Source organism: Schistosoma haematobium, chromosome 1 (genome assembly GCF_000699445.3).
Source record: "Schistosoma haematobium chromosome 1, whole genome shotgun sequence".
NCBI classification, from domain to species: domain Eukaryota; kingdom Metazoa; phylum Platyhelminthes; class Trematoda; order Strigeidida; family Schistosomatidae; genus Schistosoma; species Schistosoma haematobium.
In genome coordinates this window covers 50,880,142-50,941,089 of record NC_067196.1, presented here as the reverse complement: position 1 = coordinate 50,941,089, position 60,948 = coordinate 50,880,142, and the positions used below count along the sequence as shown (strand labels likewise).

General features: G+C 35.9%; 7 protein-coding genes across 9 annotated transcripts in view; 2 read left to right on the top strand and 5 right to left on the bottom strand.

Annotated features, from left to right (window-relative positions):
• Positions 1–1,109: 1,109 nt before the first annotated feature.
• Positions 1,110–8,335, bottom strand: MS3_00001530 (uncharacterized protein). 2 transcript variants are annotated; one of them, XM_051209000.1, is made up of 7 exons: positions 8,232–8,301; positions 6,407–6,538; positions 6,193–6,296; positions 5,978–6,155; positions 5,794–5,939; positions 4,237–4,323; positions 1,110–4,205 (listed from the first exon to the last, which is right to left on the bottom strand). In XM_051209000.1, exons 3-5 carry the CDS (start codon positions 6,291–6,293, stop codon positions 5,835–5,837), a joined length of 384 nt encoding a protein of 127 aa, XP_051074414.1. In that variant the 5' UTR covers positions 6,294–6,296; positions 6,407–6,538; positions 8,232–8,301; the 3' UTR covers positions 1,110–4,205; positions 4,237–4,323; positions 5,794–5,834. The 2 variants fall into 2 exon arrangements, with proteins under 2 accessions (XP_051074414.1, XP_051074413.1); XM_051208999.1 differs by having other exon boundaries at positions 5,794–6,152; positions 6,193–8,335.
• An 18,508-nt stretch (positions 8,336–26,843) lies between these two features.
• On the bottom strand, positions 26,844–27,830 carry MS3_00001529 (uncharacterized protein; the record flags this gene model as incomplete). The annotated part of the gene is made up of 1 exon (XM_012936528.1): positions 26,844–27,830. The coding sequence occupies one exon, from the start codon at positions 27,828–27,830 to the stop codon at positions 26,844–26,846; it is 987 nt and encodes a 328-aa protein (XP_012791982.1).
• Positions 27,831–32,623: 4,793 nt separating this feature from the next.
• MS3_00001528 (uncharacterized protein) lies at positions 32,624–33,181 on the top strand (the record flags this gene model as incomplete). The annotated part of the gene is made up of 1 exon (XM_012936518.1): positions 32,624–33,181. The coding sequence occupies one exon, from the start codon at positions 32,624–32,626 to the stop codon at positions 33,179–33,181; it is 558 nt and encodes a 185-aa protein (XP_012791972.1).
• A 7,139-nt stretch (positions 33,182–40,320) lies between these two features.
• On the bottom strand, positions 40,321–41,286 carry MS3_00001527 (uncharacterized protein; the record flags this gene model as incomplete). The annotated part of the gene is made up of 1 exon (XM_012936523.1): positions 40,321–41,286. The coding sequence occupies one exon, from the start codon at positions 41,284–41,286 to the stop codon at positions 40,321–40,323; it is 966 nt and encodes a 321-aa protein (XP_012791977.1).
• Positions 41,287–49,742: 8,456 nt separating this feature from the next.
• On the top strand, positions 49,743–54,623 carry MS3_00001526 (uncharacterized protein). Of its 2 annotated transcripts, XM_051208998.1 has the most exons (3): positions 49,743–50,953; positions 52,170–53,506; positions 54,330–54,623. In XM_051208998.1, the coding sequence occupies exon 2, from the start codon at positions 52,425–52,427 to the stop codon at positions 53,424–53,426; it is 1,002 nt and encodes a 333-aa protein (XP_051074412.1). In that variant the 5' UTR covers positions 49,743–50,953; positions 52,170–52,424; the 3' UTR covers positions 53,427–53,506; positions 54,330–54,623. The 2 variants fall into 2 exon arrangements, with proteins under 2 accessions (XP_051074412.1, XP_051074411.1); XM_051208997.1 differs by having other exon boundaries at positions 49,743–54,623.
• A 477-nt stretch (positions 54,624–55,100) lies between these two features.
• The window catches only part of MS3_00001524 (uncharacterized protein), a gene marked incomplete at its 3' end in the record, with an annotated part of 7,168 nt that continues 1,320 nt past the window's right edge, over positions 55,101–60,948 (bottom strand). The window contains exons 3-4 of the mRNA XM_012936526.3: positions 58,696–58,889; positions 55,101–56,109 (exon numbers count right to left, since the gene is read on the bottom strand). Of these exons, the coding sequence (XP_012791980.3) occupies positions 55,101–56,084 (984 nt within the window). The 5' untranslated portion in view covers positions 56,085–56,109; positions 58,696–58,889. The remainder of the gene's footprint in view (positions 56,110–58,695; positions 58,890–60,948) is intronic.
• Positions 59,571–60,545, bottom strand: MS3_00001525 (uncharacterized protein; the record flags this gene model as incomplete). Its single annotated transcript, XM_012936520.1, has 1 exon — positions 59,571–60,545. The coding sequence occupies one exon, from the start codon at positions 60,543–60,545 to the stop codon at positions 59,571–59,573; it is 975 nt and encodes a 324-aa protein (XP_012791974.1).

The following is a 60,948-nucleotide window of genomic DNA, read 5'->3' as shown; positions in this document are numbered from 1 at the left end:
CAGAAGAGAGTCGTTTAGGTGGCCGGTGGGGACTCGTTGGTCGCAGGTCAGATAACAGGGACCGTCTACTGCAACTTTGCACAGACCACAACCTGTTTCTGGCTAGCACTAACTTTCGGCACAGTCATCGCCGATGTGCCACCTGGCGTCCTCCATCTGCATCTCAAGCCTGGACTCAGATTGATCACATCGCGATCAGCTACCGCTGGCGTGGTTGTGTACAAGACTGCCGCTCCTTTTGGAGTACCTATCTGGACTCTGACCATGCCTTGGTCTGCGCCAATCTTACCTTACTTTTCAGTGGCCAACGAAGTGACCACCACCAAAAGATTGATGTTAGCTAGCTGGTTGCAACCTCTGTTGCAAGTAAGTATCGAACCGAGCTAGCCTCTAGGCTAGCTACCACTCCACCGAAAAGTATAGATGAGCATTGGTTGCAATTGCATGACGCCATGAAAATGGCGGGAACAGTCAGTTGTGGGTTTGCGAAACGTCCCGCTTTTAAGCACTGGGTTTCTTCTGGCTCCTTACAACTCATTGAAGCCCGTCGGTCTACTCCGGATGACCGTGAGTTTGACCATAAACAAAGGATGTTACGTACTGAAATTGGGCAAAGCTTGCGTAAAGACCGAGAAGCCTGGTGGTCGAAGCGTGCTAATGAGTTGGAAGCAGCAGCTGCATCTGGTAACTACCGGAAGCTCTTCCAACTCATCCGAGCCACTGGCAGCAAGAAGTCTGGTGTGAGTGAAACAATCTGCGAGGATGATGGGATGCCAATCACTAACATCCATCGACGTCTTGGACGGTGGGCAGAATTTTTCGAAGGTCAGTTCAACTGGCCTGCTGCTCCGGCAACATCGGTCAGACTGTCCTGCCCTCATGGCCGGTGACGACTGATCCACCAAACGAGGAGGAAGTCCGCAAGGAACTCCAACTCTTGAAGCGTTACAAATCACCTGGCCCAGATGACTTACCTCCGGCTCTTTTTAAAGATGGTGGTGACTTTTTGACTAAGGAATTGACGACGTTGTTTACAAAGGTTTGGGAACTAGAGAGTGTACCAACGTCATGGAATGAGTCGATAGTTGTCCTTATCTTTAAAAAGGGTTCACGTCGTTCCTGTAACAACTATCGGGGGATAAGTCTACTTCCGATTGCGTCCAAGCAATTGGCTTACGTCATTCTTCGTAGGTTGTTCAAAACCCGAGAAAGATTGACTCGCGAGGAGCAGGCTGGGTTTCGTTCTGGTCGAGGATGTATTGATCATATCTTCACTCTCCGCCAAATGTTAGAACACCACCATACTTATCAAAGGCAAACAATCGTAGTGTTTCTTGACATCAGGGCTGCCTTCGATTCGTTGGATAGGACTGTTCTCTGGGATTGTCTATTGAAGAAGGGTGTGTCTGAGAAGTTTATTAACATCCTAAAAGCCCTATATAAAAACACCTCAGGCAGAATGAGGGCATACAACCACCTCTCTCCGTTGTTCCATTCGAGCAGTGGGGTTAGGTAGGGTTGCCCAATCTCACCATTCCTCTTCAAGTTTGCCATCGATGACATTCTGGAAACAGCTCTGATGAATGTAAGTAATGGTGGTGTGGATCTGCTACCTGGGGAAAGACTTCTCGACCTTGAGTATGCGGACGATATTGTCTTACTGTGTGATAATGCCCAAGCCATGCAATCCGCACTTAATCAGTTGGCAATCAGTGTCCGTAGGTATGGTATGTGCTTTGCACCTTCGAAGCGCATAGTACTTCTACAAGACTGGCAGGATTCTAATCCTGTACTCTCCCTAGATGGTGAGCAGATAGAAGTAGTCGAGAAGTTCGTGTACCTAGGTAGCTGCATCAGTGCTGGTGAGGGTGTGAGTGATGAAATCAATGCACGAATAGTGAAAGCCAGAGCAGCTTATGCCAATCTGGGCCACCTTTGGCGCCTTCGTGATGTTAGTCTGGCTGTAAAAGGTCGGATCTACAACGCGTCGGTGAGAGCAGTTCTGCTCTATGCTTGTGAAACCTGGTCTCTCCGAGTTGAGGACGTTAGACGACTCTCTGTGTTCGATCATCGCTGTCTCCGAAGGATTGCTGACATTCAGTGCAGAGGTTCGGCATCGTGTGTTCGGGCACAGAGATGATAATCCAATTGGTGTCACCATCTTGAAACACCGACTTCGGTAGCTTGGACATGTTCTACGAATGTCGTCCCAGAGAATTCCACGTCGTGCATTATTTGCCGACTCTGGGACTGGTTGGAAGCGGAGAGGTGGTTGGTGTATGACATGGTGTCGTGGTATGAAAGAAATCTGCAAAGGGCTGGCTTCTGTCGGTCCTTCACGACTCCCTGGTTGGGGTCTGAGAGATGGTGCTACACAGTGGCTAGGGACGTTATCAGATATGGCTCAGAATAGAAGCCAGTGGCGATCCTGCTGTAACCTTCTTTTACTTTCTTCATAAAAAGTGGTTGTGTCTCCCTTACCTGAAAGATTTCTTCTGATTGTACCTTTTTGTTCCCTCGTTACTACCACACTACCTTACACCAATCTCTTCGTTATTGTTCCATTTTTCTTTTGCGCTCTTTAGTTTTTTTGTACTTCTCTTCGAATTTTCATTGTTTTGTGTGGCGCATATATATTGGCGCTCTCTTGTACCAATATTCATGTGTTCAAATAAATAAATACTCCAGTTCTTTATACAGTAGTCACTTCATTTCCCGAACTCCAGATTTACCGAATGAGCCATAGAAAAATGCCCAACTTCGGTTCATACTTCTGTAGCTATGAGGGGGGTAGACAACAGTGACTAAATGTACCACCCTCTCAGCTTCTGGTGCAAGACACTACTCAACTAACACCAGTATTGTAGATAGAGCTGGAGTATTAACATTATCCCTTCAAGTCATGAGTTTTATAAACAACTCAAAGCGGAAAATGTCAAGTTCGAAAGAATATAGAAGTCTACCAACGAAGTAATCAGGAGCGGACTTGATAATGCAACAGACGGAAAATTCCCTTTAGCTGGTAGGTCCATCATAAATCCTCAGAATGAAGTTATTAGTAAGAGGAATAAAACATACAGCAAGAATGGGTAACCAGGAAATCATAACGAGTCATTTTAATTATTTAATCTAAATGAATTGCAAAGTATAGACTTATGTACTCGACTTTAAGCCACACCATGAGTGCTAGTGCTAAAACCTGATTTTCCAAATCAAAATATGTGGGAAAACAACTTTGATCTTATGACGGTACTTCAACTACAAGGCCATTGCTCCGTTATCATAGGAGTATGAATAAATACCTCTGGTTTTTTAAGGGTATCTTGTTCTCTGAGCTGGATAGTTTAGGTGTGAAGCTAGAAATCCACAGCCTGAGCTACGAATATCTCCCACCATCTCAAATACTTCTTAACTACTAGTATGGGGAAGGAACCTTAAAAACTTTTCAGATGTATCAACTTGATATAAATGACCATCTTCAAATATAAATTACACTTCTACCATTACATTCCAGATCTTACACGTGAAATCAGTCAAATGAATAGACGAAAGATATGTGTATTAATGTGAAGAACCCATTAATTAAGCTTCGCTAACTGTAACAATGTTTCCATGATATCCTAACATTATAGTCATGTTGTTTGGAACACAGGAAAACCAAAAGAAGTGAATCTTAGTCCCCAGGGAGAAGGCTTAAAAATATGATATCAATATTGCAAAAGATACCGGTTACTGATTTTAACCAGTTATCTCTTGGAACTACTAATTGTAGTTTCTAACTTCGATTCCTTAATTATTCACAAAAGCGTGAAGTGAGTATAGAATGCCCATGGACTATTTCGGAAAAAAAGTACGCAATAATTTTGATTATATTGACAGCACTCATGCGACATAAAAACAACCATAAAATCAAAATAGCCACAAATAAGGTCTTAAAAACTTTATGATTTTCGCGTAGCATCCACAAATACGAGAGGATCTTTGCCCACAACACGAGCAGAATGTGGTATATTGCGAGGAACTTCAAGACGATCACCAGGACCTAATATAATTTCCTTTCCATACATAGTGAATGAAAGCTGGCCGCTAACAATACAGTCCAGTTTATCTTCGTTGTGGGTATGTTCCGGAAAATTGGTGCCAGGACTGAACTTGTAATTTATGTAACTGCAACCCTGCAATCAGTGAACAAATAAATTTGGCAACTACATTATTATACAAAATAATTGACGATACCTCCGATTTGAGCTTCTTTAGCATATTTTCTAGGGTGAGTTGGCCATCAACGGATTCATCCCAACGGTGGACAACAAACTCGGACATCTAGAAACAGAAGTAAATACACTACCATAGTTGAACATAACTTGAAGAAAAACCACTCTATAAGTGCAGCAAGGACAATACATTTTATAAAATATATTACGTTTAGCTGCTAATCATTTCAGTAAATACAATGATTGAATATATAAAAGAGCATACAAAAAAGTTGAATTTGTATGGACGATTATCAGGTCGTTGGAACACAACCTGCGAAATTGCCCAAAACTCGATGTGGCACTCACACAACTAAGGAATACTGAGTGCGGACAACATTCACACGTAGTTCAGCGAACAACAGCATTCACACAATACAACATTGCATTTGTATGGACGATTATCAGGTCGTTGTAATACAACCTGCGAAATTGCCCAAAACTCGATGTGGCACTCACACAACTAAGGAATACTGAGTGCGGACAACATTCACACGTAGTTCAGCGAACAACAGCATTCACACAATACAACATTGCATTTGTATGGACGATTATCAGGTCGTTGTAATACAACCTGCGAAATTGCCCAAAACTCGATGTGGCACTCACACAACTAAGGAATACTGAGTGCGGACAACATTCACACGTAGTTCAGCGAACAACAGCATTCACACAATACAACATTGCATTTGTATGGACGATTATCAGGTTGTTGTAATACAACCTGCGAAATTGCCCAAAACTCGATGTGGCACTCACACAACTAAGGAATACTGAGTGCGGACAACATTCACACGTAGTTCAGCGAACAACAGCATTCACACAATACAACATTGCATTTGTATGGACGATTATCAGGTCGTTGGAACACAACCTGCGAAATCCCTCAAAACGTACTGTTGGACCCATGCAACTAAGTTATAAAAAGTTTTATTGGCAGTTATTTTGCCGGAAGGTTGTTTATGTTCTCAATGCATTTCATCAATCCATTTACTGTCTACAAAATGATGATTATTATGCAAAAAACTTTTACAATTGTTTTCTTATTAATATGGACAATAAGAATTCAAATGTTCTAAAAATAAACCATTTGGTTGAATTCTCACCTGGAAAATCGAAAACTGTCAACTATGTATAATACCTTTTGCGGATAAACTTTTGAAACTCTACTTATTACGCACTAATCCGACATGTTTTGTTAAAACAGACCAGTATACGAGTTCTTGAACTAGACAGTTTTATTTGTTCGTACTGGTGCACGAAGTGCATCATTTTTATATTCTATTTACTTGTGTTATAGTGTAACTCACAACTCTCACACGTTTTCGTCTGAGCGTCATGCAATATTTACATTAAACAACTAGTGGGACAAATTCTACGGGAGGTTTAACCTAACACTGGACAGATACACCTGTTTTTATTAACGTAGCTAATTAAATTTCAGTTTATTTTTGCAAAACGAAAAAACCGGTTGACTGAAAAACTTAAGAGAGAAGCTATTAAGTGTATTCAATACAGTGATTTTATAAAATGTTCTTACGATTTTATTAGAATTGCGATTTTTGACACTTATCATTGTACCTATGAGCACTGACGAGGAAGAAGCCCATGGCAATCATAAGCATGTGCGAAAAGTTTGGCGGAGTCACAGAATCTTTGAGGGCATGCGACGAGAAAACAGTCCAGCTGAAACCCAATGGCTAAACCACTGTCTGCGTATTTACCTTTGGTTTAAAAGCTCCACAATGTGTAATTTGTTCATGTATCGAAAGAAGCCTTGAAGATATAAAACTTAAACCACAAAGTGAACATGAATGATGATGACAAGTTGCATAATGTTGCTCCATCAGCTGTAGATCCTCAGTGACACAAAGGCAAGATGAGTTTGGACAAGAAACACTACTTTGTGGATCGTTGTTAAACAAAGCAACTTTCGTACCTGGTACTGTAAGAAGTACACCCTAAGTCATTCACTAGTAAACATTTATCTGATGGCAGAAAGTTGTCCATTAAATCAAAGAACCCAAGGTTTGAAGTCATTATCTAGAAGAAAGATAAACTCTTATCAATATCGAAAACCAAGGACGAAAAATCATACAACTCCTCTAAAGAAAAACATAGACCCGTCTTACAATCAAAGTCATTCATATTACCCGACATCAGTATCTCAGAGTTGCAGTGTATATAAGTGTATGTACACTTGTCAGTAACCAGTAGTTTGATTGAACAGAAGTATATCTAAACATCCGTACATTACATGAGTAACGAGGGTTTGATCATGAAGCCTATAATGAACAAGCAAAATAGGATCAGTCCATAGTGATTTACACTACTAACCATAATCGCTTATGTAAGAATCTCGTCATACTTATACAATGTCATATCTACGATACAAGGGTACAACAGGTTCACTTCGGCAATGAAACACTACAATCGTAAGGCACGCTTATAACATTGAAGGAGTTGATGCTCTCTGTGAGACTCATATCCACGTCACCCAGCCTCACAGTTCGAGACGTTAACAACAAACACAACGCACAGATACACCTTGTTGGTGTGTTAAATAGTAAGGAACCAACGTCAAAGGGTTTCTCACAGGATTTCAATTGAATGCAAATTATTCCTGTTTTGTTCCCAAAGAGCGGCAAAAAGAGAAAGGAAAATATCGAAGGTGAAAATACAACGTGCTGAATAAACCAACCAGTATTAAAAGTGCGCCACTAGAAGTGCAGTGAAGAACAAATTTTATGTTGCTATGAACTAAGTAAAAACTGGCAGTGCCTGGCTCATAATATGCATAGTGGTTTTTATGTGGCTAGATAGTATTTTGCCATTCTTACTCGTGACTCAATATCAGCAATGAGTTTATTAGGTTTGTGAACATAGAGGTGGTAAAGCATCATTGCTTCGTAGTTGATATCAGTTGGTGACGAAAACCTCACGGGATTCTAACCTTAATTCACATTAGTCACCTGACTACTAACAAGTAAACGTGACAACTTGCCTATACTATGGGGAATAATTCAACACACTAGGGTTAATTTGTCATAAAAATGCCGTTAGTTTACCGTTATTTTACTCCTTTTTATAGTTAACTAGTTTATGTATTTATTATTTATATGAACACATAATTATTGGTACAAGATGGCACCAAATATATATGCGTTACACAAAACAATGAATGGGGAGAGAAAAAAAGAAGGTAAAAAGAGTAAAATAAAAAAAGAACACTAACGACCAGACTAATGTAAGGTAGTGTAATAACACTCCCGAAGTGCTCTCACACGGCTACGCGTATACAGCCTCTGACAGGGAAGTCCTACTCACTGTCTTTTCGTGGCAGGGGTGTTGTCTACGAAAATGAGAGGACGAAAAGAGAATGTCCGGTGCTTTAACTGGATCCCAAACCAATGGTGAACATGGGCTCCAGTATCTTGAGGGAAAAAAGTGGCGTATGAATAAATCGTTGGTCTCCGGCTATCATGGAATTGCATCTTCTCACGATGCTCCACTGCCTTGTGGGTCAGACCTTTAGGTCAAAGGCTCGGGGTGTGGCCCCCTACGAAAACCACCTGCTTCTGTCTGGGCACCCGCGCAGTATCATAGCTCACACACAAATAAAATAATAATGACGATATTTACTGAAAAATTCTAACTAGTTTATTACTAAACACTACTTCTTAATTAGCTGATAAGTATGGTATACGTTTACCAAATTTAGAGAAAATTATTGAAACTTTTACAAGATAAATAGAACTAGTTTCACATACCAGACATTCATACACACTAACTATACCCCCACAATTCGAGTGTATCGTCACTCCTACGCTTATAACCTGTAACGTCCAGCCTTAGGTAGGTTTGTGTCTACCTTGAAGGTACCTTGTATACTAGGGGTGCTAACAATAGTAAGATTATACGGATAAGAGTAGGAGAGAAGTGACCCGAAGACTCAGCAAGCACACAGGACGCACTTACATCCAAGAACAAACGCAATTGACAGCAACAAAGGCGACACGAGCGCGAGAACAGGACAACCGTGATAATCAAAACAAAATGTTGATAGCGCGCTATGTTGAAAGGAGAGCGGTGTTTTTCCTCTCTGAGTTAATTTTATTGTTTTGGTCATTTATTACGCATCAAGACTACCGTTTTTGCTTTGATTTAATTTATTTCAGTTAAAGTAATCGCCAAGAGAATCTTTTATCATATGTACTTTTCAGTACATTGGTCCTTTTTGTATTTGCTTGAGCTCTTTGTTCTGACAATTAACAGTCTTGTTGTCATCGGTATCTTTTGTCTCTGGGTGCAAGTGATGGTATCACGAAGTTTGCACGAGTCTAATGCCTGTGGATTTCAAACGGTTCGGCAAAAATAGTTGCATGTGGTTGTATCAGCAATGTTGCTCAAGCACAAACTGTTTGTTATTCGAAGCCATCACAATGGTGAATGCTGCCAAAAGAAGTATTAGAAAGCGTAGTCGAGACCCACCAAACTGTACTCTCCCAGTGTATATACAAATTGACGTGAGGCTACTTCAGAAAATCTCAAAGTACATTGACTTACATGGGCCAACGGAGGAAGGATGGCCAATAAAGAGGTCTGTTAAAAACGATAGCTCACAAAAGGAAGTTTCTTCTGTCCCCAGCCCTTCAGGTGGCAGTGTGCACGAGACGCTTAGATTGCCTAATCGCAAGGCTAGGTCTGTTTCTAGCAGGAAAAACAAAATGCTGACTACCCGAGTCAGTGACAATCAATCGAGATCCTACAATGTGTGTAACACGACTGCGATTACTACTCCAATGAAAGATGCTACAAGTATTCGGGGTTTAATAATGCCTTAGCCGGTAACACCTTTACAATTGAAGAGTGCCAACCCATTATATCAAAAGTCAGAAATGAAGGAGTTTGAAGATATACTTGATAGGTTACCAATATATCGGGAAGTGATCAATCTAAACTGGTTAGCAGTTGTAGGAGATATGTAGCACGACATGCCCACTCGAGATTTGGTGTGGATGCGTGACCGAGTACCTTCAGCTAGGTGGATTTAGTGAAATTAATTAAGTCAGCATCAAATGTCGAAGACTTGCAGAGCTAGTGATTTTGGGGATTTATTAACCGCCACAAGTTTATAGACTAGGTAGCCAAATAGAATTGAAATAGAATCGAACAAGGCTTTTAATAGTAGTATTTAAATATCCCAATGAAAGAGACTTAATACTACAGGATAGACGTGTAGGGCCAGTAGAATGTTATTGGACCTTAGCAAAATCATACTCAATCAGGTCACAGAATATCGAACAGATCACCGATCCTTGTTAAGTTCAAGGACAACCAATGCGCATCAGTTAATCGCACGCCATGGACTGGTCCATACGACGGTGGTCGCAACTTCCCCATTGTACCTACGTCCTCTGTGTCATACGGTCTTCGAAGCAGCCATAGTACCTTGATACGGCGAAAGTGTAATCCACATATGTTACTGACCATGAAGTGTTACTTCAAAGTTAGCTGGTTCATCACACCATTCTCACCTAACTTGATATAATGTTTTGAATTATTTGAATTATAGTACGAAATAAGAGTCCCAGAGATAACGCAATTGAATTAAGAAGTAAGACACAAGCACAAGCGAATGTATTGTATTTGGAATTCGAAATCGTGCAATCAACAAGTACAAAAGTATCATTAGTTCGTTCAAACACCGAATCCGCCACAGGTTAAATTGGAGTCTAGGTGTTTGTAATCAATCGTACACCTTCTTCTCAAATTCATCCTGAGTCTGTCTGACGTATTGGATAAGGATTCTGTATTATCTAGAATGTGCTCATTAGCATTAGAATGAACAACCGAAATTAGAACAGACTCACCTGGTTCCTGAAATTGTATTTAATCAACATGTCGACTGTGTGTACTTAAGCCATCGATGTCTAGAATTTGCACCATCGATTTTCCGACATTCTTCAGAACAATACCCGTAGATGGTCGAAGATCATTTCCCCGATAGTATGTAACTTCTGCAGACTCCAAACATCTCACACTCGACCGAAGAATTCTTCCTTTCAATAGCCTCGCTGGAGTTTCCTTCGTCACCGAATGTTTGGCACTGCTATATTGCAATAGAAAGGTATCTACTCCCCTCTCCAGCTCATTAAATGTTGAGGCGGCTATAGAATCAATAGCAGTCTTTAATGTCCTGACAAAATTTTCTCCCTGACCATTAGAACACGGATGTCTGGGAGCAGTAAACAGATGTTGCATCCTACACCGTTCAACCAAGTAGTGACTGCATCTGCAGCAAAGTGAGAGCCATTATCAGTCACTAACACAATAGGAACCCCTTCTCGATTAAACACCTTTCTTAATGCTTGGATTGTGAAATCAGAATTTGATGAAGTCGTGAAAAAAACTTCAGGCCACTTTGAAAAAGAATCAATAACTACTAGTGCATAGTATTTACCAAGAAACAGATCACAATAGTCAGCATGAATTCTCTGCCAGGCCTCAGACGATACTGGCCATGGAGTCCACTTCGAATGCTGATTTTTCAACTGATGACATTTTTCACAATTGTTTGCCGTACGACATATATCTGCATTTATCTCTGGCCACCAACATGTGAGCCTTGCCAAGGACTTCATTTTCTTTTTTTGGTCGTGCAAATTGTTTATTTAATATTATGACATCCAATTCATTCAAATGGGGTGAGGAACAGGAGTCGTGCTTACGAAGTCTACTAAAGTTTCTTCAAAGTGATGCTGTTATTCGAACTTACTCCCCTAGTGTACATTCTGTGCTTATTACTGATGCATCACCTCTGGGTATGGGCGCAGTTTTAGAGCAGGAAGGTAGACCAGTTATTTGTGTTTCATGCAAACTTACTGTTACTGAACAAGGTTATTCACAGACTCAGTGAGAAGCATTAGCTGTAGTTTGGGCTGTTAAAAGACTTCATAAATATTTATTTGTGAAGAAATTTACTATTGTTACTGATCATGAAGCTTTAAAGTTTATTTATCATCCTGAAAAATCCTTAGCACGTTCCTCAGCTGCTATGGTTCAACGATGGAGTATTGCTTTGAGTGCATACGACTATACGGTTCAGCACAGAAGTGCCAAACAATTTCAACATGTGGACTTCATTCCTCAACAGTCATTTCGAAGATAGACCTATTAATACTTCGGACTGTTTGTTAGTGCGACCTTTACCAGTGAGACGTTCAGATCTCATTAGAGAAACTCGCAGATATTTTGGATATATACTATACGGAGATCTTCAAGAACAGATTTACGCAATGAAGGAGGAACGACAACACGATCATTTAAACATAGAATACCACCAGGAGTAGTAGATAGCTCATCCCGCTTTTAATAATAGATAGGAAATCTACTTTTCAAATTAGCAGTCCAGCCTTTCCGTATAGCACTGAGTATATATCCAAAATATCTGAGAGTTTCTCTAATGAGATCTGAACGTATCACTGAGAGTAGTACTGAAGAGCACTCATTAGTGAACGTAATTCCGTAAGATTTCTTGAAGGCGGTGCATTTGTCAGTGGAGCTAGTCGTTTCATATCTGGTCTAAAACCATTACCATCAACTAGGTATCCAAGGCATTCAAAACTAGATTCACAAAATGAACACTTATTTGGATTCACTGTAATATTCTTCTCAATTAAACGACGCAATAAAGCAATAAGTCTCTCGTCATGAACTACCTTATTAAAACCACGACCAATGATATAATCTTGATAAGCTTCAACACCTTCAAGATCACCAACTACTTTATTCATAACTTCCTGAAATATGACTGGAGAACAACTTAGACCAAATGGAAGAAAATTGTATTTGAACAGACCAAAAGGAGTGTTAATTGTTGTCAAAATAGATGAAGAGTGATCTAAAGGAATTTGATGATGAGCATCTTTTAGGTCAACTTTCGAGAACACTTTGGAACCATGAAGTCGGTTTAGAATATAATAATAATTATTATTATATATTTCTGCATGCGCAGGTACACGCCATTTTTACAGGCATGATCTATAAATTACAACACTTGTTGGTTCAGAAAATGCTTCGCAACTTATAGTTGTTATAAAGTATACTCATAGGGCGCTTGCTGTAAACTGTGACCTTGAGGAGACACGTACGTCAAGTTTGTTCCAGACGTCAGAAGTTTCATAGCTGTACCCTCAGAGCAAGTTTCTGAAGAAGAAAAAAATGAAACAGAAGAGCAGAAAGGCATTTGGAAATGAACGCCAAACGTTGCTTAACATTGTGTATTAGAAAGGACAGAGGTATAATAAATTAGAGTAAATTCATATTATATCTTGTTAGAGTGAAATGAAGTCAGAGGCTCCATATTAGAGAATGTAGTAATAAAGAACAATGAGTTGTGTCGTTTAACGAGTTGTAGAAAGCTCACATTAAGGAAAGGAAGTCAAGGCTGGTGCAAGGGAAGCGGTTTATTAGAAGGGTGTGTATATAGAGGGTGAAGTGTTAAGAATACTAATGACTATATCTTTTGTTGTCTAACTTTTTTTTACTTTTTTTTGTTTATCCGATGCCAGCCACACAATCCTAGTGTAAAAGTCCGAGTTAGCATGTTATAGGTTGTCTTAGTAGAATACCTAATCCAGCATAATATTGGAAACGTGAGTCTGAGTGGTGAGCGTAGGAAAACAATCTATATCACAGATTGATTGACTTATTCTCAATCATAAAGAGCCTGATACATACAAAATGTTCAGCCTCTACCGTCGTGCACGTTTGCTTCAACAAACGGGAGTTCAGAGTTAATCTATAGTCACCACAAATTCTAGAGGTCTTGCCGTCCGACTTCAGTGGCGTAACGATAGGAGTACCCCATGCTGAAGACTGAATCGGTTCAATTATGCCTTTCGCTCACAAATCGTTTAATGTCTTATGTACTGCTTCTCGAAGACCATAAGGAATTATTCGTCTTTTAAGAAAGACTGGACCACTTTGTACTTGAAGTTTTATAGGCTGAATTTTCATACCTCCACTGCACTTAGCACACATGGCTATCAACTCTTTAAGTAAAGTACCAGAACTTTCTTTAGAAACTAGGAAGGACAACTCCACTTTAAGCCGTTTCAAATTCTTTAAACCTAATATTGACAGTCCTGTTTCGCTAACTTAACCTTCACAAGGTATGTATGAAGAATTATCATCTCTTATTAGAAATTCACAACATCCTCGTATGGGCAGTCTGTGTCCAGTAATCCCCAATATTGATACTTCAGTGGGTCGTACTACAACGTTGGGATCTAAAGATTTCAAGTTCTTGAATGAAATAATGGACTCTATGCTGCCTGTGTCCAGAATAAAGTCATGAAATGAACCAAGCGATGTATATAGTCGCTTTTGAATATGAGCATTACCTTTCGAAATAGTAGAAAAAGATAAATGATCACTAGAAAAATCCGGATTATTTAGATTTAAATTACAAGATTTAGTACTACATGAAGCGAAATGGACAGTAGCTTTGCATACTGACTAAATGTGTCCCATCTTACCATATTTAAAACATTTAGCATTACGAAATGCACATGAATTACGAGAATGAAATTTTCCACATGATTAACATTTACCAAACTTGATCTCACCTCAGTCATTTGCTTAGTAATTCCTTGTTGAAACACCTTTCATATTTACACGGGAATAGGAATCACTGTTAAATGAACGCAAGTTTGATTGACCCTGAGATTGTAGTTCATCATGACGACTAAGCCAAGTATTAGAAATCTTCATCGACTGGATATCAAGTTCATTTACTGCTTCGTATTTGATACACGCAGTTCTAGCATCTTGAAAGGAACAGTTTGGCCTTCTTAACAGCTCTCTTTCCAAACTCGGTATGTTAATTCCTGCAATTAGTCGATCTCTCAGTTGCAAACGAAGTTCATCACCGAAATTACACTTGGCAGCTTGTTTCTGCAATTCTAGGATGAATTCCTGGACTTTGTGGTCATTTTGACGAACCATCTTATGAAATTTCGCCCTTTCACGGCACTCAAAACTGGTGCACTTTACATGATTTAATAATAGCTCCTTAAGAATTGCATAAGGAAGTGAGATAGGTTTTTCTGGATATGCCAAATTTGTTTAACAAGCGGTACGCTTCTTTCCCAATGCATGCCAGGAAATGTGCCAAAATTTTATCACCTTTAAGATCTTTGTTAATCATGCTCCAGATTTCAAACCTTTCCAAATAATCCTCGAAAGCTTCCGAAGTTGAATGAATATCCAACTTTTCCATTGCAGGCTCCATCGCGACGCCAGTATAATGTTTCGAATTATTTGAATTATAGTACGAAATAAGTCCCAGAGATAACGCAATTGAATTAAGAAGTAAGACACAAGCACAAGCGAATGTATTGTATTTGGAATTCGAAATCGTGCAATCAACAAGTACAAAAGTATCATTAGTTCGTTCAAACACCACACTTGAGTAGGCCGTCAATCATTCGACATAGATCATCTGCGTTGGTGATATATACTGATGAGCAAGATTTCGAGTAGCGCAACCTATTATTATACTTTTCATTATTGCATCCTATAATTAATCATTTTCATTTTTATCGTCTCCTAAGTTAATCAGTTACTGTGAGCGTTCGTTACTTCATATCAATAGTGGTTAGTATTCAAACCTTAATAATTAGCTCAACCGATAGAACTAACCAATGGACTACGATTATAATCGGCTATCATGGCTCTTTAACAAGCATTAGCAGCATGTTAATGCTCCTGTGTAATATGTCTGTTAAAATATCAACCTCTCGTAAGTATAGCCACATGGCAACACGGACACATTTGTTTGTAACCTATCCACTTGTGTAAACGAGACAAGACTAACTGGCGATTATAAATTCATCTCTCTACTTAATAACTATCAACTACCTTCCGTCGGAAACTATCTACTACGATGCTTTACTTATCTGAACACTGCCCGCCTAATTTCCAATTCTTGAGTCCCATGGTCAAACAGAGGATACGAATGCTAGAAATTTACTGTGGGCTTGAGTTATAAATTTCCTATAATATTAGATCTCGTTTAGATTGTCCGTCAGGCAGTGCTACGTATTTGGTTTAAATTAGTTTTGGACCCATACAAATTCAGTCTACAACGCTGTGTTAATTCGAGCATTTACCTCGTATATAATCCAAATTCGAACTACTATCTACTTCACGTTCTCATTAATTGGAAATGAGAGTAACCCAGGCAAGTTTCATAATTGCATCAGATAATTTCGTACTATGTTTATGATGCCTAATAACATTTCATAGTTGCTTCCACACAGATTAGCCATATATTCTGACGCTGCCGTCACGTTTTAGTCCAAATCATGTATATTTATGACTCGTAAGTCATCATACTGTGGAAAAACGTGTTGCACGTACACGAGCAATCTTAGTCCATGCTCTAACTAGACGCTTTGTCGTACGTAACATGTCACTTAACGTCAGGTAATAAGCTCTTTGCATTAGTCTTTTGCGAAATGGTCACGTTATCTGCACCTTGTAAACTTAAATTACATTGGCGGTTTCCATTTTTACTTATGTTTACTATGCGCTTTGTATTTGCTGTTATCTCACACGGTCAACCATAGCTCGACTTCCTTATTGCACGAAAGTCATTTTAATTCCGTTTTTCGTTTATTTACACGCAATACGGGTTTACGAAATGTCAGAAAGACCTCTGAAATTCCCCACGAACCCCACCATAATCTTCGTATGTGTTTATGTCCACATATCCACCTGTTACTTTGCAAACTTATGTGCCTTCAATAAACTGGTCATAGGCTGCACCATATTCCCACATAAACGCATACACAAAACCACATGGACTTCACGGGATCACACTACTCAAAACCAAGTCGACCATATCTGCATCAATAAAAAGTTCAGGGGGACGATGGAAGACGTGAGAACCAAGAGAGGAGCTGATATAGCATCAGATCATCACTTGCTGGTCGCCAAGATGAAATTGAAACTCAAGATGCACTGCACAACGAGGCGGACAATATCACAAATTTCAATAAGGCCTTTGTTCAGGATATTGAAAAACTCAACAAATCCAAGATAGTCCTCAGCAATAGGTTCCAGGCATTTCATGATCTACTCAATGAAGAGGAGACTACTATGGAGAGCAACTGGAAAGAGATAAAAGAGACAATGAATTCAACATGCCATGAGGTTCTGGGCCACAAGAAGCACCATCACAGTGGTTGGGTCACTGTTGATACACTGGATAAGATTTGAGAAAGAAGGAACAAGAAGACAGCAATCAATACCAGCCAAACAAGAGCAGAGAAAGTCAAGGCAAAAGCTGAATATACAGAAGTTAACAAGCAAGTGAAGAGGAGTATCAGAACCGATAAACGTAAATATGTGGAAAATCTAACATTGACGGCGGAAAAGGCTGCAAGAGAAGGAAACATGAGACAGCTGTATGACCTAACAAAGAAACTCGCTGGAAATCGCCGCAAACCAGAACGACCAGTCAAAAGCAAGGAGGGCGAGGTAATCACCAACATTGAAGAGCAACAAAACAGGTGAGTAGAACACTTCAAAGAACTCATGAATCGACCAGCTCCACTGAACCCACCCAACATCGAAATAGCACCCACGGACCTCCCAATCGATGTTGGCCCACCAACAATTGAAGTAATCAGCATGGCCATTAGACAACTCAAGAGTGGCAACGCAGCAGGACCAGACAAGATTCCAGCAGACGCACTGAAAGCAGACGTGGCGGTAACTGCAAAGATACTCCACATTCTCTTCAGCAAGATTTGGGATGAAGGACAAGTACCGACAGACTGGAAAGAACGACACCTGGTCGACATACAGAAGAAAGGTGATCTCAGCAAGTGTGATAACTACAGAGGCATCACCTTCCTCTCAACACCAGGAAAAGTCTTCAACAGGGTGCTGTTAAACCGAATTAAAGACTCAATGGACGCCCAACTTCGAGATAAACAGGTTGGATTCCGTAAGGATAGATCATGTACAGACCAAATCGCAACTCTACGGATCATCGTGGAACAATCAATTGAATGGAATTCATCACTCCACATCAACTTCATTGACTACGAGAAAGCATTTGGTAGCGTGGACAGAACAACACTATGGAAACTTCATCGACACTACGGCGTGCCTCAGAAGATAGTCAATATCATACAGAATTACTATGATGGATTAAACTGCGAAATCGTACATGGAGGACAATTGACAAAGTCGTTTGAAGTGAAGACCGGTGTTAGGCAAGGTTGCTTACTCTCACCCTTTCTCTTTCTCCTGGTGATCGACTGGATCATGGAGACGTCAACGTTTGAGTGGAAGCATGGGATACAGTGGACAGCTAGAATGCAACTGGACGATATAGACTTCTCAGATGATCTGGCCTTTCTATCGCACACGCAACGGCAAATACAGGAGACGACCAATATAGCAGCAATATGTCTCGACATACACAAAGGGAAAAGCAAGGATCTCCGATACAACTCAGCATGCAACAATCGAATTACACTTGACGGGAAAATTTGGGAGATGTAAAAACCTTTACATATTTGGGCAGCACCATTGATGAACATGTTGGATCCGATGCAGATATGAAAGCGCGGATCAGTAAAGCAAGAGCAGTATATTTACAACTGAAGGACATTTGGAATTCAAAACAACTGTCAACCAACACCAGGGTCAGGATTTTCAATACAAATGCCAAGACAGTTCTACTGTATGGGGCGGAAACCTGGAGAAATACGAAAGCAATCATCCAGAAGATAAAGGTGTTTATTAACAGTTGTCTACGCAAAATACTTCGAATCTGTTGGCCGGACACTATTAGCAACAACCTACTGTGGGATAGAGCAAACCAGATCCCAGTGGAGGAAGAAATCAGGAAGAAATGCTGGAAGTGGATAGGACACACATCGAGGAAAGCACCGAACTGCGTCACAAGACAAGTCCTCATATGGAATCACCAAGGCCAAGGGAGGAGAAGAGGAAGACCGAAGAACACATAACGTCGAGAAATGGAAATAGACATGAAAAAAATGAACAAGAATTGGATGGAACTAGAAAAGAAGGCCCAGGACAGAGTGGGTTGGAGAATGCTGGTCGGCGGCCTATGCTTCATTGGGAGTAACAGGCGTAAGTAAATAAGTAATCCAACTTTTACATCAACAATACCCAAATGAACATTCAGTGCAACTGTCAGTATACGTAAGAACGATTTTATTTCGAAGTGACGTCGTAGCACATCTGAACTATTGTAATTATTCAACTTCGCCCTCGTATTTTATTTTACGAGGTATTACTTCCTCGTATCTGTTACCTAACAGATGGTTTCGGTACAGCAGTCGCCTGTACAGCACTCGCCGTTTATCGACCTGTAGAGAAAACTTCGTATCACTGTCACTCTCGACCTGTAGTCTACGACCCTTACTGATTGTAACAGCAATCATTGCTTTTTAAAATGTGACTACAAGTTGACCAATAGCTTCGTACGACGAAATCACAGCTTTTCAAGGTTATACTTCTGTACTTACAGTTAGTCTTTTAAATATAGACGTAATTTGGATTCGACACTTACGAACAACACTGTCCGACTTTCTACTTTAAATAAATGGCAGTAGAAACATCAGCATGATTGATGACGCACTTATGGTACTACCACTGCAGTATAATTACTCCTGCAGCAAAATCATTGTTTCTTATCTGAAGAACTCAAACACTTGTCAGAGATATCTATTTCCACACAACTTGGTAAAACTTTAGAGCGGTATGTTTTTGCCATTATTTCTATGTTTCATCGGCTTATATTCAACCAACGTCCTAGTAATTTATTGTTGCTCGCTTTTTCCCCATCAATTTTTGCCGCCTCATCATCTACCTTACAGCTCGGCAATATCCGAAGAATTCATACCGATCGTTTGGCAACCTCCAAAGCGCAACTACTCCCAACATGTTTGGTGACTGTTCAAACGGCGTTGGAGGGGAAGAAGTTTCATTCGTTAAGACTTGACACTCGTAGGCCGTATAAAAAGACAAGAAAGAGAACTGAAACCGAGGTTAAATGCAAGCGGGAATGACCTTAAAATTGTAAATTTTCAGATAGTGGAGCTTCGACAGAGAGTGGTGACAAGGCTACTTCGAGTGCAGCACAAAGCCATTTAAATGGTCTTTGTATTTGTGAAACCAATATCAAAAACTTGCTCGACAGGCGATCAGATCCGAGTGTACAGATAAGTTCTACCAAGCCAGATGTGATCGCAGTCACAGAAATTTGGCTGATGTAGTTTGTAGACAGTAGGGAACGTGATTTTGAAAGTTTCAAATGAATAAGAGTAATCCGGAAGCATAAAGAAGATCCATTTAATAGAAATACTATCCCGTTTACCGTTATTTATAAAATATCTCATGTAATTGGGACGTGGGAATTAGTTGGCTGCCGCTTGGAATGCTAAGGACAAGAGCCGATGATTGGTCCCACAGTCCAAACTGTGGAGTGAATGAGGCCTTGCTAGACGGTCTCAACACTTAGTCACCAAGTGGTCATTGTATAATTTCACCTACTTATTTACGTGCTTTCGCCTGTTAACCCTCACGGAGGAGCATTGGCCGCTCACCAGCATTCTCCATCTATCCCTGTCATGGACAATTCTCTCCGGGTGTTTTCATTTCTACTGATACTTTTCATGTCTGCCTCCAATTCCCGACGCAATGCGTACTTTGATCTACCACTTTTCCGTTGCTCTTCAGGATTCCAGGTTAGCGCTTTCCTCGTGATGCAGCTTGGCGATTTCCACGATGTATGTCCAACCCACTTCCTCTTCAACCGGAAGCTAAATTGTTCTCTCCCACAGTAATTTATTGCTGATGGTATCCGGACAACGGACACTGGGTATCTTATGTAGACAATCGTTTATAAATACTTGTACTGTTTCGATGATGGTTGTAGTGGCTGTCTACGTTTCCGCTACGCACAGTAGGACTGTCTTGACGTCCGTATTGAAGATTCTCACTTTTATGTTGACTTGCAGACAATGGTTTTGAGTTCCATATGTTCTTCAACTGTAGGAATGCTACTCTTACTTTGACAGTCCTTTTCTTTACGTCTGCATCCGATCCTCCTTGTTCACCGATGATGCTGACCAGGTCTGTGAAAGTTTCCACCTGTTCCAGTGTGACGGGTTGGTGTCCTCCGTGTTGCATTTGAGGATGTTGCTTTTCTTTTGTGTATGTTGAGGCTTGTTGATGCAGAGTCTGCTGCTACACCGTTTGTCTTGATGTACATTGGTTGATGTTTATAGGATAGAAGGGCAGTGCCATCTGCAAAGTCCAAATCTCCTAACTGATTCCGAGCTGACTATCGACTTTCTCACAGAATAATCAATGGTTGGAATTCATTACCTCAACACGTGATTGAAGCTCCATCTCTCGACGCTTTCAAAAGAGAGTTGGGTCAGGTGAAAGATCACTACTGACAGGACTAACACAGACCACATAGACCCCTGTCCTTTCCAAAATGAAACTTAAACTAGACATTTAAGTTTCCAAAGGCAACAATTCAGTGGTATTTTCCACTGATGGAGCTTATTAAACATCTGAAGGTCAAACTGCTGCAAAACGATGAGTGCGTCACCTCGACAATTCGTAACATTTTTCATAAACGTTCCGACCAAAACAATTTTTAATTTGATTTGAGTTCAGTCACACTTTCTGTTAGCCTCCATTCTTTAAGGCGCTCTTCACTGGGCTTGAATTTGAGTCCCCGAACTGGTTTTTTGGCTCGAATTTGGATACGTTCCAATGTATCGTTATCCTATTGAAGTGAGGAAGAAAACACCATGCTTCTATACTATAAGTAGGATCGAGTAATACTGTTGATGATCAGGCGGATAGTTCCACCATCGAACTGACCATAAATGCACTTCAGCGTCACCAGTGCAAGGTTTACTCGGAATGCATTTTTGTCGTGGTTAGCGTAAGACATCAGATGGTAGTAGATCATTTTTAGCTTAAGATACCTTTGGAAAGTAGTTACCTAAGTCGTATTCATAGTCTGGAACATGTCTCGGATGGACTACATTACACTTTGAACTGTTACTGGTAAGCTCCTTGTCGGCCTCTCAATTTTGAAATCGAATCAGATCTTCCTGAAGTGCAAGTTTATTCTCTTAGTTGCAGACTTCTCTTCAGAGTTTCACATCAGTGAAAAGCAGAAAATTTAACGATACCTGATGTGGAAGATCGTTTATATAAAGGAAGAAGAGAAGAGGTCCTAATATTGAACCCTGAGGGATTTCACTAGGACATTCCATAGCCTAAGAGAAAGAAAAGGTAACCCTGACCTTAAAATGTCAGTTACTTAGATATGCCGTCAGCCAATCAATTAAAGATGATCTGATACCTAGTAGTTCGAGCTTGTTGATAAGACATCTGTGACTGACTCTATCAAGAGCTTTCGGGAAGTCATGAAATTTGGTGTCAACCTTCCTCTAGCTATCAAGGATGCCTTTTCATCTGTTTATTGCCGTCACCAGGTTGGTTATACATGAATGTCAACAAAATGTTTGTTCATTATAACATGAACACATATTTTCAAAACAAGATGTTCAATCACTTGTAGTTGTGTCGAGTCGCAGTTGACTATGATCACCACTACAGACCGATTACGTGCCAATTATCAGGTTAAACCCTATGTAGGACAAATATTAGAAGGCAGTTGTGGATTGTAATTAGGATGTATTTGTTGGCAATCTCGTGGTATCGAAATAATACCCAGATCGTGCCAAAATTTACAAGCGAGACTACTCCACGTACGTGAGTGTGCTCAAGGTCACAAACAATGGAAAAGTATATGTCCCGGTACAATTAAACAAACAGGTTCAGTAAAATAATCACTGGTACAGTTGGTTATAATAATAAATGTTTCCATTACACCAATCGCGTTCTCTTCATAAAATTAGGTCACTACACACTTATCTTTAGTTTTTCTTAATTTTACCCAAAAAGTCTTCATTACTGGAGGTCAGGAATTACAATAACCATGCAATAATTATCAACCAATGATGGAGAGTGAGATGTGCAGAAACTTATAGTAAATCGAGTTAATTTTATGATTTCGATTCTTTTCAAGTATATTTAACTGACGTTATTCTTCTAACAGTGTCTGATGTTTTTGTGGACAGATATACAATGTATTTGTCCAACATCAAATTCTATCAAAAGTTTTAAAAGCTTATTCAAATAATTTGTCACTTGAAATGAATAAATTCCTATTAGTAGTCGTAAAAATATCTCCATCATTACTCGCTCTGAATTCACACAGAAAATGAAATAAATAGTAGTATTCACAGCTCTCTTTTAAACAAAATCTTCCTAGGTATTACTTTATTTTAAAAAATCCATATTCTAAAATACGAATTCACTACATTTTACGAAATTTAACCTTTACTTTTAAAATGTTGTTTATTAGCGTAATTCACTCACCTTATTATAGAGTACCTAACTACGAGAGTATCTGTCCAGATACACTGACTGGTACAGTGATCGATATTTCTGAAAGTTTAGCTTATTTACACAGTAAAAATTGCAGAACGAAATTAATAACCACATAAAAACTAAATGACATACTAAAGATGGAAACCACATTAAATCTTGGTTATCAATAGGATTACAGTAATTTCTATAAAACAGATTTGACTTGTCGTTACATAATCAGAGTATAGTTTGATCATTGTTTATCCACATGTCATACAATCAATTAATGGAAACGCAATTCAAATCATACAAGAGAATCCTTATGGATTGTCAGCCAAATACAATGAAGTATATTTATAACTAACGTAAATTTATTCATACACTATTCATGTACTAATGACATTTTGAGTTTTTGAATGATTACTATTTGTTGTCGATCAGAATACATTATGGGAATGAGGTGATTGTAAACGAAATGTTAGTATTTAGGAGGAAAGATAATAACTCATAAGTTTGCTGTAAGCTATTTAAAAAATGTTATTTGTGAAAAATTATATTTGAAATAGTCTCAGCGATTGAAATTTAAATAATTCCAACGTTTCGTCCAGCAGACTTGTCTGGAATTCTTCAGGGTAATAATCAAAATCAACATGATCAAAGAAATATATAATGTTTAACAATCAAATAAGATCAAATCTATATTGTGCTAACCCAATCATATTCGGATGTTGACTTTAGTGAGTAGGATAACATAAGTCAGTTACATGCGAATCATGTGAAAAATTCACTAGGTGAAGATAAATGAATGAATCGTGTGGGTGTATGTGTATGTGTAGGTTTGAGTTATTAATGGATGATATTAAGTATGAATTTGTTTTTGTATGAATTAAAAATAAACGTTCAATTTGAAGGTTGAAATTGTTTCTGAATCTTCTATGTGCATGTAAAATGAGAACAATCAAATGGATATTTGTAGAGGTAGAATATCCCAGATTAATTTCTGTTAGAATAGTAATGCATGTGAAATAAACAGGTTGGATAGAAATAGGATCAAATTACTTGTTAACGAACATTTACCAAATGATAGCAAGTTGAATACCATCGTTTTTGTTCAGGCTGTTCTTATTAGCCCAAATAAACAGGGCTTCTACCGTCAATTTTTCCTTATGTGTGCTAAACCCTTCAAAATTGATCATGTATCCTATTTCTAATGCATGTAACGCTGTCGCCGACCTATTCTAAAGTTTTTTTGAATCAACCGAGGATTTGGGAACATTTTTCAGATATTGTTTGTGTTCCTTCATTCTCACATTCAATTGTCTTGAAGTTTCTTCCACATACGTTGCATTACAATCATGACAGTTGATCTGATAGACAATATTCTGTTGTTCTTTCTTTGAAAACCTATTCTTAACTTTCACTAATGCTGATCTTGATTATTACCCTGAAGAAGTTTAAACAAGTTTGCTGGACAAAATGTTGGAGTTATTTAAATTTCAATCGTTGAGATTATTTCAAATATAATTTTCATAAATAATGTCCTATCTATATTCGGCGCCCAAATTTTATCAAACTATTCGTTCTAGTATTGACAAATATTCGTATAAAATATTTTAAAAATAATTGTCATGGGTAAAATAAAGTGAATGATTATTCCAGTTTTTCGATAATCCTAGTGTTTCTTTAGTATTTACAATTGTAATAAACTATAACAGTATAGAATTTCACTGATTTGAAATTCAATCATCGTCATTCTATCTATTGAGTTTCTTTTACATCTAATTACTCAACTACTAATTTACATTACAATTCACTTAACATATTTGATATCACTATAATCATAAACTCAAACAACCTTGAAAAATTGTCTGTCACTGGGTTTCCTTGAGAGGCTTAAAATTATTTAAGATGAATTGATAGTTTGTACTCATCCAGAAATCTAAAAGCCAACAACATTTACAACCAATCACTGAATGGCAATCAACATCATGTTTGTTAAGTACCTTTTAATGCTGATCAAATTATACCGGCCAAATTGTAGTGTGACTATTAGTCTGAGCGTGTTGACATAGTTCGTACGATGATGAAACGTTAGGCGGTTGGTAGCAGTCGACAGGACATAACATTTCCGCTCATTTAATTGTTTTAATTGGTGAGAGAGGCACATGGTTCCTTGAATAAACTTGAGTTTTCTCCAACATGTTTTTCTTTTCCAAACGATGAATTTAAACTTTTGCTAAAAGTTCTATTCCATATTACCTCATCTGAGACATGTAAAATAGCACAATTTAACAGATAAATTCATTCTCCAAATCAGAAAATCTAATGTTTTTTTCTACAACACAAGAACTAATCTTCTAAATGCAATTTTACTGGGAAGTTTTATAGTTAACTTTGTAATCATTTAAATGTTGGTATAAATGACCCCAAATTTGAAAATATTATTCAGAGACCCTCTTACCTATGAAGATGATAGTGATATTTTGAGACACGAATTAATGTCCTATTCTTCAGAGTACATAAAACTATTGATTACAAACGAAATAAATTCAGAATGACTATACGTAAACAAATATATGTAATCATAAAAGAACAAACAAATAAAGTAATTAGCATAATAAAATTTCTTTTAGAAAATTGAAAAAATCCAAATCACTATAAAAATGATGAAGCAGAAGAACCAAACATTATGGATTTAATAAAAGAATCCTGTAAGTATCAAGTAATCAAGTTCCGTTTACTTTCATATTCTCTGACTGTATTATCATTCTGAATGAAGAATACATTATGGAAGTGTATTTGACTCTGTTTCTACTAACCTTTCTTACCATCTTTCTATTTTCTTGAATGCCATCGAGCAGACATATTCCATAATTTATCAGGCTATATTAATAATCCCATCGGTCGATATTTACTTTTTTCTAATGTTCATTTCTTTTAGTGACACTATTAATAGGCGTTCAGATAATGATTTTGAAATTTTTAGTGTGATCATTTATTATGAATTATATCCAAGAGACTCATCTTAGTTACTCATAGATTTATTTGTTGATGATAAGAATATTCCTGATAATTTTTCACAGATCTAAGCTTCCGTAAGTCATTTGTTAGTAACCTGTTTCTATATATCAGTACGGAACTATGGAATCTAAGAAAATATGGGTGATATATGATACCGGAATAGATATAAAATACACATACCAAGAATTATTATCTCATTGTAACTGGGATACGTTATTAGTAACTAGTTCAATTATTGAACAATTTGAATGTTCCCTTTGTAATTTTTTAAACAACGAAACATGCACTGTGCTGATATTGAACTTTCAACGTCTGCGGTTGTAATTATCATATATTGTTTGGATTGAACTTTCTTGTTGTGATTCCATACCACAATTTAAGAATATTAATATTCTTTCATCTTTATTGGTAATTATAATACAATTTAGGATGGGTTGAGTAGATATTTGCTAAAATATTTAAAATCTAATAGAATACAATTGTTAATTTTGTCTTGATCGAAATCAAACCATTATTCAGAATTTAAGTTAACAAATGTCTATGATAGAATATAGATCAACAAGATATTTACAATCATAGAACGAAGAAACAACAGAAGGAAGCGAAATAGAAAATAACACTAGGGCAAACACTATACTATAGCTGTTTCGATGACAATAACCATACGAGTTGTTCCGTATTTCCCTTTAATATTTACTATTGTTGCATACTTGCATAGTATGTGTAAGGTAATACCAGCAGTTTTTTTTATAATCCATATATATGAATGAGAGGCTTTACCGTGTACTAAACTATACAAATATGGTAACCTAAAGACTGATTGCATTATTTATGTATTGAGTGTTCGAAAGAAGTTACAGATTCTGTTTTTATCTTGAATTGCTTTGGGTATTCTTTTGAAGTATTACAGAGAGTTACTAATCGTTATGAAATACCCGAATCTTTTCTGTAGAACACGATACACTTAATGGGTAGGTGTTATTCCTTGATTTGTATGCAAACAGGTCAAAGAGATTATGGCTAACATATGATCGTCAATCTTTATTATATATATCATTGTATTAATGATTCCGTGTGCTTTCCTATTGTCGCGATGCTGCTAATTCTCTCTGTGACACTTTTAACTGATGTTAATAAACGTTTTCTCAAAGGAGCTGTACTGAAAATGAGAATACATGGATTTAACGTACATCCCAATAATATAAGTATTGTACCCATTTGTTCAATCGGAGTACCATAAGTGTAAACCACAACTTCACATGCGATTAATATTTGACTTATGCATTCAAATGAGTGTAATATAGCTAGTTGACATGACATAATTGTTGTTGTGATAACTAACTGAGTAATTTTCTTCTGTATCTGTAAAGTAGCTTCAAAATTTTGTGTTGTGCAATTTTGATGAGAAGGGCTAGATATTTTTAATACATGTATGATCCATGCATGGCTAACTAATGTGACCAAAACTGGAACAAAATAAGAAAACACAACCCATGAATACACAATATAACCAAGAAATACTTTCGTTTGAATCCAAGGGAATGAAAAATCCATAACACATTGGCCATCGGTATAACGACGAAGAAGTGGTGTTGGTATGTACAAAATCAAAAGCATAGTGAGCATGTAAAGAAAGTATAATAGGAAAAATCTATTCGTATACGTTTTGAATGATCCAAGAAATAGGACAGAACTCGCTCGATCCAATGATATACAAACCAGATTTTGCACACTTAAGATACATGGCAACCAGAATAATCCATTTCTAAACCAAAAATGACAAATTATGACATCTATAATATATATTCCAGTTCCGTTATTGACAGATGATATAGATTGAATCATATAGTACATTGCTGTTGAGAAACATGCACTTAAGTCAAATATTGGTTGTGCTCTAAATACAAATGTAGTAAATTTTGAACCGAATTGTGAAGTGAACACAACAATGATGGCCACAATATTTAATATTATGCCAAATATTCCTTCAGTCGTAATAATAATCCGAATAGGTAAGCTAATGTAAATAGTCCCATTCATTGTTTAAGTCTGTTTATGTTGTTTACTGTTTATTATAATAAAGATAAAATATAAAATGAAAGATTGATTTACATTTGGATAAGTTTATAACTTGATATTGGACAAATTATTCTCAATCTTGTATATTTTATAGCTTTAATGACCAATCAGAACTTCATTTACAATAATTTGAATGGTAGATGAAATATTGTATGGATATCAAATATACAATACAAATCAGTGGTGAATTTGGATGGAGCAATATGCAGACAAACTCCACTTGTAGCTCATCTAGGGTTTCTGATGGTCCCAAGACCGGATAAAGGAGGGAGTTTGCACATGAGGTCAGCAAACTCATCTGGTAGAAAACAAACTTGCTAGAAAAACTCTAACCAGAATAAACAATTCAAAAAATTCAATCTCTTCCCTCCGATTTGAAGGATCTTCATTTAGAAGAATTATGACGCCTCATAGTGTAAGTCGAGATTCTTCGAAAACCACAAGACCGATGTCCATTCTAACAAACAGAGCAACAATTAATATAACTACATGGAACGTTTGGACAATGTGGAAGACAGGGAGGACGAGACAAATAGCTAAGGAAATTAGGAGATACAACATGATGGTGCTCGGAATCAGCAGAAAAACATTGGACCCAAGCTGAAGAAAAATGATTGACTTCGAGAGAGATTTAGTTGTACTCTGGTCATGAAGAAGAAAATACCTTACACACAAAAGGAGTTACACTGATGCTATTCTAAATGTTACCTCAGGAATGCTTTTCACTAACTTCATAAGTTGGCTGGAGAGAATAGAGTGGTTAAGCTCACAGACCGCCTCATTCGTCTTGAAACTTTTATTAGCCAGTGAGTTACTAAGACATATCGTGCTATTATGTAACGATTCGATTTAAATCTTGAAATCAGCTTTACAACCCATACTTCATTTTTGATCACAATTCTTTCCTAAGTTTGATGAAACGTTAGACATCATAGTATAATTTGCATTTTTTTCACAGGCTTTTTCTCGTTAATTTGTTTTGAATATGTTGATGTGGATTATAGAAAATCAGCATGATATAGACTTGTATCAGGTTTTATGTTAAGCTTAACGGATTGGCTAAGTATATGAAATGATTTCATTTACTGGAGATAACTGTTGATAAGAATCTGGTATTCTCAGATAAGTAAAAATTGTTAAGCTGTAAAAAATCACCTAATCATTAATACTACAATTCATAAGTATAGTTTTTTTGTTGAAAATATCACACTAAATACCATACTTCTCTAAATAAACCTAAAACATTCACGTTTACAAACTCGGTTAAGTCAATATTCAAGTGAGTTGACTAATGCTCATGTGCTATTATGGTTATCATATTACGAACTTCTACAATCTAGACTAATGATTCTCCACTGAGTCTATCAGGAAGCCAAAAATCCAATTATATACATTCTGTATAGAATCAATTTTATGAAGTAGGCTTCACAGTTCATATTCACTAAGTAATTACACGATGAATAGTAGAGGCTTAGACTGTAGTATTTACACATTCTCTTATTATCAAGCTTTCGTTTGATTCATAAATCGCTATCAGATAACTTTTTATTTCAGATTTATCATTAGTTAATTATTCCCTCTTACCCTGGTTTTGTATCATCCGTATAAGTTATGTAATTCCTTGATTGCGTTTCTGTGTGGTCAAACACTTCAATTATATTATTGTATGAGTTGTGTAACATGATCAAATTGAGTACTTTAGAGAACTGACCTATTTTCTATCCTCATCTTCTGGTTGGCCACTCGGCTAGAAGGTGCTCGAGGAACAATTAACCTTAAGGTCTTATTTGTTATTCACTGGTAAGTGTGTCAATCCAAGAATAGTTACCGGTCTTACTAGCAATATAGATGAACTAATCAATAATTGGTCTAGAGAGAGGTCATATGATTGTTATCCTATCACACGGGACCCCATAAACTCAAGGACTTTGTTTTTTCCCGACAAAACAATTACTTTGAATCCAGAGTAAACTCAAGTGTTTTCTCACCAAGCATAATCTCCTAGTTTCAATGCATGCATAAGATATTATTGCGATAATAAACACAAGGCACCAGTAACAACTGTACAACAGAGAATGAGAATGCAGTGAGAGAATATTCTGAATCTAGGAATCTGTTTATATTTCCAATAAAATTGCGAACCAGATGAAACTAAGTTTCGTTGATAATTCTCACTGTATCCGTTTCTCATTCTAGACTTATAGGCAAGTTACATTCGCAGATAAGTGATATGCAAAATAATATGAATGAATATTTAGACATCATGTTGAACATATTTAAGAGCTAAAATCATTTCATAGATGTGGTTGTTATAATCCACGAAATGCGGTTGAAATACACTCTTTTGGTATACATTTTTCCGAGCAGTCATGCAAATGAGAAGATTGATAAGTGACTAGGAAGCTTAAATTGACAAAATGAACGAATATGTATACTAATCTCTGATATTAATATATGTCCTTATGATGCAATTAAGGGAATGTAGGTTGAGACCTTGATTAGGTATATTTTATTCATCCTCCTATAGAATGTTTTGTCTATAATGCTTCACATATCACATAACCCTGAGATGGCAGTCTAGATATTTGACTTTTTCAAGGCCACATTGCACGTCTAGATTTCTCCAGTCTATCGACAGTTATAATCAAGCAAGATAAACATCGCATTCCCAAATGTTAAATACAAGTAAGCACATGACTCTGAAAATTCGTGGTATTCATTTCTACAGCAGTTTGACTCGATGATTTTATAAATTATGTTCATACACAAGGTTAATGATTAATCAATGTAATTCATTCATCTTTTGATGTTTACTAAATGTGAGCAAACTATCTAAAAATCAGCGAATTGGAAAATAGTTTTTATCTATTTTCGTTGTTAAGTCGATCTATGTCAGCTATCGGTAACATCTTGAGTAAAGTCATGTCAATCTGAATTCAGTTGTAATACGAATCTTTTCCTACATATTAATTGCTCATGAAAATCTCAGTTTCTTAAACAATTAATGTTTGAATAGTTGAAATCATGAGTCAGTCGAAGCTAGACTACCAAGGAAAACCTCGAAGCACTGGACGGCCGTTTCGTTCTAGTGTGGGACTCTTCAGACGTGCTCACCCACGGTCCGGCCTCCCGCGGGATTCGAACCCAGGACCTATCAGTCTCATGCAAACGCTTAACCACTAGACCACTGAGCCAGCATCCAATGATGTTAATGTTTAACTTCAACTAATCCAAGAAATTGAGCGACACATCCACATCAGTATCTCAACTATTAAAATTACTATAATATCCACAAAACCACTTCTGATACAAATAAATAAAGTTAGAATTTATGGCAGAAATAACTTGTATTATACACTGTTAAATCATGATTCTTATATAAAGAAATTCAACCTAATTTATATACTTAACTAATGATTTATCATACAGTTGAAATGAATATGTCTAGATTTCAAATTTCGGAAGAAAAAAATAATTCAGTTCACCTAATATAAATTATGTGTATACATTCGTGCTAATTTGAGAGTAATTGCCAAATGAATTCATAATGTATATAGATGAAGTAAAATCATTAAAAAATAAAATAAACAAACAAACAAACAAACGAGAAAATCAAATAGAAAATACATTCTGTAATGATAAACAACAGAAACTCCTACTTAATTCTAAATACGTCTAGATGCTTAATTACATTTTTTCCGTGTTTGCCTCCAAGTCTTTCATTTCTTTTTATCTTAAAATCTATTGCAATTTTGCAATTTCAATTTTCATTATAAAATAGTCATCCTTGATTCAGAAGAAAGAGAGAGAGAAAGAGAAAAAGAGAGGACATCGATCAGCACTAAATTATTTTATCCCTGTTTACTAATAATTTGTCTGATATTTATAAAAAGAATAATAGTAAATAAAAAACATTTTTTTTAATTTTTGTAAATATTTTCATTGTTTTATAAAATCAAAAAAGAAATTAATGATCCCTATCAGTTCACTATTGACTATTAATCACTGAAATAGGAATTTGAATATTTATTTTGATAAACATTTGTTCATATGATCAAAATGAACCATAGAACAATGAAAACAATAAAAATATCTCCATATATAGTTTATAAATAATCAACACTTTGAATGATCTACCGGCTAGAGAATATTTTATAATACATTAGACTATTCTAAGTGTAGATCTGATTGGTTATAAAAACTATGATATAGATATATATAAAGTTAGGAAGTAGTTTATCAAATATCCAGTTTTCAACTTGTTTAACGTAACAATCTATTTCAACAAACTCTAACACCTTATAACTCCATATTCATTATAACAGCAGAAAAATTAAATAATGAATAATACCATTGATTTCACCTTACCTGCTCAAATTATTATTACAATTGAAGGAATATTTGGCACAATATTCAATATTTTAGCTATCACTGTTGTGTTCACTTCACAATTCGGTTCAAAATTTACTACATTTGTATTTAGAGCACAACCAATATTTGATTTAAGTGCATGTTTCGTAACAACAATCTATTATATCATTCAATTTACTAAAGGTTATGATAAACCCACAGGATTATATATTATTGACATAATTTTATGCCATTTTTGGTTTCAGAATTCACTATTCTGGTTGCCATGTATCTTAAGTGTGCAAAATCTAGTTTGTATATCATTGGACCGAGTGAGTTCTGTCATATTTCTTAGATCACTTAGATCATATACGAAAAAACTCTTTATAATATACTTTGTATATATGGTTTCTATGGTTTTGATTTTATATATCCCTACACCACTTCTTCGTCGATATACTGATAATCGTTGTGTAATGGATTTTTCTGTTCCATGGATGGATACAAATGCATTTGTTGAGTATTTTGTATATTCCTGGGTTATATTTGCTTATTGTGTACCCGTTCTAGTCATGCTCATCAGTCATGCTTGGGTAATACATACTTTAAGAGGACATAACTCATCTCGTCATTTTTTATCACGTGATATGCAGTCTAATTTACAAATTAAACGTAGAATAAGTCAACTTGTAATCACAACGTCAATTATGTCTATTCAGCAAACTGTTTTACACTTTTTTGAATGTATAGGTCAAATATTGGAAGTAACCGGAATTTTTCGATATAGCTTTAACAGTCCAATTGAACAAATGAGTACATTACTCATATTATTGGGATATATGTCAAATCCATGTATTCTTGTTTTTAGTACAGCTGTATTAAGAAGACGTTTGTCGTTATTACTCAAAAGCCTAACAGAAAAAATAACCAACATTACAATAATCAAGCTACACTCAAATTGATCGACACAAAAAGTACGTTCGCACTATACATATCAAGGGAATATATAACAATATTGTGATGTTTTGTACAATGAGTTGACAAAATTCACTTTTTGCACTTGTTTAGATGAATGTGTTATTTTTGAAACTTATTTATCCTCTACAATATTCTGTCTACAATTAACTAACTATTTACTCATCTATTTACCGATAACCAATATGATTCTTTGCCAACTGTCCTAATAAAAAAGAAGATATTCTATCATCCTTTAGATCCATGGTCAAACACTATACATCAAAATATTGAAATTATAATGTTTAATTTTATGCAGAAATAGTTTCGAGATTAATTTGTAGTTAAATATAATTCTTTATTGTGTTGTATAGGGCCAGTGAAATGTCACTATGCCCTAGCCAAATCATACGACAGTCAGGTAACAGAATATCGAACAGATCACCAATCTTTGTTAAGTTCAAGGAAAACTAACGCACACCAATTAATCGCACACCATGGACTGGTCCATACAACGGTGGTCGCAACTTCTCCATTGTACCTACTTTTACCAATACATTTCTATAATAACATCCGTTGTATCATACGGTCTTCGAAGCAGCCAATAGTACCTTGATACGACGAAATTGTAATCCACATTTGTTACTGACCATGAAGTGTTACTTCAAAGTTAGCTGGTTCGTCACACCAGTCCCATCTAACTCGAGTAAGCCCTCAATCATTCGACACACAAGATCATATATGTTAGTGATCTATAATTGCATTTACATAATTATTAAGCCAGATCTTGAAAATAAAAAAAATTCAGAAATATTTACGATATGAGAAAAAGACAAATAAATATAAAATAGAAGTGAAATAGTTAGAATATACATTTCCTGAAACAAATATCAAATGAAATAGTAAAAAAATTCAGTCCAGTTTGTTTCCAGTCCGTTTACTTTTTACAGCATACCAATTTTTTTATTTTCAGGTATTTTTTTTCTTTTCATTTTAATAATAATCTCTTTTTTTATACAAAAAAACATCCTTTAACAGATTTTTATTTTCATTATTGAATATTGTGATTATTACATGTGGATATTGTCAATATTCATAAGTAATAAAAAATTAAAAAAACCGATGAAGAACCATTGGTTACATCTTATTTAACAAGGTTTCAGTTGTTTAGTATCAGAAGGAGTTTTGTGGAGATTGTAGTAATTTCAGTAGTTGGAATCATGAATCGATTGACAGTAGACCACCATGGAAAGCGTCGAAGCACTGGACGGCCGTCTTGTTCTATTATGGGATGCCTCGGCAGTGCACATCCACGACCCATCCTCGCGAGATTCGGACCCAGTACCTATCAGTCTCGCGAGAGAGCGCTTAACCTCTAGGACACTAAGCCAGCATCCGACGGCGTTCATGTCTAACTTCAACTAATCCAAGAAACTGAGCGACACATCCACCATTGTCATCAGTAAGCTACTTTTTCATAAGAGACCCGGTTGAACTCCGCTGGTCACTGCTCCTATTTGTTAATTATACATGTATATGTATGTTATTTAGATAGATTTTAAAGCACTGAATCAAATAAAATGAAAGTAATAACCAATAAACATATCACAACACTTACTATATTTTCAAACTAGTCTCATTTAAATTCACTTGGTACTGTTTATTTCCCATTGATGTTTAGGACTGCAATTGATCAGTCTCTTATCGACATATATGTATACTGTACGTAATGCCTCGATATTGCCTTAATTAACAAGCATTCTAAGCAAACATAGATAGTGGCTAGCAGTGGAATCCAGTTAGACGCCCCGTTTCGTCCTATTTGGGACTTGACAGTTGGATGTATCTGCATCTCTGAGTTGATGTTTACTCTGGGACTTGAACCCAGTACCGTTCGCTTTTCATCTAGAATATTTTCTAAAGTATAAAAATCAATACTGAAATAAAATTTGTTGGAGATATGTACATCTATTACAATAAAGTAAGTATTGCTTACTAGAGAAATGTAAAGTGTGTAGTTTTGAAAGATACCTATAATTATTCATCTTGAATAAACATTGTGTGACCTTTCGCTTGATCTGATTTAACTATTCATTACTTTTTATTACTAAAACTCTACCAAGTTCATTCATTTCGTATACTTACAATCAGTAGTATGTTGTGTATGAATCTGTGAATGTTAATCTTTTTCCTCGGTAGATGTGATTACGTTATAGGCGAGACTATAATTTATGAATGAGCCAATCAGAAGTGTTTGAGGTCACGGTACCAATTTCCGTACTTGATGCTCACGTACGATCGGTTCACAGCGGATTTTAGAGAAAACGTGATGATTGAGCGACTAAAACATATCGGACTGCTAAGAAGTTACTTTATTTATGATTGTGGTAATCAAATGACTTGTGGACCTTGTGCAGACTTTCGTGATGATGTTGTCTTTCGATGTGATATGTGTTGGAGGAAGAAGTCTGTTAGAATAAAACCTTTTTCTCTCAATCCAGATTGAGATCAAGGCAAATCATGACAATTGTTACGAACTGGATAATAGAAGCACTAGTAACACTGGTTGCAGCCAGGTACTACTATATATACGGATGATCCGAGAGCGTACAGATGCCTACATAAACTTGGTTATTTGCATCGTGTCGTTATCCACACGTGGTATTTTATAGACCCAACAACCGGGGTGCATACAAACAATATTGAAGCTATGCGATCGAAGCTGAAAGAGCTTTCGTGACCTTATGATGGCTCCAGAAGCTGACTATTATGGAGCCATATGGATGATTTCCTCTACCATATGCAATATTATTTTAGAACGTATGAACCTCTTTCTAACTTTAACAAATTTTCGAACCATGTAAAAGAAGTGTATCCACTTTAATTCTTTGGTTTTGTAAAATATACTTTTACTCTTTACTAACTGTTTTCTGATTGGCTAATATTTCTCAGGGTCAGTGAGGACTTGTTCAAAAGTCGTTCATAAATTATAGTCTCGTCACGTTATTTTATTTTCTGGAAATAAGTAATAAGTAATTTTGTTTACTTGGATAGCTTCAACAAAAGGATCACTAATCGTTAACCATATTGGTGAAATAGTTTTTTTATTTTCCTCACATTTTATTATTCTCTTATTTGATCAATTGTTTGATTTCACATATTGAAATATGTACTATGCGTTTATTCAATAATTAACATCCCAACTATTGTTATTTATCATTCTAAATGACAGTAAACTGAAGTATATTCAATCTGTTTATATTCATCATATTACTCTCTTTAAAAATACATCAATCATATTGTTTATAGACTATAATCGCGTTCTATTAAGCTGTTTACGATAAATTGTCCTTTAAAAATTAATATTCAACTCATGTATAATCATATAATCTATTGTTTTCAATAGCAAAATAATTAACTAAAGAAAGAACTTATTTTCAAATATGGAGAAACATATTATTAGAGAAGGTTATCCAGATTTATGATTGAAGAATTTGTTAAACTGTCAATCTAGCAACAACAAAAAAATTATAAAACGAAAACTTTGTATTTCAGTTAACAGTATCCCATTTTATTGATTAACTAGTGATGTTTTTTTTCGTAATATTTATAAATGAGCTTGTCTCATTGTATCAAATTTTAAACAATCAAAGGCAATATGTTAGTAAAGTTTTTCATATAAATTCATGTGATAAGTTTGTTGGAAATGATTGATTACTATCAAAATTGGGTATTTAAGTAGTATAAAGTCGAAAACCAATAAAATGTATTGATTCTGCAGTATTTTTTTAAAGGAATTTTCTTATCTAACATAACCAATATTTCAGATATTTGGTAATTAATCATTGAATTATTTGATTTGTCAACAATTTTTCTAAGAACAAAGATATGAGAATCAAGTCTCAAGTAAATAAATTCAGGATAATGCTTTAAATATGAATTTGTAGTTTAAGCATTGAGTACTTTTTCTTCGTTTAAAGAAAATTTTATGTTTAAAGGGTAAATAGTGTTATGCATGTAAACGTTCTTGGCATAATGAAACGGCCGTCCAGTGCTTCCAGGATTTCAATGCTGGTCTAACATCAATCGGTTAATGATCTCAACCAAAAACTTAATAATCTCCACAGCCTTTATTCTGAATTGTTTTCACTGAGCTGATTTCTTCTTAATATTTTGTTTTATTCAAGTACAATAATAATTACATAATTAGTTCTGATGTTGAAGTATTATTTGTGGTTCCTTAACAGTATTTTAATTTCTGGGCTGGTTAGTTTGTTTGTGAAGTCTTTATTATATTTCAAAAGGAAGCGAACTGTTAGAATCAACAGCTTTTCCTATCTACATGGAATGTCTATTATTGTAATATCATTGGTTGGACACTTACTTTAATTGATTGCTTTCACTGACCTGATCTCTGACTTTTTAGTTATTTATTCATTAATAAATAACTGATAGGATAAATCAGTGTATTGATTAAATTCTGGGTAACTTGAATGCCAGGTTTTCGGGAATTCACCAGTTGAATTTGTAATGTTTCTGTGACAACTTGTTGCCAGCTGGTGTTCACATAGATAGCTCTATTTTAGACCATCGAGTTCAGACAGGACATACAGCCAACATGGAGTAATCTTCCGCAATAATATATCGTGTTAACACCAGTCTACCTAATTCCGTCAGACTGCGAATCCTACAGACGTCTGAAGCATTTGCTATTCGGATCAAAAAGCCAGAACTTTACATCCAAAAGAAATATGTTCAGCCACTCCTTTTACCCTGGCCAACTTTAGGGCCAACCAGTCAGTAATCAATTTTATAATATGGTGACGTAATTTGATTAATGTTCATTGTATGTCCCAAACTTATTATTACTATTATTATGGTTATCTTTACCATTATTATTACCATCTTTATCACTGCTATTATTATTATCATTACACTTGAGATGGTGGAGAAGATTTGTAGCTCAGGTGGATGATTTTGGTGGAGTTTTGTTCTCTGAGCTCGATGGTTTGGTCGTGGAGCTTTCATCGTCCTTCTGAACGACATCATCAATGATGTCATTACACTTGATAAACTTTTTGACGAATTTATTCACTACCCACCCCTATCTACTATATCTGACCTAATTCATATTATTCTACATAATACGTAATTTCTTATTTTTATCCCATTATTCTCTCTCTCTTACCCAATGTTGACCATATTTATTCTGACCATTTATCGCACAATTTCATTTCACTTATAAACTGATTCAAGTTAACAACTTCATATTTGTCAGCCCCAACATTAACTATCTGATTTGATAACAAACAACAATTCTTAATTCACATATATTACAATTTCCAAATGATGTACTCTGCTTTAAATCTGGTCAATTTTATGGATTATTAATTTGAATTTAGAATTGTAGAACCTGATGAGAAATTATTGAAAAGAATATTCTTCATCCATACAATTGTGTTTTAATATAATGGGAATTTTTCAGCAATCAAACGATTATTAGTTCCCCTGTTTAAAACTTTTTTTGAAATACCTTTGTTTATCCTACCTCACTGTCAGCACGTCTAATTGAAGTTTATTTTCTTTACTATTGTAATTATTATCATCCTGAAAATAATAAATATAAATATTTGCGATTTTACAGCTTTGAAAATGAATTCGCCGATAAAAGAACTCTTTGCTGAACCAGTCTTTCTTATTTAAGAAAGGATCGAGTTTAATTTACACCTACGATAACAGTGTGAAATGTGAATAGAATCAGACATGTTAGCTTGGATAGATAGTCCAAGTCGGATGGATAGTGAGGCCGTTATCGTTCAATCCACAGGACAGTAGTGTTACATACTTTTACCAAGTAACCGATAAGCTACTGAATGAATTGTTTACATAAGTAACCTAATTTTAATGCATCACAGATATAAAATCAACTATCACATTGACTTGAATATGAAAAACAAAGTACAGAACGTATTTTTGTCACCAAAAAAATAGAAGAATATAAAAATCAAATAATAAATTATTTATCAGTAAGTCAATGATTAGAGAATTGAACTTGAGATAAACTACTCTATAGGATAATGTAGAATGGGAATAAAACAAATTACTTTGTGAATATAAAAAAAGAACTTTCAAATCTTACTTAGTTTCTGTTAGTAATTCAACCGATTTTCAGTCAATACGATAAGTAATCTTCTGAATTATTATTATTATTATTATTATTATTATCAGCTTTATTCAATATTATATTTTTGGTACAATATAGAATTCTCAGTGCAAAGTATTTCAACAAGTTTCCGTTTCTTTCTTCTTGATCGGTCCTGGCGATAAATATTGAGTGATCGCCAGTTAGATGTTAGCAGTTCGCTAAATGAACATCTGAATAATGTACATTCTTTTAGTTGTATATTGCCAGCAACCACATTGTCTCTTATTGAGTTTTTTGTAACTTTGACAATGTTGTACTCACTCGCAAACACCTTTACATTTATATTTAAATCGATGGTATGGCTCTATTCAGTGTTCAATAACTTGTTTTCTTCTAATTATGAATAGGAGGTAAAGACATGAAACCATATTTAAAAATATAACAATGGTATTACAGAAACAAAGTCCAAAGTAAATAATCATTTATTCAATAGAACTGTATAAACATGTCAAATGATACCATGATTTAAATCATAATTACAATTATAATAATTACTGTAAGAACATATCGCAAACAACTGAATACAAATTACCTCCAATCATATGAAATCACACAAATACATGCATTATACTTTCTGAAAAATAGTAATGTAGACACCATCATTTATTACGTAAGTAACCGAGAAATCAGTGTAACTATAGAAAGACAAACTCATAGACAAATGATACCTAATGTATGTATCTGGAACACAACAACATACAACTTTCGACGAAATTCATCAGTTTATTTACAGCTCAATATGTTAGTTAACAGATGGAGGTATTACGTTTACAAATAGTTTCACAATTCAAAGTACAGATATAGTAAGGATTAAGTTGCACAAGGTTCAATGTATATCACCTCATATATCCGGGAAAAGACTGTACTCACTAAATGAAAGCATAATAATTATACAGTAAATGTTGATAAGTGCAAACATAATCACCGTGTTGTTGGTTTTCTTCATTGTCCGAACGTTCCAAGAGTACTCATTCTTTCCGTTAAACTCTTAATTGATATTGACAAACGTCTTCTTAAAGCACCTGTACTGAAAATGAGAATACATGGATTTGACATACATCCCAACAATATCAGAAATGTACTCATTTGTTCGATGGGAGAACCATAAGTATACACCACGACTCCAGTTTTGATTAATATTTCAAATATGCATTCAAATGAGTGTAATATAGCCTGTTGACATGACATTATTGCTGTTGTAATAACCAACTGAATAATTTTCCGTTTCATTCTTAAATTGGACTCCACATTTTCTACTAAAATCTTGTGATTAGAAGAGTGAGTCCTTTTAATGGTGTGTATTATCCATGCATGACTGACCAACATAACTAGAACTGGCACTAAGTAAGCGAACGCAATCCATGAATACGTCACATAGTTAAGAAATGCACTTGATCGAATCCAAGGCAATGAATAATCCACCACGCACTGTCCGGAGGCCATCCGGCGAAAAAGTATAACAGGTACGTATAAAATTAAAACCATAGAGAGCATGTAAATGAAGTAGAGTATAAAGAATCTGTTCGCATACGCTTTGATTGATCCAGTAAATATGACAGAACTCACTCTATCCAACGATAAACAAACTAAATTTTGTACGCTCAGAATGCAAAATAACCAGAAGAATGAATTTCGAAACCACAAATGACAAATGAGGGAATCAATAATGTATATTCTTGTCAAATAATTGTTAGGCATTATAGAGTGAACCACAAGATAAACTGTTGTTGAGAGACATGCACTTAAATCAAATATTAGTTGAGCTCTAAATACGAATGCGGAAAATCTTGAACCAAATTGGGCTCTGCACACTAAAGTGATCGCCGCAATATTGGATACTATACCAAGTGCTCCTTCAACTGTTATAATAGTCCGAATAGGTTGAGTAATATAAACAGTCTCATTCATTGTTTGATTTTCTACTTTTTCTAACTACTATAATGAAGATGACATTATGAGGTGTATCCTTTATTGAAATAATTTGTTGTGTTAAATAAGTGAAAAACTGGATATCGGATAAATTATTTTCCAATCTGATATATTTCTTTATTTCTGTAACCAATCAGGTCTACATTGAAATAATTTGATTAATCGATAGAATACTGTTTGGGAAACAGATTTACAATATGAAACAATGATGATCATTTGAACGTATTAATTTATCATGACTATACGATTTCTACAACTGATCTGTTTGAAGATACGATCAGGTCGATGCATAAAAGAATGGAAAACTTAAAACAGTAAGTGTACATTATTTGAGACGACGTGATTCCTAAATCGTTTTGACGAAACATTTGTCACAAATGTATCACGGGTGAAATCGATCATCGCAGGTAACATTTATTTGAACTACAGCATTTTTATCGAAGGACACATAATAATAATCGTCAATCTCACTAGCACATATTTGTCTTTAATAAGCTCAGTAAAGTAAAAAAGTGAGCTAAGAAAGTGGCATAGTGACAATGTCATGATCGATTAGCAATGACATATATTAAGCAACCCACACTTTGTTTGTAGAAGGACTGGGACGTCACTTCTGTAAACGAGTAGTGTAGATAAGGTTTTATATCCACGGTTCTACTGCTCATACTTGGAGAATGGTAACCAATGTAATTCTCATGACCCAACATAGGAACACAGAAGACTGGTGCGAATGAAGTTTCTGTGACTTGTAGTGGCATTGGACCATAACCACATAATCCTCAAAGCTGAACACGAGACAATGCGGAAAATAGATATTCATATATTTAACGCGGGGAAATACCTAAAGGTGTAGAAGGCGGGAAGAATGAATTGAGTTAATTGGAGTTGATCGAATGGCATGGCTCGGCCATGCAGGTGTGGTCCCCACTGAATGTTACTTTATATCTTCTATTCATATCAAATATATTGTTCTTTCTCTAGCCTAACCTTGTTCTCCATCATGTATTGGTAATTTTTAAGATACAGTGAGTTGGTGTAGTTGATGGTGTGACTTCCACGCAAGATCTTATAGATTAGGCAGTTATATCATGACAAATCTACAATTTTAGGATTAGGTCTATTATTAGTGCAGTACTAATATCACAGTAGACCATAATTCTACAGACTCACCAAAACATGTCCCCAAAACGACTCTTCATTAGACCGAAACACACTCATTTATTTACTGATTCCAAATTGATACAAGGAATAATAACAATTGACGAAAGTGCACATCTGTCACTCTGGATGAAATTCGTATTGAATTGATAAGAAAAAATACTGGTCTGAAATAATGTCACCTTTCTATCCATTCATATGAGACGGGTGACTGCAGTCCTATAAAAGGGTATTTATAATTATCTGCGATGGAGAGAATTTCAAACAGATACAACGTATAATCAAAAATCTCACTGTAATATAACTGTCATAGTTTGTGAGCTTGATTATTCGCAACATACTGATTGAGACTGATTTGATTGTAATCAGCCAACTACTCTACAAACATTCTTATAACAACGAAGTAAATTATGCAACTGAGCTAAGATTTAAGATTAAACGAGAATAGACCAAGGGATTAACTCCACCTGGGGCCCCTCTAGGGCTACTGCCGGTCCCAGGCCCGCATTAAGGAGGAGGGTTGGACATGGGGTCAGCGACCCCATCCCGTAAAAAACTAACGCGATAACCAGAAAAAAACCATTTAAACTCTCCACTGGGAGTTATAAGGTCTTCATTTACATTAGTTATGACGCCTCATGATGAAAGCTGAGTTCCTCCAGAAGCCACGAGGCCGATGCCCCTTCTAACAACCAGAGCTACCATTTAATTAGGTACACGAAATGCTCGTACAATGTGAGAGACCGAGAGAGAGTAATGCGAATTGCTGCATAAATGAAAAGATACAACCTAGAGGTACTTGGAATCAGTGAAACACATTGGACGCAAGTTGGACAATAACGACTAGCTTCAGGGAAGCTTCTGTTATACTCCGGCTATGATGAATAAAATGCCCCACATACACAAAAAGTTGCATTGATGCTATACAAACAAGCACCAAAGGCACTTATTGGATGGGAATCTCATGAACCATGGATCATCAAAGCCTCCTTCAAAACAAAGAAAGAGGGCATTTCAATGAATGTCATCCAATGCTAAGCGCCTACCCACGACCACAATGAAGACGCTTAAGATCAATTTTACAATAGGCTGCAGTCAATCATCGAGAAGTGCCCAACAAAGGACCTGACCATCCTGATGGGAGATTTGAATGCCGAGGTTGGAATGGACGACACCGGATATGATGACATCATGGGACGACTGGGCTAGGAGAAAGAAACGAAGATGGTGAGAGTTTTTGCAAACCTATGTGCCTTTAATAAACTGGTCATAGGCTGCACCATATACCCACATAAACGCATAAAGAAAACCATGTAGATTTCACCAGATCACACCAAAACGAACCAAATCGACCACAACTTCATGAACAAAAAATCCAGGAGGACAATAGAAGACGTGAGAATCAAGAGAGGAGCTGATATAACATCAGATCACCACTTGCTAGTCGCCAAGATGAAATTATGTGAAGCGGTCTAGTTTGCTTGTACATAGACTACGTGTGTCTGAAATATATTATTCATGAAGTGGAGGCTGAGATTGCTTTCTAGACTCGACGGACAGTGTTAGACGAGAAGGACCAATAGGAGTCCAGAGTTGACACAAGTCTGCTATTACTGTTTTCACGCGTTATTGGTTTAGCATAAGAACACGGTCATATAAGTCGGTGTTCGGAGTGGCGATTTTGTCACATGGTAATTAACAGGACAAAAGTCAACAGAATTCTCATACTCAAACAGTTGTTTGACAAAATGGTGAATAATAGACCAACTTAATTGTGTTTTGCTGGGGATATGTCGTTTAAGTACACTGGCTCATCAACCGGATTCGACTTTTAGATTAACCTAAGTATTCATGAATTCAATAAGATTGACAGCATGTATCATTGATGAAACGTCCTACCTTATAAATCTGTCAGTCTGCAATGGATTTAAACAGATTTGAATTATAGATACGGAGTGGAGGATGAGTTGGTTTCAGGGTATTTACACACGTTTTATGTGTTATTGGATTATCTTCGAAACCGTCATTCCCCCACTCTGCAGTGAATATTGGTTGTTCACAGTCAATTTGTGAAACATATACGCGTGTTATTGACATTTTATCAAAATCACTTGAATCGTATCCTAGTTATTTTCCTCCATGTAAGATAACATAAAGTCTAGTTTAATCGCGTCTCTCAGATCAATCAAACACGTTTGACTCCCAGTATTTCTAAACCCGTAACCAAATTATTCCTCGTATGCATCAAATAACGTTGAAATATGATTGATGATGGGAATGGATGTTGATGTCTATAAAATGTTTACTTAGTTACATACTTAAGTCTCTTACCGCTCATGAGGCATAGACCACCGGACAAGAATCACCACCTGGCTCAGTCCTGAACTCCATTTTCCAGTAGTTGTCAACTGATATTTATACTGCTGATATCTGCCCCTTTTCACAATTTAGAGATTGCCTCGTGATGCATTTAGATTATTTAAAACCCCGCATACAGCCCGCATAGGGGTACTGCTGGTCACAAGACCAGACAAATGTGGAGGTTTGGGAGTGGGGTCAGTAACTCCATCTCGCAGGAAAAAACCTTGCTGGAAAAACACTAACCAAAATAAACAATTTAAAAACTTCAATCTCTTCCTTCCGAGTTGAAGGATCTTCATTTAGAAGAATCATGACTCCTCATAATATAAGTCGAGATTCTTCGAAAACCACGAGACCGATGTTCATCCTAACAAACAGTGCAACAATTAATATAACTACATGGAACGTTCGGACAATGTGGAAGACAGGGAGGTTCAGTCAACTAGCCACGGAAACGAAAAGATACGACATGGATGTGCTCGGAATCAGCGAAACACATTGGAATAAAGCTGGACAGAAAAGATTGGCTTCAGGAGAGATTCAGTTGTACTCTCCAATGAAGCACGTAAAGCACTTATGGGATGGAAATCTCATCGATTCAGAATAATCATCATATTCCTCAAGAAAAGAAGGAGGGAATCACAATGAGTGTTTTACGATTTTATGCACCCATCAATCATAGCAGTTATGACGATGAAGATCAGATGTATGAGAGACAGGAATCGATCATGGTGAAGTGCTCAGGAAACAACCTGACAATCGGAGACCTAAATGCCAATGTCAGAATCAACAACACTCGGTATGAAGATATCACGGGACGACATAGACTGACTGGGAGAAATAGGTGAGAATGGTGACAGATTTACAAATTCATGTGCACTCAACAAAATGGTTTTAGGTGGCACAATATTCCCATACAAACGCATAAACAAAGGTACTTGAATCTCACGGGATCACATTACGCGGAACCATATCTACCATATTTACATCACTAAGATATTCAAAAGGTCAACGAAAGATGCGAGAACCAGGAGAAGAGCTGTCATAACTTCAGATCACCACCAACTAGTGGCTTCCAATATGAAACTGAAGCTAAAGAAGCAGTGGATGACAGGAGAAACAGAATTACAACGGTTCAATTCAGCCTTCATTCCAGATACTGACGGACTTAACGAATTCAAAATAGCCCTAAGCTACGTGTTTCAAGCCTTACAAGATTTAGTGCAAGAAGAGGAAACTACCACAGAGAGTATACGGAAAGGGATGAAAGAACTAACTTCAACGTGTCGAGATGTTCAGAGTGTCAACTAGTGTCATCATAAGAAGTGGATTCCTATCGAAATGCTGGACAGGATACAAAGAAAGGAAGAATAAGGACACGGCGATTAACAACAGTCGAACAAAAACATGAAAAGTCAGTGCACAAGATGAATGAACAGGAGCAAACAATCAGACGACGAGTGGTATTAGACCCGCTAATCAAAAAATAAGTTGATCACCAAGAGACGACAGCGGTAAATGCTGCAAAAGAAGAAAATATATAAAAAATATAAAACACAACGAAGAAACTGTCAGGGAAATATGGTACACAAGACAGACCGGTCAAAGACAAATAACACAAACCAATCACTGAGATTCAGAAGACAGTAAAACAGATGGGTAGAGCACTTCGAGGAACTCCTAAATATACTAGCTCGATAGAATCCATCGCACATCGAACAAGCACACAGACATCCACATATATGTCACTCCACCAGCAGTCGAAGAAATCAAAATGGACATCAGACAAATCAACAGTGGGAAAGTAACATGACCTGAAAATATACCAGCTCAATCACCGAAGTCAGATATACACGCAAATGCAAAAATCCTTCATGCTCTATTCAGGAAGATTTAGGAGGAGGAACAATTGTCGACAGACTGGAAAAAAGATACCAGAGAAGGGGTATTTGAGCAAATGTGTAAACTACGGCGGCATCACACCACTATCGGTATCAGGAAATGCTTTCAACAGTGGTGCTTAACCGGACGAAAGATTCAATAGACAAACATCTTCGAGGTTAGCAGACCAGATTCCGTAAGGATCCATCGTGCACAGATCGAATCGCGACACCACAGAACATTTTTATAGTTGAACTCATTAGTCGATCTATCCTAGACCACCATTGGAACATTAGGAGCCGTGGACGGTCTTTCTGTCCTAGTATGGGAATCCTCAGTAGTGCATATCCATGATCCCGCAATCGAACTTGAGATCTTCGGACTTGCATGTGAACACTTAATCTCTAGACCATGGAGCTGGCGTCAAACCGTGTTCATGTCTAATTTAAGTCATTCCATGCTCCTGCCCAATTCTTCATTTATTGACTGAGGTGGATGACTGTCCCGCACTCGACACGGACTAGACTCTCCTTATCATGGCTTCTTATTGGAAATCGAGGAGTTGCATTTTGAAGCTGATCACTAGTGAGCACATGATTATTATCAGTAGGGATATTTGTGGAGATTGTAGTATTTTTACAGGTGAAATCACCAATCGATCTGAATTAAGTGCTTCCAGGATTTCAATGGTGGTCGACTCGTGATTCAAACTGTGAAAATACTACAAACTCCACACTTATAACTACGGATCATTTTTGAACTATTGTTCAACAATGTTTAAAGGGAACTCGTCACTATACATCAACTTCCTTGATTATGAGCAGGAGTTTGATGATGTGTATAGGAGAACATTATAGAAACTTCTTCGACACTATAGAGTGAGTAGCTGAGATCGTCAACATTACATGGAACCTGTTCGACAGACTACAGTGCAAAGTGACACATGGAGGACAGTTGACAGATTCATTACAAGTGAGGACCGGTGACAGACAAGACTGCCTACTCTCTCTCCCCCACTCTTCTGGCAGTCGACTGGATTATGGAATCCTCGATATCTGAGGAGAAGCATGGGACACAATGAACTGCTTGGATGAGATTAGACGATTTGCATTTCACAGATCACCTAACCAACCTATCCCGTACATACTGACAAATGCGGGTAAAGACAACCAGTGTAGCATCATTCTTTGGAGCAGTAAGCCTCACCATACACAAGCCTAAAGCAACGTCCTCAAATGCAACGTGGAGAACACCAATCCAAACACACTTGATGAGACATTAGAACAGGTGGAAACTTTCACCTACCTATCTGGTCGGCATCGTCTATGAACAAGGAGGATCCGATGGAGACGTGAATGCAAGGATTGTCAAAGTAAGGGCAACATTCCTATAGTTGAAAAACATGTGGAGCTCAAAACAACTGTGAACTAATATCAAATTCAGTATACTCAATACCAGCATCAACACAGTTCTACCATATGGAGCTGAAACTTGAACAACTAACACAACCATCATCAAAAATGTACAAGTATTTCCAAACAATTTTCTACACATCGTACTCAATGTCCATTGACCGGATACCATCTGTAACAGACTACTGTGGGAGAGGGCAAACCAGCTTCCAGATGATGAGGAAATTAAGAAACGATATTTGGAGGTGGATAGGACATACATCGTGGATATCATCAGACCGCATCACGAGATATGCACTAACTTGGAATCGCGAATGGAAATGGAAACGTGGAAGTGTAAAGAGCACACTGAGACGAGGACTGGAAGTAGACACGAAAAGTATGAATAGCGACTGGAAACAAGTGGAAAGGATTGTCCAGGACAGCGTTTGATAGAGAATGCTGATAGACGGCCTATTCTATTTCACGGGTGAGAGTGGGACTAACAGACGTAAGTTAGTAGGGTTCATCTATTTATATATTATCTATAACTCTTGTCGTTTTAGTTTTTTCCGTCATTAGCGTCAATTGTTTCATTTTATATCTTACCTCAATGTTACATTTCAAAACATATGTGGTTGTAATTAGATGATCAGAAACTAAGGGCCACTGGGCCGTCATCCAAAGGTATAAATGTCAGAAATTAACCTATCCATGATACTGCTCAACCATCTACCCTTGTCTTAGGTGAGCAAGTACCTCACATCCGACAAGGTTTACCTTCACACTAGAACTCCAAGAATAACCTCTTGAGGCAAGTCCGATAGTCCTGGATTCGAGTCCCACGTACGGGATCGTGAACACTCACTCCCTAAGAGTTACATATTAAGGCTGAACAACCGTCCAGTGCTTGCACGTTTTCAATGGTGGTTTAGCACTGATCGGTTCATGATCTCGACAAAAATCGATAATCTCCAAAACCTTTTACTGATATCCTTTAATTGTAGGGAACCTACCTTTTCCTTATGACTCCATATTTGCGTCAGTTCCTCCTTGTTTATCGATGACGATACCCAGGTACTGGAAGGCCTTTATCTTTTCCAGTGCCTACCCATCCAGTATGACTGTTAGGGGCGTTAGATCCCCAGAACTCACTCGAGAAAGGATCTAATTTTGTAATTTTATTTAAAAAATTTGAATTTCTTTGTTTTTGCGCCAAAGACGCTCTTGTCACATTCATGTCGTATTTCCCACTGGGAAATATCTTAAATGCTATTGGTCTGCTGCGTCTTTTAGTATGCTATTTGGTAACTATCCCCAAGGACGGTTTGGCACTGTATGTATATACGTTTTGAATTGTTTTTTTTGTTATCGCTCGTTTCTGGCTGTCTTGCAGGATATACTTCCCATTCCAAGCTTGGGCTTCTCCCTCTTGTTAGAGGAGCTGGGACGCATCGATAGCTAGCTTACTGGTCTTTGGTCACCGAGTTTTGTTCTCGTTCGCAGATTAAGTGAACTCGTGATAGCTTCAAACCTAACAATTGTTAGGTTAATCAAGCTTGATTTCCAGTATTGTTAAACTTCTTACTTAATTATTTTTCATATGAAATAAATAGCGCCTAAATATGATCTACGATAGAAATTATTACTCTTATCCATTTAATACTTACAGCTCAATTGAGCTGTAAGATTAATCTGCTCACAATTACACAAAAATTCGTTTAATGCTAACATGCTCGTCACAATATTCTCTTAGTTCCTCCTCCTGACAAAACGCACCAAAGACTTTCAGTCCAGTGCTACAACTCGAAGATTTAAGTGGCCCGAGATATGACTCCAGTTATATCATATGGTTGATTCTTAGTGAATTCTCACTGTCGAAATATACATGTCGCCAATACTCGTATATAATCATCGACTTAAATCGTGTTAGTGAATAAAGGAATCAAAATAATTCAGATACGAGGATGGATTCCAATACGTATATTTCACACAATCGTTGATCTAAACAAACGGAGCGAAGGCAAGATAACGAAACGAAATGACGCGCGGTGGGGAAGGTGTGTTAGCCAATTCAATTTAAGCAAGCGTGAATTGATATTTATAGCCAGACAAAAATAAGCTACAGACATGTGATGAGTACGATAAGAAATGCACATATATACACTCACAGAAAGACATGCATGGTTGACAAGCGAATGATTAACAAGGTCAAAGATGTAACTCAAGAAGAACGAATAGATTGGCCTGTCTGGAAGCTATGTGGGCTTGCATAGCATTAAAAGATATACACTCAGCACAAACTTACCCACAGCTTCTTAAGCCTTCATCATTTCTACATCAGTTTGATTTACTTTGTATGTTCTATCACATTGTCATCAGATGACGAATGCAAAAGAAAACGCTCCGAATTTCACTTCTCTTCAGATGACATTTTTCTTGTTCACAGATCTGTGGTGTTTGAATTAACTAATGATTCTTTTTGGTACGCGTTGAATGCTTGATTTCGAATTCCAAATACAATACTTTCGTTTGTGTTTGTGTCTCACTTCTTAATTCAATTGCGTTATTTCTGGGACTCTTAACTCGTGCTATAATTCAAATAATTGAAACATTATATTGGCGTCGCGATGAAGCCTGCAATGGAAAAGTTAGATATTCATTCAACTTCGGAAGCTTTTTAAGATTACTTTGAAAGGTTGGAAATCTGGGCTATGACCAAGGAAGATGATGAGGATGTTAATATTGTAGCACACTTCCTCACATTCATTAGAAAAGAAGCATACAGCATCTCAAACCTGATAAGTCCAGTGGTCCCGATGATATTCATCCTAGGATTATGAAAGCCATATCAGGTGAAATTGCTGAACCATTAGCGATACTATTCGACATGTCTCTGAGACAGTCCAGACATCCTAGAGACTGGAAAGACGCCATAATAAGTCCGGTGTATAAGGCTGGGAGTAGGGATTTAGTTAGTAACTATAGACCCGTTAGCTTAACTAGTGCAGTTGTGAAACTGATGGAGAAAATCATTCGGATAGCTGTTATAAACTATGTTGAAGGGCAAAATCTTTTCTCCAGGGCACAACATGGTTTTCGGAAAGGCCTGTCTTGCTTGACAAATCTTCTCATTGCACGAGAAGAGTGGGCTGCGGCAAAGGATCGGAATGCTCCTGTGGATGTAATTTTCATAGATCTAAGTAAAGCCTTTGATAAGGTTTCACACTCTGGTCTTAAATTCAAACTGGAACGTTTTGGAATCCATAACACAGTCGTCGATTGGATAAGTAACTTTCTCCATGACAGGAGACAAAGGGTAAGGGTTAATGGGGCTCTCTCCTCATGGGTACCTGTAAAAAGTGGGGTTCCCCAAGGCACAACCCTAGGTCCTCTTCTCTTTTTACTTTATGTAAATGAATTGCCAACTGTAGCAAAATCATCCGTTCTACTCTTCGCTGATGACATAAAGATTTGGAGACCCATACATAGTATGTCGGATAGAATAGTATTACAGGACGATCTTAGCTCATTGGTGGCATGGTTAGACAGGCGGTCACTAGAAATAAATCCTAATAAGAGTGTAGTGATGCAGTTTAATAACTCTGATGAATCGTATGACTATACACTACGTGGATTCGTGCTACCCAAAGCAAGAAACTATAAAGACTTAGGAGTTATATTAAGCAATGATCTCAAAACGACTAGTCACTGTAAGGCTGCTGCTGCAAAAGGCTATAGGGTATTATGGTCAATTCGTAGGTCTTTTCAGTATTTAGATGATGAAATGTTTGGATTACTATACCCGATTTATGTGCGACCGCATTTAGAATACGGGATTCAAGCAGCGAGTCCTTGTTTCAAATATGAAGCAGATATGCTAGAAAGAGTCCAACGACGAGCTACTAAGATGGTACAAGGTCTAGCTGGCCTATCTTATGAAGACAGACTGAGACACCTTAACTTATTTCCGTTATCTTACCGTAGAGTACGGGGTGATCTAATATTGGCTTATCGTATACTGAACGATGACCTTGGTATTAACATGTCTTATCTTTTGCTTCCGTCTAGAACCGATCATTTGAGAGGACATTCGAAGAAAGTTCAAAAACCCAGATCAAACCGTTTACGTCTGGAGTTTCGTTTCTCGCACCGAGTAGTGAATTACTGGAATTCCCTACCGGAACACGTAATATCAGCACCGTCTGTTAATATATTCAGAACGAGATTGGACCTCCACAGTATTACAAACTGCAAGGATTAATATAAGTCGACAGACCTCCTGTCCTTATTACTGAAGACTGAAGCTTATTAAGAACTCTGGCTATGCCGGAAAAGCCCATTTCGCTTTCTTATACAGCTCTCAAGGATCTACTGCTAGACTATGCTCAGTATACAAATTTCAAATGTCGTAAAGGAGGAAGATTTCGTAAAATGATTCATGAGGATATAAAAAAGTCCACTACATTACTACGTCATGCCAACCCAGTGCATACTCAAGGTTATGCAGACAATTCATTGAGTTTGGATGCAGTTCACGAGGATGGGGACAAGTTTGGTCAGCGTTTGTCCTGTTGCAAGTTCCACTCTTCTAATTCATGTAAATTTCGTAATTCTAAGTGCTTCAAATGTCGTGATGTTGGACAAGTTCAGTCAGTTTGTAATGCTAATGTTCATCTTACTGCAACTAATATTAAGTCTTGTAATTCTGATTCTACTGAGTCGAGTATTCATGATGATCATTTATCTTTATCAACGATTTCAAAAGACAGTGCAGAGTCATATGGCAGTTCAGAGTTAAATGAAATCCAGAATTCTTGTGAGACAACAGTTCCTAATCAACCGATTTATCAGAATTCTCATGTTATTGTACCAAGTATGACTTTTCCTAATGATTCACGTATTTCTAATGAAATTACTTGCAATTCTGAGGAAAATATGTTAAATGAGCCTAATCATGGTCGAAAATCTGATGTGGTTTGGATAGATGCTGATTTTTCTAACGACCCTACGCTTTTCAATGACAGTCCTAATGAATTTCATGAGAATATTTCAGAAAAATCAAATCCTGATGTCATATCATATATTACCTATCCTCATAATGCATCTGATCCTTGTGAAAAACCTGCTCAATGCGAAGCACGAGTACTAAGTGACCTCGAGTTTGATTACATTTCGGATGATTTCATATCAACTGCTGTTTACCCTTATCACAAAAACAGTTCTAATGTTTACTCTAAACAATGTGAGAAATATGTTTTAAATGAAGCCACATTATTCATAACTTGGGAATATAAAGATCCAACATTATTTCGTGGGGGAGGATAGTGTTGAAAAATCTATGGTTCGAATTCTAGATATTATTGATTTCATTACAAAACCGACATGCTGGTTGTATACAATTTCAGGTGAGTCTGTTCCGATTTCGTTTGTTAATTCCAATACTAATGAGCACTTTCTAGATACTACAAAGTTTTTATCTTATACAATGTCGGACAGACTCAGGATGAACTTAACAAGAAGACGTACAACCGATTACAAACACTTATACTTCTATTTAAGCTGTGGCGGATGTGGTGTTTGAATTAACTAATGATACCTTTGTACTGGTTGAATGCTTGATTTCGAATTCTGAATTCAATACATTCGTTTGTGCCTGTGTCTTCTCAATTCAATTGCGTTAATCCTGGAATTCCTAGTTTATACGATAATTCGAATACCATAAGATCACAAATCACTGATGGATTATCTCAAGAATGACTGTAAATCTTCCAGAAAGTGTTTACCTAATACCCCTCTAAAACCAAGAGGGGTATATTAATAAAGACGAGCATCGGACGGAGGAAGAAAGCACTTAAGGGTCTGAAATTTCGTCGATTTACCGTCTATCTCTTTGCCTCTGTAAGCGTTCAATGAAGAGGCTGGTTTAAGAAAATACTTTAATTTTTAGAATTAAGTAACAATTCGTTATTCAGACTACCTTAGTCAAGTTACTCATTGCATCCATTTTGAACAGTGAAGCTGAGAATCTAGTTTACTTGCTTTGTAATTGGTATGAGCTTCTCAAGTAGTCAGGTTTAGACAAAGTGTCTCTGTACTTACCATTTAATATCATTTTCATATGGAGTTCTTAACCTATTTATTTCGAGCGTTCGACTCATATCTGTGTCAATAGACACTGACAATATCTTCACCAATAGTACTAGACATTTCTTTTCTGGCTTTTAAAAGGTAATCAATACGGATAAACAGTCTGCAGTGTTGTGTGCCATTATTTCTAATGATATTGCCTCGTTTTCCGATTGGGGTACAATCATTGACGAGACCAGCATAACGATTGTTTTCCAGTGAACGAATACACAACAACAAAGAAGTCAATATTCACACTAAAATGAGAGTAAATACACTTGATACTGTTTTCGACTTTTTTGTGCTATTAAGCGTTAATTGACCACCTCAGCAGGTGAAAAGCTTGAAGTAATTGGCAGCAAGGAAATGCTTTTCATGTAACGTAAGCATTCGGTCCTATTATACTGATAAAACCAATCACGGAATGTTCAGTTATGAAGAAACAAAATTGTTATTAAACCATCATTTGCACAATAAGACTTATAAGACTAATGGTGTAGATTTTTTTATTCAATTTAAAACAATGAAAATAATGACTCAGAAAATGTCAGGAACAACTGAATGGAATAACGATTACTGATTTGATGCATAGACGCGAATATGACAGTTAATTCAGATACATGTAAATGTATATCAAATAACAACTACTACTAAGGTCAATTAGATTACAGACAGGCACAATAGTCAATAGACAAACAGTGCTATTAGAAAATTAAACTATATAGATGAGTAGATTGTGTTTTGGCATCATAAAATACTTTCTTCAATAATAGGACAACAGAAAATCCAGTTCACTCACCGCACAACACTCATTTTAATGTGGTAAGTATTATCGATTCAGACGATGATTAAAATTAATATATTCATATACTCTTAGTTCTGATTATATTCTGTTTGCCCGTATGTTTCAATACTGGACATTTTTTGTCTTTTACCTTTAATTAGTGACAATAAATATCTTCTCAGTGTACTTGTGCTGAAGATAAGAATACATGGATTAGAAGAACATCCAAATAATATAAGTATTGTACCCATTTGTTCAATCGGAGTACCATAAGTGTAAACCACAACTTCACATATGATTAATATTTGACTTATGCATTCAAACGAGTGTAATATAGCTTGTTGACATGACATTATTGCTGTTGTAATCACCAACTGAATCACTGTACGCTTAATTTGCAAACTGGACTCCAAATTTTGTGATGAATCAGTATGACGAGATGATTGAGATTTCTTAATAATATGTATGACCCATGCATGACTGATCAACATAACTAAAACTGGAACAAAGTACTCGAACACAACCCAGGAGTATACAATGTAATTAAGAAATGCTGTTGTTTGAATCCAGGGGAATGAAAAATCCATAACACATCGGCTATCAGTGTCACGACGAAGAAGTGGTGTTGGTATGTACAAAATTAAAAGCATACTGAGCATGTAAAGAAAGTATAATAAGAAAAATCTATTCGTAAACTTTTTGAATGATCCAAGAAATAGGACAGAACTCACTCGATCCAATGATATACAAACTAGATTTTGCACACTCATGATGCAAAATAACCAGAAGGATGCATTTCGAAACCATAAGTGACATATCAGGATATCGATAATGTATAAGCCAGTGTGTTTGTTATAGATATTGGTGGATTGAATTATATAATAAACTGCTGCTGAGAAACATGCACCGAAGTCAAGTAAAGATTGAGTTCTTAGTAAGAATAAAGTGAATTTAGAACCTATGGTCACTCTAAAAATAACAACTATCGCAACCATGTTGAATAGTGTACCAATTATTCCTTCAATTATAACAATAATTCGGATAGGTAAAGTAACGTAAACAGTTTCATTCATTGTTCAGTTCTCTTCTTTTGATTTACTGTGAAATGAAATTCAAAATAGGATTTCTGACAATCGCATGTATATATATATATATATATATATATATATTTAGCCAATCAAATCTTGGTCGAAATGGTTCATTGAATATTTTTAGGGAAGAAAATGTTTGTACTCAAAATCATTTGGAAAATAAGTATGAATATTAATTGGTTTTGTCTTCATTGTATTTTAGTAGTAAGTAACGAACACCTCAATAATTATATGCAAGTCTAAGCATTAATTTCCGTGAAACATGGAGTGTTTCAAGACATGAGACTATGACGTAGTTAATCTACTGATCTAAATTAAGATCTATCTTCATATCAATAGCATACATCTATGTTTTTATCCTTAATTATTCCCTTTAAATGATGGATTCAGAGTTCTTATGGTAATGAGCGGTTATATGTATATCATGAGTCGAATCATCATTAATATCTTTAGTTTTATGTATAATAACCTTAGTAACAATACTAAGCTGTTGAGCTACATTTTCCTTTACATCTTGTTTATCCTTTCTTGAAATTGCTTTATAATGGCATAAGTGTACAGACCTGGTGTTATTCGGTTGTATTATTAAACTCGTTTATAGTATTCAGCTTCTCTTCCATGGAGTAAAACAGAGTGAACGTCTGAGTAGTAAACTTGGAGACTGTATTTGTCAACAGATTGCATTTGTGTACTTAATGTCAGAAAATGAGTTTAGATAAGTCACTAAAGTCAATTTGATATCAGACTAAGTTCGATCCCGAATATCATTTTTTTAGATTTTACATAAATTCCTTTGGTTCCCTTAAACAATTTCTAAGTAGTTTGCTTCAGACCACTTCGATGCACATTTCTCATGGTTCTTGAGTGTTATGTAATATCCAACGGACAGTTTTGTTAGTTTGATTTCGTCCTCTGGTTTATTCGATAGGCTGCTTTGATTAGTGGGTCACTCTGACAAACTCTCCTAGTTTTGCTTATTTTTGATAAACTTAAGAATGAATAGCACTGAATTATTTCTCTCCATAAGAAGTACTATTTTCTTATAAAGATTAATAGAATATTCCTGTCTCTTAACCAGTCTGTGGTAGCATAACTTATCCAGATAATTCCATTTTAACATCAGTTTAATGACCTCTTTAAATTTCAGCATAACATTTAACATAGTGTATTTTAAATTTCAAGTGTTTTCACTATCTGTCTACCTAAATCTCTGATATTTCAAGCTCTCTATAAATGATTCTGTTATTCTCCACAACGCGTCTAACGTTCTATATCTTTCCAATGGGTTCTGCTTGAAATAAAAAATGGGAATATACCAATTATCAGAAGGGGGTTTGTGGAGATTTTAGAAACTTTACTGGTTAAAATCATGAATTAATTGAAGCTAGATCACCATGGGAAACCTGGAAGCACTGGACGGCTGTTTCGTCCTATCATAAGAAGCCGTTACCAGTGGAGTTGAACCAGGTCTGTTGTGAGATATCAGCTCACTGAAGACAGTGGTGTACGGCGGTACAACCTCATGGATTGGTTGAAGTTAGACATTAACACCGTTGTTTTGTTTTCCAGTATGGTATTCTGTTCGGTATAACATTCATCTATTTGAGTGTAATGTTTATTCAAGTCAAGATACGATATTCTTGTATTACTCTGAGGTGACATGCGACATTTGATTTGTTATAATTCTGGGTACTTTTCATATATGTGATTTCATCTTAACTAATAATCAAAATGGGTGTACAAAGCAATAAATATATCAAGTGTATTTTTGACTAGGATCGTCGTGTTTTCGGTTTAATAAATCTTCACTTGTACCAATCTTGGCGTTCTTATTTCGGGTCGTGGGAATTACAATGGTCCCTCGTTCTACGAGTATAAATAATAAGCGATTCCAATATAACAGTTAGCGACGACCAGAAATGACAATTAAAAGAGAATCTCTAATCAGTTAATATCAACAAAGAAGTTTCAATAACATTCATTTTAAGAGATGAGATGGTTATAAATAGTTCAGTTTGCCTCATCTATTTGTTTATTCACTTATCTAAAACAGCTCAGTTCAATAAATAATCAATAATCTCAATGTCGGCCCCTATTTTATAATAGGGCAAGAAACAATACATAAAAAATATGGATTATGAAAACAGAAACTTATCAACTATCAGCTCTTAACAATTGACTAACTAGATTATCAAAATCATAGCTCCATAATTTAAATGAAATCTACTATGTAACTTACATACAAGGATAACTACTTAACAATATTAAGTAACATGAGAATAATTCCAAAAATGAAGTATCAGTAAATGGCGTTATCTAAGAAAAATAATCAATACTTTTTCACGTGTCTTTGTTTTTTTTCAAAAATAAAGAAAACCAAATAGCTAAATCTCATCACTACTACACGCCCTAATCTATCCATTTTTTAAAATAACTTATTACACTGCAATCAAATAGAATATTAATAGCGAAGAACAGAAACGTGTTTATCTACAGGACAAAATCAGCCGTCATAGTAAGGAGGATAAAACTTGAGAATTACAATAAGTGGATCGTTAAAAATTGTATGATAAATATGAAATAATTGATTTACCAAGTATAAATGTATTTGTTTGAAGAGTACTGTATATGTTTTGGCTATTCAAACTGATATGACTGCAGCGAAAATGGATTTGAGATTTCTTGTTTGAAAGATGAATAATTCTTTTTATAGTTGGACATTAAATCACTGACATATTTATGATCATTTTCCTGATTATATATGAAAGTATACCTGTATAAGATATTCTTGATTGAAGGTATTTTCAAAATCAATACATAAATTCACATGAAAGAAAAAAGAATGGAATAAAATAAAGATTCATTCATCACGTTGAAACAACAAAGATATAAATATAATAAAACACTTGAAAATGATATATACATATACATATATAATCAGTATTTAAGGTTTTCAGTCATAAATTTCGTTTTTTTTGTTTGCTTTTTATCAACATACAACATCAATCATTGATTGGCAATCATTCTTGTTGTTATCTTATAAAATAAATATTCAGTTCTTTGATTAAAAAAGATATTTTCACAGGGGTTGTTTATTTTCTGAATCAATTCTGATAAATAAATTTGGTAGTCATTACAATGTATATATATAAGGTTCTATTTATGGATTAATTACGATATAAATGTATCTATGTAACTTGGTTAGGAATTGGTACAAACTCATAGTCAGAAATCTCAAAATTTCAGTATACATCAGTATTGAGTTAAATTAATGAATGGGTATTAATAGAAGAAAAATATATTTGACGAATAAAATAACATATGGTTTTATCGTTGTTAATAATGATAGTCATTGTACAGATCAGTATCATTTATTGTACCAAATATTTTTCTCGTTGCTATTATAATCTTTAACATTAATTGTAACCGATCATAAACATACTGATAAATCGATATTTAGTGAATCGATCAACTTGAAGATCTATCCTTTTTTCCAGTAATACTCATCTTTTCTGTAAAAACTTTTATTGATATCGATAAACGTCTTCTTAAGGTAGCTGTAGTAAGTATAAGTACACATGGATTTAAAACACAACCTAATAATATTAGTATAGGACCTAAGTGTCCAGTTATTGATTGATAGTTATAAGCCATAACTTTATTTGCAATTAATATTTGACGTATAGACTCATATGAATGCAGTAATGCGAGCTGACCTGATAAAATTGCTGTCGTTATAACTAACTGACTTATTTTACGCCTAATATGTGAAGTTGATTCATTTTTATGAGATATACAAGTATGGCGAGATGAATGAAATTTTCTAATAATATGTATTACCCATATATGACTGATTAACATCACTAGAACTGGTATAAAATAAGCGAACATAATCCATGAATATACCATAATATCAAGAAATAAACTTGTTGCAATCCAAGTAAATGAAAAATCCATTTCGCAATGATCACTCATATAACGACGAAGTATCGGTGCAGGCATATATAGAAATAATGACATTAAAATCATATAAGCGAAATATGTAACCGTAAATTGACATGAATGTGTTCTATATAATCTAGGGAATATAACAGAGCTCACTCGATCCACTGATATGCAAACTAAATTTTGTACACTAAATGTACATGATAACCAAAAGTAGGCATTTCTAAACCATGTATGACATATTACTAAATCAATTATGTATAATCCTGTCAGTTCATTATAACGGTCAGTACATTGAATTATATAATAGATAGCTGTAAAAAAACATGCACAAAAATCAAATATTGGTTGAGCTCTCAACATACATGTAGTTAATTTAGAACCAAATTGAGTTTTGAAAACAATAATTATCGCTGCACTATTGAATATTGTACCAAGCAAACCTTCTATGATAACAGTAATACGTATAGGTAAATTAACAATCACATTCGGAGTCATAGTCTTGTTTCTTTTTACAAATAACAATTTGTGTTTCTTTTATTAAAATAAGAAATAAGCATTTCTTTTTATATTGTAAATTAAGAACATTTTCATTGAATGTACTTGTCAAGTTGTTGTAATGTGTAGAAGGAGAAAAAACAAACAATTGTTAATGTTAATAATGTTTACTTCTTTTTTTTCAAATGAAAAACATCTATGTTATACTATTTTACAACCAATCGAAATGAAGTGAAACATTATATTATTAAAAGTATTACAATTATTATTATCATTATTATTATTATTAAATCATTCAGCATTGTCTAGGCAACACTAATCTGTCAATATTTCTATAAAAACAGTGGTTCTTATCTATGTTGTAATTTCAGATAGTTTCATCAAATTATTTGGGCGTATGGAA

What these genes read in the sequence shown, in the direction of transcription:
- MS3_00001526 (XM_051208997.1), top strand. Translation starts at nt 50,938, where the DNA reads ATGAAAGCCATATCAGGTGAAATTGCTGAACCATTAGCGATACTATTC.
- MS3_00001530 (XM_051209000.1), bottom strand. Translation starts at nt 6,293, where the DNA reads ATGACTTCAAACCTTGGGTTCTTTGATTTAATGGACAACTTTCTGCCA. An exon ending in TGTACTTCTTACAGTACCAG is followed by an intron (nt 6,156 to 6,192) that starts GTACGAAAGTTG and finishes CGATCCACAAAG; the next exon opens with TAGTGTTTCTTGTCCAAACT. An exon ending in GTGGAGCTTTTAAACCAAAG is followed by an intron (nt 5,940 to 5,977) that starts GTAAATACGCAG and finishes ATTGGGTTTCAG; the next exon opens with CTGGACTGTTTTCTCGTCGC.